The following is a 72,089-nucleotide window of genomic DNA, read 5'->3' on the forward strand; positions in this document are numbered from 1 at the left end:
TCAAGATATGGACACCATGAATACTTGGTTGTACCATTTGGATTAACCAACGCACCAGCCATATTCATGAATTTGATGAACAAGATATTTATGCCTTATTTGGATAAGTTTGTGATAGTATTCATTGATGACATACTGGTGTATTCCAAAGACGAATCAGATCATGCAAAACACCTCAGAATAGTTTTGCAAACACTCAGAGAACACCAACTTTATGCCAAGTTCAGTAAATGTGAGTTCTGGTTAGACAGAGTAGAATTTCTTGGACATGTAATTACCAAGGAAGGAATAGCTGTAAATCCAGACAAAGTTCAAAGAGTTTTGGAATGGCAAGCACCCAAGAATGTAAAGGAAATCAAATCATTTCTTGGAATGGCCGGATATTATAGGAGATTCATAGAAGGATTCTCCAAGATAGCTGGACCAATGACAAAACTTTTAAGAAAGAATGTACCTTTCGTCTGGGACAAGAAGTGCGAGAAAAGTTTTCAAGAACTAAAGGAAAGACTGACAACAGCACCAGTTTTAGCAGTTCCTGAACCAGGAAAGGACTATACAGTATATTGTGATGCATCAAAGAATGGACTAGGTTATGTTCTAATGCAAGATAGGAAAGTAATTGCATATGGATCAAGACAGTTACGACCTCATGAACTTAACTATCCAACACATGATCTAGAGTTAGCAGCAGTAGTTCAAGCACTAAAGAATTGGAGACATTTCTTATATGGATCAAAGTGCGAACTATATACAGATCACAAAAATCTTAAATATTTCTTCACTCAGAAAGATTTGAATATGAGACAACGAAGATGGTTAGAATTAATCAAGGATTATGACTTGACCATAAACTATACTCCGGTAAAAGCTAACGTTGTAGCAGACGCGTTAAGTCGAAAAGCCACGTGCAACATGTTAGAAGGGAGGAGAATGCCAAAGGAATTGCAAAAATAAGTTGCACAAATCCAGAAAGATTACTGGGAAGGAGAACCCCAGAATACTATTGAAATAATAGAAGCCTTAGCTAAGATGAATATGGATCTAGAAGGAGAAATTTTAAAGAGGCAGAAAGAAGATCCGTTCATAGTTGAGGAAATCCGTAGAATTGACGAAGGAAGGTCATCCATGTTTGAACTCCAGGAGGATAATTCATTATGGTTTCAAAACAAGATCTGTGTACCAGATATTCCTGAGATCAAAGAAATAATTTTCAAAGAAGCACACCAAACACCTTACTCTATACATCCAGGAAGTACAAAGATGTATATCGACCTAAAGGCTGTATTTTGGTGGAACAATATGAAGAAAGAAATAGCGAAGTATGTTTCAAAATGTCATACTTGTCAGAGAGTTAAAGCCGAACATCAGAGTCCTGCTGGAAAACTACAACCCTTACCAATTCCCAAATGGAAATGGGAAGAGATAGGAATGGATTTTGTTACCGGATTACCTATGACCAAAAATCACAAGGATATGATCTGGGTAATAGTTGATCGGTTAACAAAGAGTGCACATTTTCTAGCAGTAAATCAGAAAGACAGTTGTGAAAAACTTGCCGAAATCTATGTCAATGAGATTGTCAGCAAGCACGGTGTACCAAAGAGAATAGTATCAGATCGAGGATCAATCTTTACATCAGCATTTTGGAAGCATCTGCAAAAAGCTTTAGGAACCCAATTAGACTTTAGTACTACATACCATCCACAAACTGGAGGACAGACAGAAAGAACAAACCAAATACTTGAAGATATGTTAAGAGCTTGTGCTTTAGATTTTGGTGGATCATGGCATGAACATCTACCATTAGCAGAGTTTTCTTACAACAACAGTTACCAAAGCAGTATCAAAATGGCACCTTTTGAAGCACTTTATGCAAGAAAGTGCATATCACCTGTTTGTTGGTCTGAAGATACCGGAAGTAAAGAATTTGAGACAACATACATCGGAGATCAACGGCATGTGATTGATATCATCCGAGACAGATTAAAGATTACTCAGAGTAGACAGAAAATTTACGCAGATTTGAAAAGAAGAACATGGGAACCCCAAGTCGGAGATATGGTATATTTAAGAGTCAGTCCAACAAGAGGAATTAAGAGATTCGGGGTAAAGGGGAAGTTAAGTCCTCGATACATTGGGCCATTTAACATATTAAGTCAGAAAGAAACAGTGGCCTATGAGCTGGAATTACCGACACAATTATTTCAAGTTCACAATGTATTCCATGTTTCGCAACTCAGAAAATGTTTGAAAGTACCGAAAGAACCCTTGAGCTATACAGAGCTAGAATTGAAATTAGATTTGACCTATGAAGAGAACCAACCAAAATTATTGGTGAAAAATGGAAGTAGCTTAGAAATAGAGCGATAAAGTATTGTAGGGTGCAGTGGAAGCACCATCCTGAGAGAGAAGCCACGTGGGAGAAAGAGGAGGATTTACGAAGGGATTATCCTTATCTCTTCAGGTACCAAGTTCCGGAAACTTCGGGACAAAGTTCTTATAAGGGGGAGAGGATGTAACATCCCGACATTTAGGGCCGGGAAAAACTGGGTAGCTTAAGATTGTAGATTTGCATTATAGTTTTGAAAAGGGTGAATTTGCAAAAACTTATTTTGCTTAGGTTCAAAATGTGAAGTTTGACTAGGGATCAAATTTTGAACTCTGGAATTTGAATCAAATTTCAAATTTGAAAATTTTGGACTTAGCCAAAATTTGAAAATGGGGATAACAAAAATTATTTTGGCATCAACTTGATTGTTTAAGTTATTGTGCTTGATTGTTAGTTCATAGGAGTTGTTTGAACTCAAAGTGAAATTCAAATTTAAAATTTGAATTATTTGAGATAATTATGATTAAAAGATGAACTTTGATCAACTATTAAAAATCACCTACACCTCACAAAAATGTGAAACAAGTTGCAATGGATAGATAATAATCATCTTTATTGCATACTATTTTTACATTACAAGAATTGGATCACAATCTGATCACAGAAAAATAAAATGAAAAATACATCAAAAATAGAAAATGGAAGATCCTATTCTAGCCTATTCTATCCTATCTAGTCTTTTGCTCCTTGTCTTCATCTTGAAACCTGAAATGCACAACAACAAAAGGAAGCATATTGTTATTGTTAAAATGTTTGGTTGGTCTAAGACCAACCAGTTAATGTGGAATCCATAGGATTAATTCCAAAAACTTGTTTTGGAATTAAAATAGCCAGGGCATGGCAAATAATTTTAGAAGATCATTTCCAAACCCAATTGAAACCAGAACATTAGTGACAATAAAAATAAGCAAGTAGACCATCTAAATGATCTAGTAAAATCTAATTGTGAACATTCAAGAATTGAACCAGTAGTAGAACAGTAGGTTTAGAACATCACAACATTCATAAATAAATACCCAGAATATCAATATCATCAAGGATTAGCAAAAACCACTGATTAGCAAATGAAGTGCCCTGACTTGGAAACCATTTTAAGAATAGCATTTAGCAAAAATTTGATCATGCAAAGGATCATGTCCTTGCTAATCAAAATTAGCAAGTGATTAACAAATGCAACCAATAAAAGTTTAACTTGAACACAGTATTAACATCAGTGCATTGCACTAGACACATCAGAACCAAAATCCACAATCAAAAGTCAGTATACAACAAAGTCATTAATAAACAGATTAGTAGATTCATGAAAATCATGTATCTGCACTAGAAACCAACATATAAGTCGGTTTGAAACAGTGTTCCAACCCCAGCCTATAAATACCCCCTCCCACAACACATTTCACTCACAAAAATCTCAAAGCAGCTCATAAAAACACCTTAGGACCAGAGGCTAAAGGTTGAGCCCACAAACTCCATAGCTTGAAAGCTTGGAGAGAGATTAAAAGGGAAAGCTCACTTGTGAGTAGCCCACACATTAGAACACACCAGTAGTATAGCTAGAGGAAGAAGAAGAAGGCAAGATCAGCGGAAGAAAGGAGGTGCTGCCCAAATCTACATCAAGCAGTCTTTGATTTCTTCAAAGGTTTAAATTTTTAGCTTTTATTTCTGCAAGAGATGGAGTGATTAGTAGCACACACTATTCACTGGTTGATGTGCATCCTCCACAGAGGAACACCACAACCATGCCTAGTGAAAAGGGCACAACCATTAAAATTTGGTGTGTGAGCTCAAGGAAGAAGATGAAGTGGCAATCACACACAGTGATCACCCACCTCATAATCCTTCTATACAGCCCCTATACACATCAAAATGGGGATCATAGAATTAATAAGATTGTGGTAGTGGAATTTTATCCACTAAGTGTGATAGTTGCAAGCTCTAAGAGATGCAACATATAATTGTATATTGATTGATAATGAGCATTCAAGCTCAATTGAGTGATGTATATCAAATAAAAACACCACTCTCAATAACTGACAGAAGTTTCATTATTCAGTGAAGTGTCAAATTTGATGAGTTAAATTGTTGCAAGTGTCTATAATTTCACCGTTAAGTGAAGTGAATCTCAATTAACATCTAACTGAAACCCATAGAACCAAAGTGATCACTGAATATCAACACTGTCCAAAGTGTCTATATTCAGAGAAAAATTCGAGTAATGGGCAATTGTATGTGCAAGTGTATAGATATTAACCAGTAGTTAATATTCATCATAGATAGCATTTAGAAGAGCTCGTAGAAGCAATATGAGCAACTGTATCTCAACACTGTCAAAAGTGTTAAAATTCAGAAGCTAAGACTGCAGATTAAAGAAGTCAAGTCAAGGTTGATCTAGGATTGAGCATAGAGCATATATAGCTAGGTTAAAGCTAAGCAAGACCACCACAAGTTCATAAGCAGAGAGATGCATATCTCTGACAGAACTGTCAAAGTTCAGTCAAGTATTGCAAGTGTGAGCAGCAGAGCCAGTAATCAACAGTAGTAGTAGCAGTAGTATTCTAAGTGCAAGATTAACACCATAGATCATAGCTAAACCCCCAGCAAGCCAGCATCACTGAAGAAATTCTTCAGAAACCCTAGAATTTTCCCAAAGGGGAAAGAAGTGTAAGAGATCGTTTGATAGCAGTCATGGCAGAGAGAAGAGTTGGGAGAGAGAGAGAAAAGGGTGGCTGAGCCACTTACCTGGACCAGCGTGGCCTAGCCACGGTGGCCGGAGAACGGCGGAGCACGGCGGTGGTCGCCAGGACAGAGAACCCCATGCCAGGGGATATGACCTATTCTGAAGCGAACAATAGTCGGAGGAGAGTGAATAGCGGCCAGGGAGGCCTGCGATAGCATCTCAACCTCGTCGGAGACGAGGAAGACGCACGCCATCCCGAACCCTAATCCTCTAGGGTTAGTTGCGTGAGCTCCAGAGAGTGAGAGAGAGAGCGATTAGCTGGGGGAGGTGAGAGAGTAGAGGGAGGCGATCAGTTTGACGGCAGCGCCATGGCCGGAGCTGGCCGGAGACGGCCAGGGCAGGGAGGCGGCATTGGCGACCGCGTCGCCATTGGCGTCGCGAGTGTGCGCGCGCGCGTGCGCGTGAGAGGGAGGGCGCAGTCTGGTTCGACCAGACCGGCGACCCGGTTCGGTCGGTTTGACCGATTAGGTCAAGGACCTGTTTGTAAATTTTTTAGGTCTATGGGCTTGTTTGTAAATTGACCATATCTTTTCATTTAATAGTCCAAAAATATTGAAAAATATATTTTTGGAAAGCTAAAAATATAACCTATAAGGTTATGTGATTAGTTTGAATTGTGTGAATAATTATTTTAGAAGATTATTTTTGTTGATACATGTGGTGAAAAATGAATATTTATTATTCAAAATTCACAAAAGTATTTTTCCTTCAAGGGAAAAAATCTTAAAAACTATTTGGTGAGTTGTGTGATCTTTTGAAAACCAAAATTTTAATTATGTCTTTTTAAATGACCTGGGTATTATTAAAGTACCAAAAAGAAAACAATAACAAGAATAATATTTTCCAAGTTGGGAATATTATTTTAAACTCAAAAAATATTATTTTGGATATGAAAATATTCAAGAAAGTTAATATTGAAATCATCTAAAGAAAAATATCTATGAATTTCTTCCGAAAGTCTACAATATATCCGTCTTTGCGGCGTAGAAAGATTTTACAAAGTTCTGGCTATGTGCGATCCTTCCGGTGGCTCACTTGCTTATCCGGTTGTTCGATCAACGATGTGCTTCAGTTCGATGGATCTTTTTAAAGCGAAGCAGTATATCCCTTATGACTAAGGAGTTGAATTCTATAGATATATGAAAATTCTAAAGTGAAATTCATATAAAAATTCTAAAGTGAAGTTCATATGAGCAACCTTAATAATCAACACACGGGAAAGGGTTTTCAAAACTATTTGGCACATAATCTCTTAAATGATTTGGATCTTAAAACATTGTCTTCTACTCGGACAATGACGATTCTTCAGAACCCGAGGTCCAGGGTCAAGCAAAACCTTTGAACTGCATTATCTCGCAGTTTCCAGGCAAGTTCATTGTTGGCAAGTTTATTCTTGCTCATGTCCATTGAATATTTTCAGCAATATAATTTTGCATAGTATTCCATACCACTTGCATTCAAAATGCTTTTCAAATAAATTGGTGGATGATGGAATCATGGTATGTTGTGCGATCGGAGTATCGTACGGTGGAGATTCCATTATACTGGGAATGAATAGGAAATTAATAACAACGGTTATCAGTCATTTCAAAGAGCCGTAAATCGCGCTGACCACAGAACTTGGTATGGGACAAGCAAATCAGAAGTTACTTCCGAGTTCCGTATATCCTCGGAGGCGTAGTCGGATTGATATTCCATTAGGGGAAATCAATGGGTGGGAGCCCATGGTAAACGTCCCTACTCCGTGCTGTAGAGTAACGACCAATGTCTTCTAGCTGAGAGGGTGATTAATGCGGGTCAGGGATCCGTATTGGTTGCAATGGGTGGGTTACGGAATGAGGCGGTGCTCGGCATGATTTGGCTATACTTGGTACCGGCCACATACCTCAGGTAGTATGTTATTGGCAAGAGGGCCAAGGACATTTGTGGGCAAACTAGCGCACCTCTGCAGAGTGTATTGAATTGTGACATGTTACTCCCTATTCCGGGAAGGAATTGCGAACGCCGTGTGGAAAGGAACTACGCAAAAGTTCTAACAACCCGTGAGGGCTGATGGACATAGATTTAATTATTAAAACTTGAATCACCAATAAAACCTTTTCAAAAACTTGCATATGTTTGGATATCTTTGATTCCGAACAACTTTTTCATTTATCATGAAACACCTTTTATCTAGAACTTGCTGGGTACGCCTGTACTCAATCTATCTTCGCAACCCTTGCTTTAGACTATGAGAACAGCGAAGACTTGTCTGAGGACAATGAAGATCAATTCTACGAAGAACAGGATCTTTCCGGAGGTGTAGAAGGAGTAGACTACGACATAGTCTATGGTACTAGTGACGAGGAGCCCGACGCTGAAGCGTAGAATATTAGTTCCACTAGTTGAGCTTGCAGCCTCGTAGATAAATAAGTTGCAAATGCTCGCAATGGTTTTAAGTCTTTTACTTCCATTGCTCATTAGATTTTCTAGTTTGAATTTGAATTTGAATGAGACTCCTCAATGGACCGAGGATGATCTTGAAGCTTTTGTACACTTTTGGTTGCTATCCATGTGTAACGCCCCAAGACCGGAGCTTCGGATACCTTCCTTGGGTTTCAAGTTTCGTTGGTGTTTTGTTTGGTTCGTTGCATTCATCCTTGCATCACGTGCATTGCATCATGTCATCATGCAACCCGTTTTAAAAACTCAACTAAATTAAATGGCATGGATCTTCGGTTCCATTTAAATCGAGGGAAGAGTGACTTCTGTTTATAACATATCCTCCCGATAGTAGGGAGCTATATTCAATATTTCTTTAATTTTAAATTCACCATAACACACTTGCAAAAATCCTAATGCCTTTGTTATCACAACCCTTGGCCTCGAACTTAGTCCGTAAATTCTTTCGTCATTTTCCGGAGTTCCACCAAAAATCCGAACATTTTTTTGGACACTTCTGTAACCAAGCCCTAGTTCAAACCCTTTTGAATTAAATTCAAACGAGTTTGAATTACATCTTTCAATCTTGCCTCTCCTATTTTTCGTGGACCGTGCACATTTTTATGAGTCCGTGAAATTTATTCCCATGCCCAGATTCCACCCCTACCTTCTCTTTCTTTTCTCCCTCTTTTTCTGTTTTGTTTTAATATGGAAAAGAGTGAGAGAGGAGTTTAGCTTAGGCCAGCCGCAGCGCAGTTGGGCCTCTCCTTCTGTGCCTAAGGCCCACTTGCGGCCTGACCTAACCGGCCCGAGGCCCAACCGTGCCCCGTGGTTACCCTAGCTAGCTCGATCCCCTGGCCCGATCTCTCCCGAATCCCTCTCCCTCCGCCGCCAGGAAACCCATCTCCTCGATCCCCATCTCCCATCTCTCCCTCCTCTCGCTCTCCTCGCATCGCACCAGAGGAGGAGACCCGCAGCCCGATCCCCATCCCTCGACCTCACCACTCGGCGGCGACCAAAGCCGGGGCGCCACCCACCTCCCTCCGCCGTCAAGCTCCAGCACCACGTCGACGCTCCGCCTCCTGCCGACTGGCCCCAGCCACCAGTGCGCCACGGCAAGCCCCGCCGCCATGTCTGGTCGCTGACGGCGACCACGACCAGTGCCTGCGCCTCCCTGCTGCCGAAACCTCGCCGCCAAGTCCCGCCTGCACCCTCGGGACTCGCCAGACCCCTTCCTCTACTCCAAGTCCGCCGGCCACAGGTGCCGCTGCCGGCTGCCGCCCCATCACCATGCGGTCCTCATCCACCTTCGTCCCATGACGCTGCAGCCCCTGTCATTTCCCTGCCTCTCTTTTGCGCCAGGGACTCGAGCCCTCCACCGCGCGTCGCCACCTTGCTGCCTTCCCCGCCATCGGCTTGCTACCTTTGCCGGACCTCCTCCACCTCCAAGGTCGCCGCTACTCTGGCCGCAACCACCTCCGGTCTTCAACCCCGACGCCCGACCCGGCCATCTTCGGTTGCTGCCCGCTGGCCTCGTCGCTCCTCTTGTCACTGTCAAGACGCGGCAACCAGGGAAGCCCAAGGCCGCCTTCGTGGTTTTCGCCCAGTTCGTCCACTGCCAAACGAGTCGGAGATCCTTTGATGCCTCTCCTTGTTGGAATCTGACAAGTACCACTGGTTATACCAAGTTCGACTATGCGGGTTCGCCAAGTACTCCACCGGCAAGACCGACGCCCGAACGACTTCACACCGAAACGACAAGTTCCACTACCGCAGACTAGTACGACTACCGTCGCAAGAACCGAGAACGGCAAGTCCGAAGACCCAAGTACCATGACGCCAAGTACCTCTTCGGATCGTCAAGGTGGATCTCGAACGTTGACGAGGTTCCGACAAGACCCTCGACGTGTACGGCTACAATGTGAACGTGTACCCGACGACCCCGGAGACCTATGTTACACCAAGTACCACGACGACCTTCGACTTGTACCACTACATCGCAGTGAAATGCCGAGTTCCTTGCCGACGCACCGAACATTTACGGAACCTTATGCGACTATGGATGTGAACGACCACCGTCGAACCCAAGTTACTCGGATTCGTCAAGTCCCTCGACGAAAACGTTGTACGACTACTTCCGTGGCCGAAGGCCTGTGTACAACTACCGTCGCCGTGGACGACTACTTCCTCTACGAACCTGAACCACTCCGAGAATGCACCTGGAAGGTATAACCGCCAAGACGATGACCCGTGGACGAAAGCATGTGTTGTATGAGATGCATGTTTAGTTGTTGTTTTCGCCCGTGAACGTTAGTGGTTCCTCCTTGTTGCCATGCCGTAGTTGACTCGTGGGAACCCGGTATCCGGGATCACCCCACCATATTTTGCACTCTCCCGCCACACTTTCTTTTGCACCGACGTTCTCAATGAGTTGTCAGAACCGGAACGTTGCCGTGGCACCGTTTCGTTATCGTCGCCATGGCACCCCTTTCTTTCTACCACGGTGACAAGTGCTTCTTAATGCTCTTGTAAAATTTTATTAAAAATTGCATAAACTTGAATATGTCATCCGCATCATGTTAACAACTTTAAGAGGGTTAAATTTCGTTGTTGCATTAAAATTGCTAATGCATATGGGGACTTACCGGATTTGTTATTTGTTATATCCGTCCCCATTTAAATTGTTTAGATGATATAGTTTTGCTATGCTTCACCTCTTGCCATGTTAACCAACATTTAATATTGTTGAGTACCTAACCGAGAGTGAACTAAATAAGTCATGTGGTGATTCATCAATATGCAACTCGGTGCATATTGAGCTCCACTTAATCTGTAGTATTGTTTGTGCACTTTGCCATGCCATGCCTATTTTAAACCGGACATGCATCATACTTGGTTGTGCATCATGCCATGATTATGTGATGGTTGATTACTATGTTGTGTGCTTCTTTCCGGTGTTGCTTCTTCGGGTTAGTTCCGATAACGTCGCGTTTGTGAGGACCCGTTCGACTACGTTCGTTTGTTTCTTCTTCCTGGACTCGTTCTTCTTCCTTGCGGGATTTCAGGCAAGATGACCATACCCTCGAAATCACTTCTATCTTTGCTTGCTAGGTGCTCGCTCTTTTGCTATGCCTATGCTGCGATACCTACCACTTGCTTATCATGCCTCCCATATTGTTTTAACCAAGCCTCTAACCCACCTTGTCCTAGCAAACCATTGTTTGGCTATGTTACCGCTTTGCTCAGCCCCTCTTATAGCGTTGTTAGTTGCAGGTGAAGATTGGAGCTTGTTCCATGTTTGGAACATGGTTATTTTGTTGGGATATCACAATATCTCTTATTTAATTAATGCATCTATATACTTGGTAAAGGGTGGAAGGCTCGGCCTTATGCCTGGTGTTTTGTTCCACTCTTGCCGCCCTAGTTTCCGTCATATCGGTGTTATGTTCCCGGATTTTGCGTTCCTTACGCGGTTGGGTTATAATGGGAACCCCTTGACAGTTCACCTTGAATAAAACTCCTCCAGGAAGGCCCAACATTGGTTTTACCATTCGCCACCTAGCCTTTTCTTTCCCTTGGGTTCTGCAGACTCAAGGGTCATCTTTATTTTAAACCCCCGGGCCAGTGCTCCTCTGAGTGTTGGTCCAAACTGAGCGATGTCCGGAGCTACCAGGGGCAACTCTGGGCTGGCCCACCCGACGTCTGGCTCATCCGGTGTGCCCTGAGAACGAGATATGTGCAGCTCCTATCGGGATTTGTCGGCACATCTGGGTGCCTTTGCTGGTCTTGTTTTACCATTGTCGAAATGTCTTGTAACCGGGATTCCGAGCATGATCGGGTCTTCCCGCTAGAAGGAATATCCTTCGTTGACCGTGAGAGCTTGTGATGGGCTAAGTTGGGACACCCCTGCAGGGATTTGAACTTTCGAAAGCCGTGCCCGCGGTTATGGGCAGATGGGAATTTGTTAATGTCCGGTTGAAGAAAACCTGAAGTTGACCTTAATTAAAATACATCAACCGCGTGTGTAACCGTGATGGTCTCTTCTCGGCGGGGTCCGGGAAGTGAACACGGTGTTGGAGTTATGCTTGACGTAGGTTGTTCTAGGATCACTTCTTGATCATAGTTCATCAACCGTGTTTTGCCTTCTCTTCTCGCTCTCTTTTGCGAATATGTTAGCCACCATACATGCTAGTCGCTTGCTGTAGCTCCACCTCATACCTTTACCTTACCCATAAACTTAAATAGTCTTGATCGCGAGGGTGTGAGATTGCTGAGTCCCCGTGACTCACAGATACTTCCAAAACCAGCTTGCAGGTGCCGATGAGACCATGCAGGTGACGCAACCAAGCTCAAGGAGGAGCTCGATGAAGATCTCGTTCTTTGTGTTGTTCCGTTTTCAGTTGATCAGTAGTAGAGCCCAGTTGGGATGATTGGGGATCTGTGTAGCATTGGGGTAGTCTTCTTTTATTTTGGTTCCGTAGTCGGACCTTGATTGTATCTGGTTGATGTAATGCTTTATTCATGTAATTGTGTGAAGTGGCGATTGTAAGCCAACTATGTATCTCTTTCCCTTATGTATTACATGGGTTGTGTGAAGATTACCTCAATCGCGACATTGCTTTCAATGCGGTTATGCCTCTAAGTCGTGCTTCGACACGTGGGAGATATAGCCACATCGAGGGCGTTACACCATGAACACGTAAAGTTGCGGACCCACAATGTTTTTGTTGTACCACTCTGAGGGATGTGATATTTACGAAAGGGGACTTTCGTGAGTATTATATCAACGACTTGTACACTACATATGCAGTTGTGTACTGGGTCACCGCACATACATTCTTCATCATTAGTTCTGCAATGACAGGGAAAAAATAGACCCTATTTGACATGGGGTCTCAATCTCATTCCTAATCGACCCGATTGGTATTAAATATGGATCAATCGATCAAATTTCTATAGCTTTAGAGATAGAAAAATAGTACTCCCTCTGATCCAAAATAAGTGTTGCTCATTTGTACTAGGCTAGTATAAAGTTTGTACTAAGTGAAGGAAATATGCCCTAGAGGCAATAATAAAAGTTATTATTTATTTCCTTATATCATGATAAATGTTTATTATTCATGCTAGAATTGTATTAACCGGAAACATAATACATGTGTGAATACATAGACAAACAGAGTGTCACTAGTATGCCTCTACTTGACTAGCTCGTTAATCAAAGATGGTTATGTTTCCTAACCATGGACAAAGAGTTGTTATTTGATTAACGGGATCACATCATTAGGTGAATGATCTGATTGACATGACCCATTCCATTAGCTTAGCACCCGATCGTTTAGCATGTTGCTATTGCTTTCTTCATGACTTATACATGTTCCTATGACTATGAGATTATGCAACTCCCGTTTGCCAGAGGAACACTTTGTGTGCTACCAAACGTCACAACGTAACTGGGTGATTATAAAGGAGCTCTACAGGTGTCTCCAAAGGTACATGTTGGGTTGGCGTATTTCGAGATTAGGATTTGTCACTCCGATTGTCGGAGAGGTATCTCTGGGCCCTCTCGGTAATGCACATCACCTAAGCCTTGCAAGCATTGCAACTAATGAGTTAGTTGCGGGATGATGTATTATGGAACGAGTAAAGAGACTTGCCGGTAACGAGATTGAACTAGGTATGGGATACCGATGATCGAATCTCGGGTAAGTAACATACCGATGACAAAGGGAACAACGTATGTTGTTATGCGGTCTGACCGATAAAAGATCTTCGTAGATTATGTAGGAGCCAATATGAGCATCCAGGTTCCGCTATTGGTTATTGACCGGAGACGTGTCTCGGTCATGTCTACATTGTTCTCGAACCCGTAGGGTCCGCACGCTTAAGGTTACGATGACAGTTATATTATGAGTTTATGCATTTTGATGCACCGAAGGTTGTTCGGAGTCCCGTATGTGATCGCGGACATGACGAGGAGTCTTGAAATGGTCGAGACATAAAGATTGATATATTGGAAGCCTATGTTTGCATATCGGAAGTGTTCCGGGTGAAATCGGGATTTTACCGGAGTACCGGGAGGTTACCGGAACCCCCCGGGAGGTATATGGGCCTTAGTGGGCCTTAGTGGAAGAGAGGAGAGGTGGCCAGAGATGGGCCGCGCGCCCCTCCCCCCTTGGTCCGAATTGGACAAGGAGAGGGGGCCGGCCCCCCTTCCTCCTCTCTCTCTCCTCTCCCCCCCCCCTCCACGAATCCTATTCCAACTAGGAAAGGGGGGGGGGGAAGTCCTACTCCCAGAGGGAGTAGGACTCCTCCTGGCGCACCTCTCCTAGCCAGTCGGGCCCCCTCCCTTGAACCTTTATATACGGAGGCAGGGGCACCCCTAGAGACACAAGTTGATCCAGGTGATCATATTCTTAGCCGTGTGTGGTGCCCCCTTCCACCATAGTCCTCGATAATATTGTAGCGGTGCTTAGGCGAAGCCCTGCGACAGTAGTACATCAAGATCGTCACCACGCCGTCGTGCTGACGGAACTCTTCCCCGACACTTTGCTGGATCGGAGTCCGGGGATCGTCATCGGTCTGAACGTGTGCTAGAACTCGGAGGTGCCGTAGTTTCGGTGCTTGATCGGTCGGGCCGTGAAGACGTACGACTACATTAACCAAGTTAACGCTTCCGTTGTCGATCTACAAGGGTACGTAGATCACACTCTTCCCCTCTCGTTGCTATGCATCACCATGATCTTGCGTGTGCGTAGGAAATTTTTTGAAATTACTATGTTCCCCAACAGTGGCATCCGAGCCTAGGTTTTATGTGTTGATGTTATATGCACGAGTAGAACACAAGTGAGTTGTGGGCGATATAAGTCATACTGCTTACCAGCATGTCATACTTTGGTTCGGCGGTATTGTTGGACGAAGCGGCCCGGACCGACATTACGCGTACGCTTACGCGAGACCGGTTCTCCCGACGTGCTTTGCACATAGGTGGCTTGCGGGTGACAGTTTCTCCAACTTTAGTTGAACCGAGTGTGGCTACGCCCGGTCCTTGCGAAGGTTAAAACAGCACCAACTTGACAAACTATCGTTGTGGTTTTGATGCGTAGGTAAGATTGGTTCTTGCTTAAGCCCGTAGCAGCTACGTAAAACTTGCAACAACAAAGTAGAGGACGTCTAACTTGTTTTTGCAGGGCATGTTGTGATGTGATATGGTCAATACATGATGCTAAATTTTATTGTATGAGATGATCATGTTTTGTAACCGAGTTATCGGCAACTGGCAGGAGCCATATGGTTGTCGCTTTATTGTATGCAATGCAATCGTGTTGTAATGCTTTACTTTATCACTAAGCGGTAGCGATAGTCGTGGAAGCATAAGATTGGCGAGACGACAACGATGCTACGATGGAGATCAAGGTGTCACGCCGGTGACGATGGTGATCACGACGGTGCTTCGAGGATGGAGATCACAAGCACAAGATGATGATGGCCATATCATATCACTTATATTGATTGCATGTGATGTTTATCTTTTATGCATCTTATCTTGCTTTGATTAACGGTAGCATTATAAGATGATCTCTCACTTAGTATCAAGAAGTGTTCTCCCTGAGTATGCACCGTTGCGAAAGTTCTTCGTGCTGAGACACCACGTGATGATCGGGTGTAATAGGCTCTACGTTCAAATACAACGGGTGCAAAACAGTTGCACACGCGGAATACTCAGGTTATACTTGACGAGCCAAGCATATACAGATATGGCCTCGGAACACGGAGACCGAAAGGTCGAGCGTGAATCATATATTAGATATGATCAACATAGCGATGTTCACCAATGAAACTACTCCATCTCACGTGATGATCGGACATGGTTTAGTTGATTTGGATCATGTAATCACTTAGAGGATTAGAGGGATGTCTATCTAAGTGGGAGTTCTTAAGTAATATGATTAAATTGAACTTAAATTTATCATGAACTTAGTCCTGGTAGTATTTTGCAAATTATGTTATAGATCAATAGCTCGCGTTGTTGCTTCCATGTGTTTATTTTGATATGTTCCTAGAGAAAATTGTGTTGAAAGATGTTAGTAGCAATGATGCGGATTGGATCCGTGCAATGAGGTTTATCCTCATTGCTGCACAGAAGAATTATGTCCTTGATGCACCGCTAGGTGACAGACCTATTGCAGGAGCAGATGCAGACGTTATGAACGTTTGGCTAGCTCGATATGATGACTACTTGATAGTTTAGTGCACCATACTTAAATGGCTTAGAATCGGGACTTCAAAGACGTTTTGAACGTCATGGACCATATGAGATGTTCCAGGAGTTGAAGTTAATATTTCAAGCAAGTACCCGAGTTGAGAGATATGAAGTCTCCAATAAGTTCTATAGCTAAAAGATGGAGGAGAATCGCTCAACTAGTGAGCATGTGCTCAGATTGTCTGGGTACTACAATCGCTTGAATCAAGTGGGAGTTAATCTTCCAGATAAGATAGTGATTGACAGAATTCTCTAGTCACCATCACCAAGTTAGTAGAACTTCGTGATGAACTATAATATGCAAGGGATAACGGAAACAACTCCCAAGCTCTTCGTGATGCTGAAATCAACGAAGGTAGAAATCAAGAAAAAACATCAAGTGTTGATGGTTGACAAGACCACTAGTTTCAAGAAAAAGGGCAAAGGGTAGAAGGGGAACTTCAAGAAGAACGGCAAGCAAGTTGCTGCTCAAGTGAAGAAGCCCAAGTCTGATCCTAAGCCTAAAACTAAGTGCTTCTACTGCAAAAGGACTGGTCGCTGGAAACAGAACTACCCCAAGTGATTGGCGGATAAGAAGGATGGCAAAGTGAACATAAGTATATTTGATATACATGTTATTGATGTGTACTTTACTAGTGTTTATAGCAACCCCTCAGTAATAGATACTAGTTCAGTTGCTAAGATTAGTAACTCGAAACGGGAGTTGTAGAATAAACAGAGACTAGTTAAGGGTGAAGTGACGATGTGTGTTGGAAGTGGTTCCAAGATTGATATGATCATCATCGCACACTCCCTATACTTTTGGGATTAGTGTTGAACCTAAATAAGTGTTATTTGGTGTTTACGTTGAGCATGAATATGATTTGATCATGTTTATTGTAATACGGTTATTCATTTAAGTAAGAGAATAAATTGTTGTTCTGTTTACATGAATAAAACCTTATATGGTTACACACCCAGTGAAAATAGTTCGTTGGATCTCGATCGTAGTAATACACATAATCATAATATTGAAACCAAAAGATGCAAAGTTAATAATGATAGTGCAACTTATTTGTGGCACTGCTGTTAAGGTCATATTGGTGTAAAGCGCATGAAGAAACTCCATGCTGATGGGCTTTTGGAATCACTTGATTATGAATCAGTTGATGCTTGCGAACCATGCCTCATGGGCAAGATGACCAAGACTCCGTTCTTCGGAACAATGGAGCGAGCAACAAATTTGTTGTAAATCATACATACTGATGTATGTGGTCTGATGAATATTGAGACTCGCGACAGGTATCATTATTTTCTGATCTTCACAGATGATTTGAGCAGATATGAGTATATCTACTTGATGAAACATAAGTCTGAAACATTTGAAAAGTTCAAAGAATTTCAGAGTGAAGTGGAAAATCATCGTAACAAGAAAATAAAGTTTCTACGATCTGATCGTGGAGAAGAGTATTTGAGTTATGAGTTTGGTCTTCAGTTAAAACAATGTGAAATAGTTTCACTACTCACGCCACCTGGAACACCACAACATAATGGTGTGTCCGAACGTCATAACCGTACTTTATTAGATATGGTGCGACCTATGATGTCTCTTACCGATCTACCACTATCGTTTTGGGGTTATGCATTAAAGACAGCTGAATTCACGTTTAAAAGGGCACCATCTAAGTCCGTTTAGACGACACAATCTGAACTGTGGTTTGGCAAGAAACCAAAGTTGTCGTTTCTTAAAGTTTGGGATTGTGATGCTTATATGAAAAAGTTTCATCCTGATAAGCTCAAACCCAAATCGGAGAAATATGTCTTCATAGGATACCCAAGGAGACTATTGGGTACACCTTCTATCACAGATCCGAAGGCAAGACATTCGTTGCTGAGAAAGGATACTTTCTAGAGAAGGAGTTTCTCTCGAAAGAGGTGAGTGGGAGGAAAGTAGAAAACTTGATAAGGTAATTGTACCTTCTCCCTTATTGGAAAGTAGTTCATCACAGAAATATGTTCTTGTGACTACTACACCAATTAGTGAGGAAGCTAATGATGATGATCATGTAAGTTCAGATCAAGTTACTACAGAATATCGTAGGTAAACCAGAGTGAGATCCGCACCAGAGTGGTACGGTAATCCTGTTCTGGAAGTCATGTTACTAGACCATGACGAACTTGCGAACTATGAGGAAGCGATGATAAGCCCAGATTCCGCAAAATGGCTTGAAGCCATGAAATCTGAGATATGATCCATGTATGAGAACAAAGTATGGACTTTGATGGATTTGCCCGATGATCGGCAAGCCATAGAAAATAAATGGATCTTCAAGAGGAAGACAGACGCTGATAGTAGTGTTACTATCTACAAAGCTAGACTTGTCAAAAAAAGGTTTTTGACAAAGTTCAAGGGGTTAACTACGATGAGACCTTCTCACCCGTAGCGATGCTTAAGTCTGTCCGAATCATGTTAGCAATTGCCGCATTTTATAATTATGAAATTTGGCAGATGGATGTCAAAACTGCATTCCTGAATGGATTTCTGGAAGAAGAGTTGTATATGATGCAACCGGAAGGTTTTGTCGATCCAAAAGGAGCTAACAAAGTGTGCAAGCTCCAGCGATCCATTTATGGACTGGTGCAAGCCTCTCGGAGTTGGAATAAAAGCTTTGATAAGTTGATCAAAGCATATAGTTTTATACAGACTTGCGGTGAAGTCTGTATTTACAAGAAAGTGAGTGGGAGCACTACAGCATTTCTGATAAGTATATGTGAATGACATATTGTTGATCAGAGATAATGTAGAATTATTCTGCAAAGCATAAAGGAGTGTTTGAAAGGAGTTTTTTCAAAGAAAGACCTCGGTGAAGCTGCTTACATATTGAGCATCAAGATCTATAGAGATAGATCAAGACGCTTGATAAGTTTTTTCAATAAGTACAAACCTTGACAAGATTTTGAAGTAGTTCAAAATGGAGCAGTCAAAGAAAGAGTTCTTGCCTATGTTACAAGGTGTGAAGTTGAGTAAGACTCAAAGCCCGACCACGACAGAAGATAGAAAGAGAATGAAAGTCATTCCCTATGCCTCAGTCATAGGTTCTATAAAGTATGCCATGCTGTGTACCAGATCTATTGTATACCATACACTGTGTTAAGAGAGGGAGTACAATAGTGATCTAGGAGTAGATCAATGGACAGCGGTCAAAATTATCCTTACTGGAATAAGGATATGTTTCTCGATTACGGAGGTGACAAAAGGTTCGTCGTAAAGGGTTACGTCGATGCAAGTTTTGACACTGATCCAGATGACTCTAAGTCTCAATCTGGATACATATTGAAAGTGGGAGCAATTAGCTAGAGTAGCTCCATGCAGAGCATTGTTGACATAGAAATTTGCAAAATACATGCGGATCTGAATGTGGCAGACCCGTTGACTAAACTTCTCTCACAAGCAAAACATGATCACTTTTTGGGTCTTAATCACATAGCGATGTGAACTAGATTATTGAATCTAGTAAACCCTTTGGGTGTTAGTCACATGGAGATGTGAACCAATCACATAAAGATGTGAACTATTGATGTTAAATCACATGGCGACGTGATCTAGATTATTGACTCTAGTGCAAGTGGGAGACTGAAGGAAATATGCCCTAGAGGCAATAATAAAAGTTATTATTTATTTCCTTATATCATGATAAATGTTTATTATTCATGCTAGAATTGTATTAACCGGAAACATAATACATGTGTGAATACATAGACAAACAGAGTGTCACTAGTATGCCTCTACTTGACTAGCTCGTTAATCAAAGATGGTTATGTTTCCTAACCATGGACAAAGAGTTGTTATTTGATTAACGGGATCACATCATTAGGTGAATGACCTGATTGACATGACCCATTCCATTAGCTTAGCACCCGATCGTTTAGCATGTTGCTATTGCTTTCTTCATGACTTATACATGTTCCTATGACTATGAGATTATGCAACTCCCGTTTGCCAGAGGAACACTTTGTGTGCTACCAAACGTCACAACGTAACTGGGTGATTATAAAGGAGCTCTACAGGTGTCTCCAAAGGTACATGTTGGGTTGGCGTATTTCGAGATTAGGATTTGTCACTCCGATTGTCGGAGAGGTATCTCTGGGCCCTCTCGGTAATGCACATCACCTAAGCCTTGCAAGCAGTGCAACTAATGAGTTAGTTGCGGGATGATGTATTACGGAACGAGTAAAGAGACTTGCCGGTAACGAGATTGAACTAGGTATGGGATACCAACGATCGAATCTCGGGTAAGTAACATACCGATGACAAAGGGAACAATGTATGTTGTTATGCGGTCTGACCGATAAAAGATCTTCGTAGATTATGTAGGAGCCAATATGAACATCCAGGTTCCGCTATTGGTTATTGACCGGAGACGTGTCTCGGTCATGTCTACATTGTTCTCGAACCCGTAGGGTCCACACGCTTAAGGTTACGATGACAGTTATATTATGAGTTTATGCATTTTGATGTACCGAAGGTTGTTCGGAGTCCCGGATGTGATCACGGACATGACGAGGAGTCTCGAAATGGTTGAGACATGAAGATTGATATATTGGAAGCCTATGTTTGGATATCGGAAGTGTTCCGGGTGAAATCGGGATTTTACCGGAGTACCGGGAGGTTACCGGAACCCCCCGGGAGGTATATGGGCCTTAGTGGGCCTTAGTGGAAGAGAGGAGAGGTGGCCAGAGATGGGCCGCGCGTCCCTCCCCCCCTTGGTCCGAATTGGACAAGGAGAGGGGGTCGGCCCCCCCTTCCTCCTCTCTCTCCTCTTCCCCCCCTCCACGAATCCTATTCCAACTAGGAAAGGGGGGAGTCCTACTCCCAGAGGGAGTAGGACTCCTCCTGGCGCGCCTCTCCTGGCCGGCCGGCCCCCCTTCCTTGAACCTTTATATACGGAGGCAGGGGCACCCCTAGAGACACAAGTTGATCCACGTGATCATATTCTTAGCCGTGTGCGATGCCCCCTTCCACCATAGTCCTCGATAATATTGTAGCGGTGCTTAGGCGAAGCCCTGCGACAGTAGTACATCAAGATCGTCACCACGCCGTCGTGCTGATGGAACTCTTCCCCGACACTTTGCTGGATCGGAGTCCGGGGATCGTCATCGAGCTGAACGTGTGCTAGAACTCGGAGGTGCCGTAGTTTCGGTGCTTGATCGGTCGGGCCGTGAAGACGTACGACTACATCAACCAAGTTAACACTTCCGTTGTCGATCTACAAGGGTACGTAGATCACACTCTTCCCCTCTCGTTGTTGTGCATCACCATGATCTTGCGTGTGCGTAGGAATTTTTTTGAAATTACTACGTTCCCCAACACTAAGTGGACGAAACCTTTTATAGATCTAAGGGAGTAGGACTCTACATTAAAAAACTGATTCCTTCTAAAGCTATCACTTCTTGTACTCCTCGGTTCATCTTAGTTCCAGCAATCTTATCCAGTGCCAATCCATGGTACCTAACTGCAGCTCACCACGGTCAAGATGTTTCTTAATTTACTCACTCATTTTTGTATTTCACATATTATCTCTATTCTTCCCTTACCGTTTTACATGTCGTGGTCTTTAAACAAAATATAGTTTCAAATTACAGCAATACGTTGACTTAAACTTGAATTTGTGTCAACATGTCGAGAAAGTTAAGAACGTTAGCTTGCAATTCATAGCTCAAAGAATCATCTATCCTTTCACTCTCTAAAAGCTCCCGGACTTTTTGAAAATCATGAAACTGTCATTGCATATAAACTAAACATGCAATTAAATTGATTTTAATATGTTATTCAGGTACTAACTGAACGAACTTCGAGCAAAACATGTTTATTGCAAGCAGGTAGAAGAATGTGACACAATACGCAGACTTTCTCCATCACTGCTAAAGATTTAATTGTCACGTGCCAACTGATGATTGTACCGTACTACCACAACCTCTTAAAGTGAATGGAGGTTCAAGAAAATGTAAGTTTTCAAGAAGAACAATTTGGCTATCCCTGGACAAATCAATCTTTTTGGGACCGTATTCTGCAACCGTGTCATCTTCACACGAGAGACATCACACACCTTGTTGTCGCTAGGCGAAGCTCTGGCCACAGCCAACCACACCAAGGGGGACACCGACGCGGAACACGCCAAGCACACGACGGCCGCTAGATCCTTGTATACAAAAGAAAAAAAAGAAACAAAAAAGTACAGTTGGCTCTATGTTTTATGTGTGTGGTTATTTGAAGCTTGGCGTGGCGAGTTGCGTAAGTGTAACAGACATCTTTTTGAGTGAAAAAATACTTCTTCCGTTCTAGATTAATTGACGCACACATGCATATTTAGACAAATCTTACTTAATTGGTTTAGGACGAAGTAGTTAAACGGCACAAAACGTTTATTTAGAAAATCAAATCTCACGGGTATTTAAAATACCGATTTTTTTTGCAAAATAAAATGAGCGTTCCTCCTACAAGAGAAAGAAAAAAAACAGGTAGAATTGCCTCTCCGGTAGCGTGCCCTATTGGTCCGAGTTTGCCTGCCACCGCCGCCGGTCTCAGGTATTGTACTCGGAGACGTCAGCCAGGTTCTACTTTCCGTTTCGGTAAATCACGGGTCAGATCTCAGATCGCTTCTTGGTCGGGACAAGTTGGTGACTCCCGAGGTGAACCAACGTAAGTACCCTATAACCACTGACCTCATGGGCCCGCGAGGGAGCCGGCTCCTTGTGCAGCCGTGCTTTCCGATGGAGGTCACGTCCAGCTGACATAACGATCAATTATTTATGGCCTGCTGCTCTCTCTCTCTTTCTCCGTTTTCTTATCCTCTGCCTCACGCCATCTACAATCCCAGATCGCTGAAGATTCGCCCAGCTAGTCGGCGGTGGTCAGGCCCTCGTCTGCAGATCGAGCAGAGGTGCAAGCGGCAGCCCTTTGCCCTGCTCTTTCATGTTGTTCATCTTTCAACATCTCCGGATTTCTCTCCGTCCGGGCAGCAGGCGCGGCGATCAATGGACGACTATCAAGGTTTGCCTTTCCATCGCAATACATCGCAATATCATGTTTCTGTTTTCTTCACGAACAAGCTAATCCCTAAATTTCATAGTCAGGCATAGACTTGATTTTGGTATGAATCCTTGATTGCTTTCTTGTTAGGCTATATAGATCTGACATGCTCGCTGCAATATGTCAGCTCGTGTTCAGTCTCGTGGGATGGGAGTGCAGATCCCGTGCTCCCGACCTCTGGAAACAAATATTTCTCCTCCTTTTCAGAAATTTTGATTTATTTTCAGCCTAAATTCAGTCAGTTGGAACAAAAAAATTCTTTAGAAAGATGATTTTCTCAAACTGTCGCTCATCGAAGTGGTCTTGAATCCTCATAATTTTGTCCAACCATAATAGCGAAAACAAACAGTTTCAAAACACCTTCGCGTGCAAAAAAAATCAATGTATCCAAGGCCACTCATATTTATTCCTTTTTTCACACATAATCGGTCTGCTTTTCCTTGACTTTGTCCATAGTATGTCCACATCCTAGTTCGTGCAAATAAAAGAGCGGATCTTAGAGCATCTCCAGCCGTAACCCTTAAACGATGACCGGGCGTGTCGCCCGGTCGTTCGTTTGAGGGTGGACCTGCGCGCGTTTTCCGTGCGTGTCCGGCGCGTCACCCGGTCATCGCCCCCATCGAGAACCCCCAAACACACGCATCAACGGCCGTTATGAACGGCGTTCAGCGGGATCCAGTGGGGCTCGCCTGGCAGCGACCCGGGGAGGCGTGGTCAAACTTAGTAAATGACCTCAGCGGTTCCCCAGGCGACACGAAACGACGGCGAGGTCGGTGACGCGTGCCGGCTCGCCTCCCCACGCCGGAGTTAATGGCACGCGGCGCGGCCAGGCATAAAACGGGCGCGTCGCCGCCCAGAAGGCTCACTCCCCTCCTCTTCCACTCCTCCACCATGGCAAGCGACGGCGAGCCTGAGACCTTCCTCGCCCTTCCGGCAGGCTCGTCGTCGGGGAAGAAGAAGAGGACGCCGACGCCGCGCTACAACCTGCGCACCAAGCACGCCCTCGCCCTCTGGGAGTACCGGCAGCCGGTGCCATGCATCGGCTCGGTGCAGCCGAACGGGTGGGTGCTCTCCGCGGAGCGCATCCCCTCCCTCCTCACTGGGGCTTCGTGTCCGGCCAACCGGCGCTGCCTCCAGGAGCAGCCCGACGAGCGACTCCGGCCGCTCCTCGTGCCCCTCCACCAGTCGCGTGTCACGCCTCCTCCGTGCGTCGTCGGTACCTTCCGCATCGGCGGGTGATCCGGCGCCGCGCTACGGCGTTCCCAGAGGAGCAGGAGGAGGAGCGGGTGCCCGAGCCCATCGTCGACGGTGACGGCGTGGTCTGCATCCAGCCGCTCCGCATGGTGCCCCCGGAGGTGGACGTCGTGAACCTCGAATAGGAGGTGTAGGAGGCCGGCGGCGAGGTCTATTAGTAGTAGTTTGTATCTAGGTTATCTCGAATCTATCTATGTTATTTTGTTTATCTCGCCGGAGTTGGGAACATCAGGCTGATAACGCCTGCCAAAGCCAGCCCACTCTCTGGCAAGGCGGGCCTACAGTTTGTAACTCTGTTGAATTCGACGTCCGGCGCCCCCGCTAGACCCCCTGTGGACCGGGTGCGGAGCGGGGTTGCCGGCGCTCTCAGCGGGGTCGGCCGACAGTCAAAAAACGGTTGGGGGTGCGACTGGGTTGATTTTCACGCCCGGCACCCCCCAAACCCGTTGGGGGCCGGTTGGGGGGCTCGGCTGGGGATGCTCTTAGGGAAATGCTTCCGTGGAAATATTCTAAATTACTTAACTGTTTTGTGCATCAATTCATGCAGATGCCATGGTTTACTCCCCTTTTCTTTTCTTTTTTGCAAAAAGTCTGAAAACAATATCCTCATATCAATTCAAATCTGAGAAAATAGTTGGCACACATGGAACTCACAATTACTCAAAACATGTTCCAATTTTTTGGTCAAAACGTTGGACACGCCCAAAGATTTCAACACGACTAAGTTACACACTTATGCATTGACTTTGCAACATACTTGCCATTCGGCCTTCCAAGAGGAGGAATATAACCAAAAACAGTAAAGTAAACATATTAAATCTACTTATTCCACCAATTCTAGTGCTCTTGAAGACGGCGCCTATGAATGGGGTTACACTTACAGGGGGGCTGGGTTAGGGGCACCACGGAGAGTATGCTCCAACTTGCACCCTAGCCTCTCGTGCATTCCTCATTCAATAGTTCTGCAACCATAGGAAAAAATAAAAAAAAAATCGACCCTATTTGACATTGGTCTCAATATCATTCCGAATATGACATTCTTCCTAATGCTCCCATTGCGATGTCCTCAGGGGATTCAACGCTAGTGGGAGCGGTGATTGTTTTCCAAAGGAGGAAGCTAATAGACATATGAGATCTCTCTCTGAGGTGTATGACAATCTGTATTGGTAGAGATTTGGGTGCAGATCCAATTGAGATCAGAGAGAAAAACTTGATGCCACCTAAGATTCAAGATTGGGGTAAAAAGAAAAACCCTGGCCCTAGGGTACCTAGGGAGTGAGGGCCGGATAGCAAATTCAGTTGATTAGTAGTACTCCCTCCATTCCACAATGTAGTGCTTCCTCTATCTCCGTGCTTCAACTTTGACCGTAAATTAACTACCAAGACCGATTACGACGGGAGCAAAAATTATATCAGTGAATTCATATTCGAAAGAAGTTTTCAATTATATAATTTTTTCTCCCGCCGCAGTTGGTCTCGTTGGTTAAATTTATGATCAAAGTTGGACCTCGGAAAGCGCAGGCGCACTATATTTTGGAATGGAGGGAGTACTAAAATGAACATCCAGATCTGGTTTAATCTCATTTCTTCTGGCGAGATCTATGTGTGTGGTCTATGTTAAAATGATAACAAAATGTAGTAAGCGATAGTACTTACTGGCTTGGTGAGAATTACGGTGGAGAACCGTGGGGTCACGCCGTCCATATACGTACATGTACACCGTATTAATTAATGCAAGCGGGACACTGCTCGTGATTATTAGGCCAACTCGCATGCACTGTTCGTCTTCAGTGAGGTTTCAGGTCGGATAACTCGTGTCCCTAGCTATAATCGCGTAAATACCGGTGGGTAGTATATTACGGGAAGCGGACATTCCATCCGAGTTGCATCTATAGTCTTCAGTCTTCACCGACACCTAATCTTCGCAACAACTCAGTCCGTCTGCTCCCCATCCCTTCTTCGACCCAAATATTTCATATGCCAATCCATGGGGAGTTCATCTTCGTACTGCATCCCATGTTGCGCAAGAGGACATCGTTCATGTAGTCCTCTTCCAGGCCCATGATGCAACATCAGAGTGACCGAGTGGTTCATGTCTAGCACCGTTGAGAATTTCGGGAGGCCGGCCACCAAGCGAATAAACCATTTTCTCGCTCTCGGAAACTTTCATGCACTGTATCAAACCTCCTCGAGTGGGAACTCTTAGTTCCAGCAATCTCATCCAGTGCCAATTCATGGACTGCAGCTTATGGTCACGATGTTCCTTTATTTAGGCATCTCCATGCATATCGACCGGAAGCATCCGTTTCTTTCCGTTCAGACAGGCGGATAGCCGACACACGGTCTGTGACTCGACGCAAACGGACCCAAAGCTGGCTCGGGCTGGCGGACGCGCGCGAACGGCCCGCGACTCTGCGTTCGGGTCCGTCTTCCGGTGATCACAATTCATATAACTAGTTCAATTAATAGGCATAGTTAAAAAGTTTTGCTGAAACTACTGGGTACTAGATTCTACGCCCGGGGCCCTTCGACGGCCCAGCCAACTCGTCGCCAGCCATCCTCCCTACGGTGGCCGAGCCTACATGTCGTCGTCAGCTCGGCCTCTGTGGCCACCCTCGTCGCGGGATTCGTCGATGTGCCCCTGGCCTATGGCACGGCGCACCCTCTAGATGGCCGCGTCAATGCGAGCATGGCTGATGGTCTCCCTCTGTTGCTGCCCCTCCTCCAGGGCTGCCTTCCAGCACGCATTTGCCTCCTCGGCCTTCCTCTGATGCCGCTTCTCATCCATGGCTGCCTGCCAGCGCGCGCTCTCCTCCTCGTCTGTCCATAGCAGTGCCAAGCGGTTTGCCTCCCCGGTCTCTTGAATCGTGTAGGACTGGGATTCCTGTTGCGCCAGCTCCTGCACGATCATCTGCGCCAACACGCACAACTCGATCTCCACATGCTCGTCGTCGATCTCGTCATGGTGTGCGCGCCTGTTCTGCATCTCCAGCTGGTAGTGCGCCTCGTCGTACAGCCAGAGCTGTGCCTCGTCGTACCGCCAGAGCTGTGCCTCGCCGCCTCGGCATCCCTCTCACCAAGGATGCTGGACAAGCGAGAGCGGACTTGGCTTCTTGAGAGACGAATACGGAGGCAACTCACACACGCCAGGCAATGATTATACCATAGAAAACCATATGTCGTTTCCAATTAGAACATGTTCCGACTGCAGTGGCGGACATAGCATTTCGCCAATAGGTATGTCACGCCAAAATTGTGATGTGCATTTCAGTGAAATCAATCTACCAATTAAATAAATAATTATGAAAAAATTATGCTACATGCGGGTGCTATAATGCGGCGTCTATTATCGTGACCTTCTGGTGGTGAGCTATACTGTTGGTTGGCGTCCGGCAAAGAACGATATGGTTGTTCTGTGGCATGCCAACAAAGGGTTAGCTGATGGGCATTTGACCTATTATTCTTTTTGGGTTTAGATCAAAGTTACGGTCTTTGCCAAACTATTGTCTACCCCCATCTCCTGATGGTTACTCCATTGTCTTACATTTGACTTGATGCCACCCTAGCTCTTTAAAATCTGGCACACCAGGTTTATCGCACTAGGGTTAGTTGTTGCTCATTTGAGAACAACTAGCAAATTTGCCCATGCGCTGCCACGAAAAAAATATATGAACTTTTGGTGCAAAACTGGCGCGATAAAAAAGATGCGCTAAACTTTGATCGCCCATCATAATCCTAGCCAACGGATGTGTCAAATTTGACTATCATGTGAATTTGGAGAAGTCTCTAAAAATTTGCATCTTTGGTTTGCACATTCGGTGAACTCCAATTCTCGCACTATAAATTAGAATATACAAATTTGTCTGATTCAATCAACAAAACATTTGGGATCTGTACCGATATATTCCAAGATAGCTAGCATGCGCGGATGGATCCTGGACCTCTTCCACGCGCACATAGGAGCATCTGTTTCCCGCCTGAGGCACTGCGACGTTTACTGCCGGAGGCACTGCGGCTGCACATCCTAGGCCTCCGCCTGTTCAAATCGACGAGGAGCTCCACGGTCGTATGATCCTTCCTGGACCTCGACCGCAGGTTGGACTACTCCGCGGCCTCGGCCGCTCGACGAAGGCGCCAACGCCGCTGATGTTCTTTTCCAGACGCCGGCGTCGGGTTGGGCCTCCCTCCGTCCGCAATCTGGTCCACACGGGGGCTCCTCCCACAACTCACATCCTTCTCGCCCCTTTTGCTGATGAATCGAGCACCTGTGAACCCGATTGCGTGTTGGGAAAGGAGGGTTGTGTGGTCCGGACACAGAAGAGAGGCAAACGGCATCGAGCCCCTCAATGTCACCTTTGTTGTCTCCCTCAATGTCGCCGCTTGCCTCACGGAGATCCACCGGATCTGGCTTGATGCCGCAGTCGCTGGCTCCCTGCAAATAACCGCCCCACAATTCCAAGCTGCGCACCCCTCCCTGTGTTCCCAATCCCGCCTGCCGTTCTCCTGCCGCACACGAGGAGCTTGCCCCGGTGGCGAGGCCCAGCAGCGATGGGCGATGTCCACATCCAACAAATCCCTTCGGGAGGCCTTGCCTCCTCGACATCCGCCTCTTCCGGGCCCCCTTTCTTGGGAGCCTCCACGTCGACCCTACCTCTTTGAAGTCCGCTTTCTCTGACCGACTTCTAACTGCTCGGCGGAGCTCCCCGGTGGCACCTCTGTGTCCGGCCCTACATCCGCTTCCACCGACCAAAACGATAGACGACTAGGGGAAAAATGCCAAACCGGTACGAGCCTCACTTATCGGTGGCAGTCTATGAAATTTCTCTGAACTAATAGGGGTAAAATCGTCCAAAAACGACGTACAAGGAGAAACCTTAGTGCCTTTATTATTAGGTATAGATATAGATTAGAGCACTCAACATTAGATTGGTTTGAATTATTTTTAGAGAAAAATGGAACGAGAAATGCCTCCATTGGTTTTTGAGCCGAAGAAAATACATCAATTTTGTGCTGAAATTCCTGGATCGCTTGTGTCTGTCCCATAGGCCCCACTCCTCGTTGCCCTCCTTGCCAACAAAAGGAGAAACAGCCCATGCTAGGAAAAAAGGGCCAAGTTTCAGCCCATTAGTAAGATGTAACGATTCCAGCATCCTCCATCGTCTCCAACAGCACGACAGACAAATTTGCATCTAATGGCGCCGCCACCTCACTCATACGCCCCAGTTGGTTTCGGGCCCGCCTTGCCAGAGAGTGGGCTGGCTTTGGCAGGCGTTATCAGCCTGATGTTCCCAACTCCGGCGAGATAAACAAAATAACATAGATAGATTCGAGATAACCTAGATACAAACTACTACTAATAGACCTCGCCGCCGGCCTCCTACTCCTCCTATTCGAGGTTCACGACGTCCACCTCCGGGGGCACCATGCGGAGCGGATGGATGCAGACCACGTCGTCACCGTCGACGATGGGCTCGGGCACCCGCTCCTCCTCCTGCTCCTCTGGGAACGCCGTAGCGCGGCGCCGGATCACCCGCCGATGCGGAAGGTACCGACGACGCACGGAGGAGGCGTGACACGCGACTGGTGGAGGGGCACGAGGAGCGGCCGGAGTCGCCCGTCGGGCTGCTCCTGGAGGCGGCGCCGGTTGGCCGGAGACGAAGCCCCAGTGCGGAGGGAGGGGATGCGCTCCGCGGAGAGCACCCACCCGTTCGGATGCACCGAGCCGATGCATGGCACCGGCTGCCGGTACTCCCAGAGGGCGAGGGCGTGCTTGGTGCGCAGGTTGTAGCGTGGCGTTGGCGTCCTCTTCTTCTTCCCCGACGACGAGCCTGCCGGAAGGGCGAGGAAGGTCTCAGGCTCGCCGTCGCTTGCCATGGTGAAGGAGTGGAAGAGGAGGGGAGTGAGCCTTCTGGGCGGCGACGCGCCCGTTTTATGCCTGGCCGCGCCGCGTGCCATTAACTCCGGCGTGAGGAGGCGAGCCGGCACGCGTCACCGACCTTGCCGTCGTTTCGTGTCGCCTGGGGAACCGCTGAGGTCATTTACTAAGTTTGACCACGCCTCCCCGGGTCGCTGCCAAGCGAGCCCCACTGGATCCCGCTGAACGCCGTTCATAACGGCCGTTGATGCGTGTGTTTGGGGGTTCTCGATGGGGGCGACGACCGGGAGACGTGCCGGACACGCACGGAAAACGCGCGCAGGTCCACCCTCAAACGAACGACCGGGCGACACGCCCGGTCATCGTTTAAGGGTCACGGCTGAAGATGCTCTAAAATCCGCTCTTTTATTTGCACGAACTAGGATGTAGACATACTATGGACAAAGTCAAGGAAAAGCAGACCGGTTATGTGTGAAAAAAGAAACAAATATGAGTGGCCTTGGATACATTGATTTTTTTTTGCACGCGAAGGTGTTTTGAAACTGTTTGTTTTCGCTATTATGGTTGGACAAAATTATGAGGATTCAAGACCACTTCGATGAGCGACAGTTTGAGAAAATCATCTTTCTAAAGAATTTTTTTGTTCCAACTGACTGAATTTAGGCTGAAAATAAATCAAAATTTCTGAAAAGGAGGAGAAATATTTGTTTCCAAAGGTCGGGAGCACGGGATCTGCACTCCCATCCCACGAGACTGAACACGAGCTGACATATTGCAGCGAGCATGTCAGATCTATATAGCCTAACAAGAAAGCAATCAAGGATTCATACCAAAATCAAGTCTATGCCTGTATGAAATTTAGGGATTAGCTTGTTCGTGAAGAAAACAGAAACATGATATTGCGATGTATTGCGATGGAAAGGCAAACCTTGATAGTCGTCCATTGATCGCCGCGCCTGCTGCCCGGACGGAGAGAAATCCGGAGATGTTGAAAGATGAACAACATGAAAGAGCAGGGCAAAGGGCTGCCGCTTGCACCTCTGCTCGATCTGCAGACGAGGGCCTGCCCACCGCCGGCTAGCTGGGCGAATCTTCAGCGATCTGGGATTGTAGATGGCGTGAGGCAGAGGATAAGAAAACGGGGAAAGAGAGAGAGCAGCAGGCCATAAATAATTGATCGTTATGTCAGCTGGACGTGACCTCCATCGGAAAGCACGGCTGCACAAGGGGCCGGCTCCCTCGCGGGCCCATGAGGTCAGTGGTTACAGGGTACTTACGTTGGTTCACCTCGGGAGTCACCAACTTATCCCGACCAAGGAGCGATCTGAGATCTGACCCGTGATTTACCGGAACGGAAAGTAGAACCTGGCTGACGTCTCCGAGTACAATACCTGAGACCGGCGGCAGTGGCAGGCAAACTCGGACCAATAGGGCACGCTACCGGAGAGGCAATTCTACCTGTTTTTTTTTTCTTTCTCTTGTAGGAGGAACGCTCATTTTATTTTGCAAAAAAAATCGGTATTTTAAATACCCGTGAGATTTGATTTTCTAAATAAATGTTTTGTGCCGTTTAACTACTTCATCCTAAACCAATTAAGTAAGATTTGTCTAAATACGCATGTGTGCGTCAATTAATCTAGGACGGAAGAAGTATTTTTTCACTCAAAAAGATGTCTGTTACACTTACGCAACTCGCCACGCCAAGCTTCAAATAACCACACACATAAAACATAGAGCCAACTGTACTTTTTTGTTTCTTTTTTTTTCTTTTGTATACAAGGATCTAGCGGCCGTCGTGTGCTTGGCGTGTTCCGCGTCGGTGTCCCCCTTGGTGTGGTTGGCTGTGGCCAGAGCTTCGCCTAGCGACAACAACAAGGTGTGTGATGTCTCTCGTGTGAAGATGACACGGTTGCAGAACACGGTCCCAAAAAGATTGATTTGTCCAAGGATAGCCAAATTGTTCTTCTTGAAAACTTACATTTTCTTGAACCTCCATTCACTTTAAGAGGTTGTGGTAGTACGGTACAATCATCAGTTGGCACGTGACAATTAAATCTTTAGCAGTGATGGAGAAAGTCTGCGTATTGTGTCACATTCTTCTACCTGCTTGCAATAAACATGTTTTGCTCGAAGTTCGTTCAGTTAGTACCTGAATAACATATTAAAATCAATTTAATTGCATGTTTAGTTTATATGCAATGACAGTTTCATGATTTTCAAAAAGTCCGGGAGCTTTTAGAGAGTGAAAGGATAGATGATTCTTTGAGCTATGAATTGCAAGCTAACGTTCTTAACTTTCTTGACATGTTGACGCAAATTCAAGTTTAAGTTAACGTATTGCTGTAATTTGAAACTATATTTTGTTTAAAGACCACGACATGTAAAACGGTAGGGGAAGAATAGAGATAATATGTGAAATACAAAAATGAGTGAGTAAATTAAGGAACATCTTGACCGTGGTGAGCTGCAGTTATTTACCATGGATTGGCAATGGATAAGATTGCTGGAACTAAGATGAACGGAGGAGTACAAGAAGTGATAGCTTTAGAAGGAATCAGTTTTTTAATGTAGAGTCCTACTCCCTCAGATCTATAAAAGGTTTAGTCCACTTAGTGTTGGGGAACGTAGTAATTTCAAAAAATTTCCTACGCACATGCAAGATCATGGTGATGCATAGCAACGAGAGGGGAAGAGTGTGATCTACGTACCCTTGTAGATCGACAACGGAAGCGTTAACTTGGTTGATGTAGTCGTACGTCTTCACGGCCCGACCGATCAAGCACCGAAACTACGGCACCTCCGAGTTCTAGCACACGTTCAGCTCGATGACGATCCCCGGACTCTGATCCAGCAAAGTGTCGGGGAAGAGTTCCGTCAGCACGACGGCGTGGTGACGATCTTGATGTACTACTGTCGCAGGGCTTCGCCTAAGCACCGCTACAATATTATCGAGGACTATGGTGGAAGGGGGCACCGCACACGGCTAAGAATATGATCACGTGGATCAACTTGTGTCTCTAGGGGTGCCCCTGCCTCCGTATATAAAGGTTCAAGGAAGGGGGGCCGGCCGGCCAGGAGAGGCGCGCCAGGAGGAGTCCTACTCCCTCTGGGAGTAGGACTCCCCCCTTTCCTAGTTGGAATAGGATTCGTGGAGGGGGGGGAGAGGAGAGAGAGGAGGAAGGGGGGCCGACCCCCTCTCCTTGTCCAATTCGGACCAAGGGGGGGGGAGGGGCGCGCGGCCCATCTCTGGCCACCTCTCTTCTCTTCCACTAAGGCCCACTAAGGCCCATATACCTCCCGGGGGTTCCGGTAACCTCCCGGTACTCCGGTAAAATCCCGATTTCACCCGGAACACTTCCGATATCCAAACATAGGCTTTTAATATATCAATTTTTATGTCTCGACCATTTCGAGACTCCTCGTCATGTCCGTGATCACATCCGGGACTCCAAACAACCTTCGGTACATCAAAATGCATAAACTCATAATATAACTGTCATCGTAACCTTAAGCGTGCGGACCCTACGGGTTCGAGAACAATGTAGACATGAACGAGACACATCTCCGGTCAATAACCAATAGAGGAACCTGGATGCTCATATTGGCTCCTACATAATCTACGAAGATCTTTTATCGGTCAGACCGCATAACAACATACGTTGTTCCCTTTGTCATCGGTATGTTACTTACCCGAGATTCGATCGTCGGTATCCCATACCTAGTTCAATCTCATTACCGGCAAGTCTCTTTACTCGTTCCGTAATACATCATCCCGCAACTAACTCATTAGTTGCAATGCTTGCAAGGCTTTAGGTGATGTGCATTACCGAGAGGGCCCAGAGATACCTCTCCGACAATCGGAGTGACAAATCCTAATCTTGAAATACGCCAACCCAACATGTACCTTTGGAGACACCTGTAGAGCTCCTTTATAATCACCCAGTTACGTTGTGACGTTTGGTAGCACACAAGGTGTTCCTCTGGCAAACGAGAGTTGCATAATCTCATAGTCATAGGAACATGTATAAGTCATGAAGAAAGCAATAGCAACATGCTAAACGATCGGGTGCTAAGCTAATGGAATGGGTCATGTCAATCAGATCATTCACCTAATGATGTGATCCCGTTAATCAAATAACAACTCTTTGTCCATGGTTAGGAAACATAACCATCTTTGATTAACGAGCTAGTCAAGTAGAGGCATACTAGTGACACTCTGTTTGTCTATGTATTCACACATGTATTATGTTTCCGGTTAATACAATTCTAGCATGAATAATAAACATTTATCATGATATAAGGAAATAAATAATAACTTTTATTATTGCCTCTAGGGCATATTTCCTTCAGTCTCCCACTTGCACTAGAGTCAATAATCTAGATCACATCGCCATGTGATTTAACATCAATAGTTCACATCTTTATGTGATTGGTTCACATCTCCATGTGACTAACACCCAAAGGGTTTACTAGATTCAATAATCTAGTTCACATCGCTATGTGATTAAGACCCAAAAAGTGATCATGTTTTGCTTGTGAGAGAAGTTTAGTCAACGGGTCTGCCACATTCAGATCCGCATGTATTTTGCAAATTTCTATGTCAACAATGCTCTGCATGGAGCTACTCTAGCTAATTGCTCCCACTTTCAATATGTATCCAGATTGAGACTTAGAGTCATCTGGATCAGTGTCAAAACTTGCATCGACGTAACCCTTTACGACGAACCTTTTGTCACCTCCATAATCGAGAAACATATTCTTATTCCAGTAAGGATAATTTTGACCGCTGTCCATTGATCTACTCCTAGATCACTATTGTACTCCCTCTCTTAACACAGTGTATGGTATACAATAGATCTGGTACACAGCATGGCATACTTTATAGAACCTATAACTGAGGCATAGGGAATGACTTTCATTCTCTTTCTATCTTCTGCCGTGGTCGGGCTTTGAGTCTTACTCAACTTCACACCTTGTAACATAGGCAAGAACTCTTTCTTTGACTGCTCCATTTTGAACTACTTCAAAATCTTGTCAAGGTTTGTACTTATTGAAAAAACTTATCAAGCGTCTTGATCTATCTCTATAGATCTTGATGCTCAATAAGTAAGCAGCTTCACCGAGGTCTTTCTTTGAAAAAACTCCTTTCAAACACTCCTTTATGCTTTGCAGAATAATTCTACATTATCTCTGATCAACAATATGCCATTCACATATACTTATCAGAAATGCTGTAGTGCTCCCACTCACTTTCTTGTAAATACAGGCTTCACCGCAAGTCTGTATAAAACTATATGCTTTGATCAACTTATCAAAGCTTTTATTCCAACTCCGAGAGGCTTGCACCAGTCCATAAATGGATCGCTGGAGCTTGCACACTTTGTTAGCTCCTTTTGGATCGACAAAACCTTCCGGTTGCATCATATACAACTCTTCTTCCAGAAATCCATTCAGGAATGCAGTTTCGACATCCATCTGCCAAATTTCATAATTATAAAATGCGGCAATTGCTAACATGATTCGGACAGACTTAAGCATCGCTACGGGTGAGAAGGTCTCATCGTAGTCAACCCCTTGAACTTTGTCAAAAACCTTTTTTCGATAAGTCTAGCTTTGTAGATAGTAACACTACTATCAGCGTCTGTCTTCCTCTTGAAGATCCATTTATTTTCTATGGCTTGCCGATCATCGGGCAAATCCATCAAAGTCCATACTTTGTTCTCATACATGGATCATATCTCAGATTTCATGGCTTCAAGCCATTTTGCGGAATCTAGGCTCATCATCGCTTCCTCATAGTTCGCAAGTTCGTCATGGTCTAGTAACATGACTTCCAGAACAGGATTACCGTACCACTCTGGTGCGGATCTCACTCTGGTTTACCTACGATATTCTGTAGTAACTTGATCTGAACTTACATGATCATCATCATTAGCTTCCTCACTAATTGGTGTAGTAGTCACAAGAACATATTTCTGTGATGAACTACTTTCCAATAAGGGAGAAGGTACAATTACCTTATCAAGTTTTCTACTTTCCTCCCACTCACCTCTTTCGAGAGAAACTCCTTCTCTAGAAAGTATCCATTCTCAGCAACGAATGTCTTGCCTTCGGATCTGTGATAGAAGGTGTACCCAATAGTCTCCTTGGGTATCCTATGAAGACATATTTCTCCGATTTGGGTTTGAGCTTATCAGGATGAAACTTTTTGATGAGGACATCAATACCATTGTTACACCCACAGCCCCTACTGTTACATATACTGGACCAATTACTAGGGCTCGCGCACGCCAATTAAATTACCAGGTACTTTCGTTTCTTGGTAATGATTCTAATGTTCATGAGATTATGATGCTGCCTAAATTGGATACATTTGTTTTGCTTTCAAATGAAGGGCCTAGCTTGGAGAAGGATGAACATTGGAGCAAGAACACGCATGGAGTTGATGGCATGCGCAAGGGGATCAAGAACGGAGTTACAAGTGATGATTTCAGGACTTTGAAGCCGCCATAAGGAGTGCATGAAGCCATGGACGAAATATACAAGATGCCACTTCATAATATTCGTCCATAGGCTATTCTAGGTGCTGCGTCACCTTATTAATGGGCCAGGCCCATGTAATTTAGAAATACTTAAGTATAGGCTATTTTTAGAGTCCGTATGTGTGGGGAAACAAGAGTTAGGGTTGGTTTCGGACCCCACCCTCAAGGGCCACGAAATTCCCCTCTCTTCCTCCATATATACAACCCTTAGGGCGTCGTTTAGACTTTGGGTTTTGTTTAGATTAAAAGTTCGCCATAGCTGCAACTTCGCGTACTTCATTTGTGTCCAACGACCAGACCAAGACGTCACAGAACCCCACCTTGATCAATAAAGCTTTCATCTTATATTCGCAATATCCCGATTGCAATCTCAGTTTCTTGCTTGTTCTTCGTTTGCTCGCAGGAAACAGGCCCTCGTGGTCAGGTTGATCGTGCTCCGGCGTGGTCAATAACCCCTCGGAAGTTGGTTTAGCGATTGCTAAGGCGCGACGTATCGCACGTTCGTAGTCGGATCGTCAAGGTCGACTCCCACAGAAAACGATAGCCACCATCTCATCGAAACATCAGGACACCTTTGCCTCTATCAAGTGGTATCAGATTTCCAGGTTGCTCGGTGAGATTTTTACAGTTTTTCGTAGATTAGATCGAGTCTGTTCTTCATACCTACAGTCCACGAAAAAGCCACACAAAAAAATTAGGGTTAGTTCATCATATCCGAACCAATCTGAGCCTTTGCATAATCTTTTTAGGGTTTTTGCTTTGTTTAATTTGCGGTTGCATCGTCGTGTCAAGTTGCTGGTCTTAGAGTCTAGTCTTTTAGAGTTTCGAGTTCTGGTCATAAGTTGTCACGCCGCCGCCGCACCATCATCATCGCCCATCTACCACTTTTGCTTCTCCGCCACCGCTCTGAATCCATATCCATATACCACTACCAATCCGTATCCATATACCACCATCAATCTCTATCCATATACCACCACCGCTACCATATACCACCACCGCTGCCATATACCACAACCATATATCCACCACCAATCCGAGTTCTTCTCATATTAGGTTTGTTCTTGAGATCAATCTCAATTCCGATTCGTGTTTCCTTGCCTGCGTAGGTCTCGGAAAAAAAAAGTCTGGAGACCCCCGGGCAGTTTTTAGGCCAAAATTTTCACGGGCAAAAATATTTTTTCCCTATCCTATTTTTAGGCTTTTCTGAGTCTTTTGAGCCACGTGCCATCATAGTGATTTTTTGTCGCACTTTTTCGTCGTCGCTGCCCTGATTTCCGAAAAAAAAAGTGAATTTTTTTTTCGTGCCCATCCTATCAGTTTGACGAGGGAAGAGTTTTGAGACACTCGCCATTATAGTAATTTTTCGCAAAAAAAAAGGAGCGCAAAAAAAAGAGGAGCGCAAAAAAAAGAGGAGCGCAAAAAAAAGCGAAAAAAAAATTCCAGAGTGTGCTTTTCCCTTATTTACGTGCAACGCCATGATTTTGTTAGTGTTCTAGGCTCGCGTCTCTAGCACGGTCTAGCCTAGGACCAGCACAGTACCGTCGTTGAGCGTTTATTCAACTTTGCATCTCTGAATTGATTATTGCTGACCCTTTTTGCTACCATACTATAAGCCTTCCCAGCTCCACATACCTCTACGTCGTGCGTTTGACTCTCCCTGGCAATCGCTCTATCCAAGCTTTTGAGAGTTTTGACTACAACGGTTGCCGATCACCGCCTGCTGCTGGGTAAGAACTGGTAAGAATTTGAGATTTGCTTGACGGATTTGTGACACCCGCCACCACCACCTCTTGTTAGTATTCTGTAGGATCATATTCTTGTGTGTTTTCTACTGTTGCTAACCATGGCAGGATCACAAGCCGACGAGACTGACTGGGAGAACATGACGAATCAGGAGTTGCATGATAAATTTCAGCAAATGATGAATGGACAGGTGCAGGATGTGCTAAACAGATTTGAAGAGGCCATGGAGAAGATAGATGACATGGAGAAGACGTTCGAAACAAAGCTCGATAACAGGTTTAATGAATTGCTCGCGCGTCTTCCACCACCACCACCGGCTGCACCTAACGCACCTCTACAACAACAACAACGACGACTACCTACACATCGTGAAACAGCCCTCCGCCGAGCGAGCCGTCTCCCTCTTGCACCTGGCCAAACTGTTGGTGCTGCTGTTGCTACTTCTGTGGCTCCTGCTGCTGATGCGGAGGAGGATGATTTTGCTGGCGATTACGAGGATGAGGTTGATCAAAATCAGAACTACGTGCCACCACCAGCACAGCAACCATCAGGTCGTCCACATGCAAATAATGGCAATGGTAGGGCTCACCCTCAGGTACGAGATCATGACCATCTCCCTAAACTAAAATTGAATATTCCACCATTTGAGGGTAGATATGTTCCTGATATATATCTTACTTGGGAGTTAGAAACTGAACAACGATTTACATGTTTACAATATCCCGAGGAGAGACGTGTTCCTGCTGCTGTTTGTGCATTCACTAGTTTTGCATGTGTTTGGTGGTCTGAGCATTGTAGATTATATCCCATTCCTGCTACTTGGGCTGCTTTGAAAACTGCTATGCGTACTCGTTGGGTTCCACCATATTATCAACGTGAATTACTTCAAAAATTGCAGCGCTTAAGACAGGGAAAAAATTCTATAGAAGAATATTATCAGGAATTACAAACTGGCATGATTAGATGTGGTATTGTTGAGGAGAATGAAGCTATGCTTGCACGTTTTATGGGTGGATTAAATAGAGAGATTCGGACGATTCTAGAGTATAAGGAGTATACTAATATCACTCGTTTATTCCATCTTGCTTGTAAAGCTGAACGTGAAGTGCAGGATCGACAGGCATTGGCGCGGACTAACTTTTCTGCAGGTCGACCTTCTTCATGGACACCACGTGCATCATCTACTTCCACACGTTCTGCTACACCGGCGCCTCCGTCGGCTGCCACCTCCAACCGTGATACAATAAAGCAGGCACAATCACCACTATCTGCCAAGAGCACACCTTCTGGGCCTGCAAAGAGCTCTTCTTCATCCATGGCATCAACAGGGCAAACACATGATATCATTTGTCGACGTTGCAAGGGTGGAGGTCATTATGCGAGAGAATGCCCATCTAAGCGTGTGATGATTGTTACTGAGGATGGTGGGTATGAGTCCGCTAGTGACTATGATGAGGAGACTTTGGCTCTTATTACACGTGACGAACACGGTGGAGACGATTCTGATCATGAGACGCAATACATGGCTCCTGAAGATGCGGACAGGTATGAATGTTTAGTTGCTCAATGTGTTTTGAGTGTGCAGGTTACACAAGCTGAGCAAAATCAGAGACATAATTTGTTCCATACAAAGGGAGTTGTGAAGGAACGTTCTGTTCGCGTGATCATAGATGGAGGGAGCTGCAATAACTTGGCTAGCATGGAGATGGTGGAGAAGCCATCTCTCACCACAAGACCACATCCACATCCTTACTACATCCAATGGTTCAACAACAGCGGCAAGGTTAAGGTAACACATACTGTTCGTGTGCATTTTAGTATCTCTACATATGCTGATTATGTTGATTGTGATGTGGTACCTATGCAAGCATGTTCCTTATTACTTGGTAGACCATGGCAATTTGATAAAAATTCTGTGCACCATGGTAGAAACAATCAGTATACTCTTGTTCATAACGATAAAAATATTACTTTGCTTCCTATGACTCCTGATTCCATTTTGAAAGATGATATTAATAGAGCTAATAAAGCAAAACAGGAGACAAATAAGAGTGAAAATCAGATTGTGGCGAAAGAATTTGAGCACCAAATGAAGCCTAATAATAAACCATCTACTGTTGTTTCTGAAATTAAATTGAAAAGTGCATGTTTACTTGCAACCAAATCTGATATTGATGAGCTAGATTTCAGCAAATCTGTTTGCTATGCTTTTGTGTGCAAAGAGGCATTATTTTCATTCGAGGACGTGCCTTCCTCTTTGGCCCCTGCTGTCACTAACATTTTGCAGGAGTTTGCTGACGTCTTTCCACAAGACGTGCCACCGGGATTACCACCTATTCGAGGGATTGGGCATCAAATTGACTTAATTCCCGGTGCTTCGCTACCCAACCGTGCACCATACCGTACCAATCCAGAGGAGACGAAGGAGATTATGCGTCAAGTACAAGAACTGCTCGACAAAGGTTATATACACGAATCCCTTAGTACTTGTGCTGTTCCTATCATTTTAGTGCCGAAAAAGGATGGTACGTCGCGTATGTGCGTTGATTGTAGAGGCATTAATAATATTACTATTCGTTATCGTCATCCTATTCCTAGGCTAGATGATATGCTTGATGAATTGAGTGGCTCTACAATATTCTCCAAAGTTGATTTGCGTAGTGGTTACCATCAAATTCGTATGAAATTGGGAGATGAATGGAAAACAGCATTTAAAACTAAGTTTGGATTATATGAGTGGTTAGTCATGCCTTTTGGGTTAACTAATGCACCTAGTACTTTCATGAGGTTAATGAACGAAGTTTTACGTGCTTTCATTGGACGATTTGTGGTAGTTTACTTTGATGACATATTGATTTATAGCAAATCTTTGGAGGAACATTTGGAACATTTACGTGTTGTTTTTATTGCTCTACGTGATGCACGTTTGTTTGGTAACCTTGGAAAGTGCACCTTTTGCACCGACCGAGTATCTTTTCTTGGCTATGTTGTTACTCCACAGGGAATTGAAGTTGATAAAGCCAAGATTGAAGCTATTGAGAGTTGGCCGCAGCCCAAAACGGTCACACAAGTGAGGAGTTTCCTTGGCCTCGCCGGTTTCTATAGGCGTTTTGTGAGAGATTTCAGCACCATTGCTGCACCTCTCAACGAGCTTACAAAGAAGGATGTACCTTTTGTTTGGGGTACCGCACAGGAAGAAGCCTTCACGGTATTGAAAGATAAGTTGACACATGCTCCTTTACTCCAACTTCCTAATTTCAATAAGACTTTTGAGCTTGAATGTGATGCTAGTGGAATTGGATTAGGAGGTGTGTTATTACAAGATGGAAAACCTGTTGCATACTTTTCTGAAAAATTGAGTGGGCCTAGTCTGAACTATTCTACTTATGATAAAGAATTAGACCTTAGAAACATAGCAACATTATTTATGGCCCAAGGAATTTGTTATACATTCTGATCATGAATCTTTGAAACACATTAAAAGTCAAGCAAAACTGAACCGTCGACATGCTAAATGGGTTGAATTCATTGAGACTTTCCCTTATGTGATTAAACACAAGAAGGGTAAAGAAAATGTTATTGCTGATGCCTTGTCTCGTCGTTATACTATGCTTTCACAACTTGACTTTAAAATATTTGGTTTGGAGACCATCAAGGATCAATATGTTAATGATGCTGAATGTATTGCAGAATTGTAAGGAAGGGAGAACTTGGAACAAGTTTGTTCTTAACGATGGATTTGTGTTTCGTGCTCACAAGCTATGCATTCCAGCTAGCTCCGTTTGTCTTTTGTTGTTGCAGGAGGCGCATGGAGGAGGATTAATGGGACACTTTGGCGTCAAGAAGACGGAGGATATACTTGCTACACATTTCTTTTGGCCAAAGATGAGACGGGATGTTGAGCGTTTTGTTGCTCGCTGCACTACATGTCAAAGAGCTAAGTCACGACTCAATCCTCATGGTTTACCTAGAACAAAGAAGGGGAGGGATAGCATATTTGTTGTCGTGGATAGGTTCTCGAAAATGGCACACTTTATACCATGTCATAAAAGCGATGATGCTGTTAATGTTGCTGATTTGTTCTTTCGTGAAATTATTCGCTTACATGGTGTGCCAAATACTATTGTTTCAGATCGTGATACTAAATTTCTTAGCCACTTTTGGAGATGTTTATGGGCTAAGTTGGGGACTAAGCTGCTTTTTAGTACTACTTGTCACCCCCAAACTGATGGACAAACTGAAGTAGTCAATAGAACATTGTCTACTATGCTTAGGGCTGTTTTGAAGAATAACAAGAAAATGTGGGAAGAATGCTTGCCTCATATTGAATTTGCTTATAATCGTTCATTGCATTCTACTACTAAGATGTGCCCTTTTGAAATTGTGTATGGTTTCCTACCTCGTGCACCTATTGATTTGTTGCCTCTTCCATCTTCGGAGAAGGTTAATTTTGATGCTAAAGAACGTTCTGAATTGATTTTAAAAATGCATGAGTTAACTAAGGAAAACATTGAGCGTATGAATGCTAAATATAAACTTGCTGGAGATAAGGGTAGAAAACATGTTGTGTTTGCACCTGGAGATCTTGTTTGGTTACATTTGCGTAAAGATAGATTTCCTAATCTGCGCAAATCAAAGCTAATGCCACGTGCTGATGGTCCTTTTAAGGTTTTAGAGAAAATAAATGATAATGCATATAAACTTGAGCTACCTGCAGATTTTGGGGTTAGTCCCACTTTTAACATTGCAGATTTGAAGCCTTATTTGGGTGAGGAAGATGCGCTTCCGTCGAGGACGACTTCATTTCAAGAAGGGGAGGATGATGAGGACATCAATACCATTGTTACACCCACAGCCCCTACTATTACATATACTGGACCAATTACTAGGGCTCGCGCACGCCAATTAAATTACCAGGTACTTTCGTTTCTTGGTAATGATTCTAATGTTCATGAGATTATGATGCTGCCTAAATTGGATACATTTGTTTTGCTTTCAAATGAAGGGCCTAGCTTGGAGAAGGATGAACATTGGAGCAAGAACACGCATGGAGTTGATGGCATGCGCAAGGGGATCAAGAACGGAGTTACAAGTGATGATTTCAGGACTTTGAAGCCGCCATAAGGAGTGCATGAAGCCATGGACGAAATATACAAGATGCCACTTCATAATATTCGTCCATAGGCTATTCTAGGTGCTGCGTCACCTTATTAATGGGCCAGGCCCATGTAATTTCGAAATACTTAAGTATAGGCTATTTTTAGAGTCCGTATGTGTGGGGAAACAAGAGTTAGGGATGGTTTCGGACCCCACCCTCAAGGGCCACGAAATTCCCCTCTCTTCCTCCATATATACAGCCCTTAGGGCGTCGTTTGGACTTTGGGTTTTGTTTAGATTAAAAGTTCGCCATAGCTGCAACTTCGCGTACTTCGTTTGTGTCCAATGACCAGACCAAGACGTCACAGAACCCCACCTTGATCAATAAAGCTTTCATCTTATATTCGCAATATCCCGATTGCAATCTCAGTTTCTTGCTTGTTCTTCGTTTGCTCGCAGGAAACAGGCCCTCGTGGTCAGGTTGATCGTGCTCCGGCGTGGTCAATAACCCCTCGGAAGTTGGTTTAGCGATTGCTAAGGCGCGACGTCTCGCACGTTCGTAGTCGGATCGTCAAGGTCGACTCCCACAGAAAACGATAGCCACCATCTCATCGAAACATCGGGACACCTTTGCCTCTATCACTTTTTCATATAAGCATCACAATCCCAAACTTTAAGAAACGACAACTTTGGTTTCTTGCCAAACCACAGTTCAAATTGTGTCGTCTCAACGGACTTAGATGGTGCCCTTTTAAACATGAATGCAGCTGTCTTTAATGCATAACCCCAAAACGATAGTGGTAGATCGGTAAGAGACATCATAGGTCGCACCATATCTAATAAAGTACGGTTATGACGTTCGGACACACCATTATGCTGTGGTGTTCCAGGTGGCGTGAGTAGTGAAACTATTTCACATTGTTTTAACTGAAGACCAAACTCATAACTCAAATACTCTTCTCCACGATCAGATCGTAGAAACTTTATTTTCTTGTTACGATGATTTTCCACTTCACTCTGAAATTCTTTGAACTTTTCAAATGTTTCAGACTTATGTTTCATCAAGTAGATATACTCATATCTGCTCAAATCATCTGTGAAGATCAGAAAATAATGATACCTGTCACGAGTCTCAATATTCATCGGACCACATACATCAGTATGTATGATTTCCAACAAATTTGTTGCTCGCTCCATTGTTCCGAAGAACGGAGTCTTAGTCATCTTGCCCATGAGGCATGGTTCGCAAGCATCAAATGATTCATAATCAAGTGATTCCAAAAGCCCATCAGCATGGAGTTTCTTCATGCGCTTTACACCAATATGACCTTAACAGCAGTGCCACAAATAAGTTGCACTATCATTATTAACTTTGCATCTTTTGGTTTCAATATTATGATTATGTGTATTAGTACGATCGAGATCCAACGAACTATTTTCATTGGGTGTGTAACCATATAAGGTTTTATTCATGTAAACAGAACAACAATTTATTCTCTTACTTAAATGAATAACCGTATTACAATAAACATGATCAAATCATATTCATGCTCAACGTAAACACCAAATAACACTTATTTAGGTTCAACACTAATCCCAAAAGTATAGGGAGTGTGCGATGATGGGGTGGCCGAAGTGGCTGTTATCGACGGCGGCTCAAACATGCGTCGTGGCCGCCGTGGAACGAGCACGGAAAGTTAGATGGACCCATGGCTTGGATAGCGTGGGGCCTGTCGCCCTTGTCACCATGCCAAAAAAGAAAACAGGAAAAGCGCCAAAAAGCGCTCTCGGACAAGGAGCCCAGCAAGAGACGGAGACATCTTGGCCCCCACGCCAACAAAATCGTCCTCCACGCCTGGCACCAACGACCCCGAGACACCTAGGGCCTCCCCGTTTGCTCTTTTTCCCTCCTGCCTAGGGCAAAGCGAACCTTCGACCACACTGCAATGACCACTCCCACCGCGAGGCAGGAATCAGACTCGCCAACAACCCCACCGGCTTCGATTAGCGTCGTGCACAATTTTCTATCCTATGGACGTTACACAAGCTCGAAGGCGGATCCCTTGTCAGGCAAAGCGATGTCTCGCCCACCATTGTCCCTGCTGCCGGTTTGGTAGCTTCTGCCATTCGTTCGCCAACGACCCCAATGGCTTCGGTCGCTGTCGTGCCCGATTTGTTATCCTAAGGACACAACACGAGCCCTGAGGCGGATCCATTGTCAGTGAAAAGCGATGCCTCGCCCATCTATGTCCCTGCCGCCGGTTTGGCAGCTTGTGTTGACCATTCCACGACGTTAGAGTTGACAAACAGCGCCAGCAAAGATGGGCCAAAGACACGCGAGAAGCCCACAACCTCAAAGGACGATCCTCCACCGGCCCATGGCCCAGCGCGATTCAAATGTCGTCAGCGAGGATTCAACCCCATGCGAGAGGCCCAGCCCGTGACGGATGGCACGCAGACCCTGGCTCTGACACCATCTCCTTATGCGTCCAAGACTTGGATGTCGCCACAGATCACCATCAGCCGCTCACGCCAGCGCGCACCGAAGACGTGGACGCTCGGAGATTTCCTCACTGAGGCGACCAAGCACCTGAACGCCACACTGCCAACGCTACGGAGGCGCCCACGACGACAACTCATGCTCCGCGCCCCAATCGATCGACAGACACCTCATGCTCTTAGACCGGCGAGCCACCCACGACAGAACGCCATGCGCGAGTCTAGAAGTTTTGCACCCTAGGGATCATCGGAGCCAACCAGAAAATCACAGTCATCGGGGGAGTTTCGCACCCTAGGGATCATTGCAGCCAGCCAGAAGATCACAGTCATCGAGGAATAAAACATACTATGGCTTCTTCGCGACGCTAATCCCATACGGTGGGACCTCGACGTGCTGTCCCTCATCTTCTGGTGCGAGGGCGGCCGCCGCGTGCACTGGACGGGCCTTGGCAGCACCGGCGCATCTTGGCAGCTCCACCTGATGGCCGCCGCCCTCGACGAGGCGCACCCCCTCCTGGCCGACCTACTACAGCAGCACAACGACATCTTCGACGAGCCACAGGGCCTCCCTCCCTCGCGGCCCTGTGACCACCGCATCCACCTGCTGCCGAACATGGCGCCTGTCACCGTTCGTCCGTACCGGTACCCCTAGCTGCAGAAGGACGAGCTCGAGCGTCAGGTGGCGGTCATGCTCGCGCAGGGCATCATTCGGATTTCGACTTCACTGTTCTTTTCTTCGGTGCTCCTTGTGCGTAAGGCCGATGGCACGTGGCGCTTCTGCATCGACTTCCGCGCCCTCAACACCATGACGTCCAAGGACAAGTTCCCCATCCCCGTAGTGGATGAGCTCCTAGACGAGCTACACGGCACGCGCTTCTTCACCAAGCTCGACTTGCGCTCGGGCTATCATCAGGTGCGGATGCACCCGGACGACATCGCAAAGACGGCGTTCCGCACTCACCATGGCCACTTTGAGTTCTTGGTGATGCCGTTCGGCCTCTCCAACGCGTCGGCGACTTTTCAGGCCCTGATGAACGACGTGCTCAGCCCCTACTTACGCCGCTTTGTGCTTGTTTTCTTTGATGATATTCTTATCTACAGCGCATCCTGGGCGGAGCACCTGCAGCACGTGGCCATCATCTTCAACGAGCTTCGAGCGCATCGTCTTCATCTCAAGCGCTCAAAGTGCTCGTTTGGCATGACCTCCGTCGCGTACCTGGGCCACGTCGTCTCGGCGGACGGTGTCGCGATGGACGCGGACAAGGTCGCTGTTGTTGCTGCGTGGCCGACTCCGCAGTCGCCGCGGGCTCTTCGCGGTTTCTTGGGCCTCGCGGGGTACTATCGGAAGTACATCCAGGACTTCGGCCTCATCGTTGCGCCCCTCACACGCCTCCTTCGCCGCGACACCTTCTCTTGGGACAAGGAGGCGCCTACGGCGTTCGCCGCCCTACAGCGGGCGCTCACGACGGGCCCCGTCCTCCAGATGCCGGACTTCGACGCGCCGTTTATGGTGGACTGCGACGCCTCTGGCATCGGCTGCGGCCCTGTCCTCCACCAGGGCGAGGGGCCGCTGGCCTTCTTCAACCGTCCCTTCGCCGCGCGTCATCACAAGCTCGCCGCCTATGAGCGTGAGCTGATCGGGCTGGTCCAGGCGGTGCGCCACTGGCAGCCTTATCTTTGGGCCGGACATTCCGTGTGCGCACGGACCACTACAGCCTGAAGTTCTTGCTGGATCAGCGCCTCTCCACCGTGCCGCAGCATGAGTGGATCAGCAAGCTCTTCGGCTTCGACTTCGTCGTAGAGTACCGCCTCGGTCGCCTCAACACGGTCGGCGACGCCCTGTCCCGCCGTGACGCCGACGACGTGACCGACGCCCCCACAGTAGGCGCGGTCTTCTGCATCCACTCCGGGCCATCCTTCGCCTTCATCGACGACATCCGCCGCGCTACTTCGACGGCCGCGGACGCGCAGCAACTGCGCCAGCGCCTGGCCGATGGCGAGCTGGCCGCGCCGTGGCGCGTGGACGAGGGGCTGCTCCTCCATGGCCACCGCATCTTCGTGCCTGATCATGGCGACCTGCGCCACTAGGCCTTGGCCTTGGCGCACTCTGCTGGACACGAGGGCGTGCAGAAGACCCTTCACCGTCTCCGCGCTGATTTTTACATACCTGGGGATGGCGCCCTGGTGCGCGACTGGTTGCGGTCGTGTGTGACGTGCCAGCGGAACAAGACGGAGACACTCAGGCCGGCGGGTCTACTGCAGCCGCTGGACGTGCCCTCCCAGGTGTGGGCGGACATCTCCATGGACTTCATCGAGGGGCTGCCGAAGGTTGGCGGCAAGTCCGTCATCCTCACGGTGGTTGATCGCTTCTCCAAGTACGCGCACTTCATCGTCCTCGGTCATCCCTACACGGCTGCTTCGGTGGCACGCGCCTTCTTCAACGGCATCGTCCACCTCCACGGCTTCCCATCTTCCATCGTCAGTGACCGTGACCCTGTGTTCACGGGCCACATCTGGCGGGATCTCTTTGGGTTGGTGGGCGTGAAGCTCCGCATGAGCACGACGTTTCATCCCCAGACGGATGGCCAGTCCAAGGTCGTCAACAAGATCATCGCCATGTACCTGAGCTGCATTACTGGAGATCGTCCACGAGCTTGGGTGGACTGGCTGGCATGGGCGGAGTACTGCTACAACACTTCCTATCACTCCGCGTGAACACCACGCCCTTCGAGGTGGTCTATGTGCGGCCACCTCCAGCGATGCTTCCATATGCGCCTGGCACGGCGCGGACTGACACGGCGGACGACTTGCTCCGTACCCGCGACGAGATACTGGCTGAGGTGCGCCAGCGACTTCTTCAGGCACAGCAGCTGGCTCGGACGTACTATGATGCGCATCATCGCGAGGCGGAGTTCGCGATGGGCGACTGGGTGTGGTTGCGCCTCCTCCACGGGACGGCCCAGTCTTTGGACCCGCGCTCCAAGCGCAAGTTGGGGCCTCGCTACGCCGGCCCCTTTCGTGTGCTGGAGCGTGTTGGCACGCTTGCCTACCGCCTTGAGCTACCTCCAGGGTCTCGCCTCCATGACGTCTTCAACGTGGGCCTCCCGAAGGCCTACCGTGGCGACCCGCCTACTGCGCCACCAGCTCTTCCTCCTACTTCGAATGGACGTCTCACGCCCGCTCCTGCAACTGTGTCCCGAGTGATGCAGGCGCAGCAGCGCCGCAGTGTGTGGCACATCTTGGTGCATTGGACAGGCATGCCGGAGGAAGAAGCGACTTGGGAGAAGCTTGATGATTTCCGCCAGCAGTTTTCAGAAGTTCAGCTCGAGGACGAGCTGTTTGAGAAGGCGGGGAGAGATGTTATGGTCGGTCTTACGTATAGCCGTAAGAAGCCCACTAGTGGCTAGTTATGGGCTTAGCCCAAGTTATCTAGGGTTTAGAGGAGGCTGTCCTCCTATATAAACATATGTACCCCTTCATGATTAATCAGAAAATAAACAGTATTAAACTGTCGTCTCCCTGAGAGACCCCAAACCCTAGCCGCCTCCTGCCCTAGCGCCGCCTCCTCCTCACCCGCGCAGCGACGGCGCACCGCCGGCGCCAGCGCCCCCAACTCCTTCGCCCTCACTTCCACCCCTACAACCTTCGTCCGAGACCTGGTAGAACCCTAGCCTCTACCATCGACATCTTGGAATTTGGGTTAAAGAGGTTGTTCATCAAACATGTTTGATTACTGTGAAAGCTCGAAACCCACTGCTGGGAAAAAATGCAAAGTGGTCTGCTCCTATTAGTGGGGTCACAAAAATTAACTTTGATGAAGCCTATGATGCAGGATCTACTCATGCTGCTACCGGCGTCGTGGCAAGAATATCTGATGGTGAGTTTGTGCTAGCTGCTGCAAGGGGATACGACAATATTCAAAATCCCCTGACAGCTGAAACACTCGCTTTTAGAGATGCAATTATTGAAGCAGTCAAAGAAGGATGGCAGCATGTTCATTTTGAAACAGCTTGTCAAATAGGTAGTGGAGAAGCTAAGGAAAATGCTAGTAACTTAGTTCCCCTTAAAGGCGACTGGTATTGTTCCTTCACCATATCATGCTTGATTTGTATAACTTGATTCTGTTTTACCATAGCATAAAGTACCAGGCCTATGACATATTTTCCTCTTTCTCAACTTTAATCTTTCTGATGTCCATTTTTTAACAAAATCCATTGAGTCATTGTATAAATAAACTGGCTTGATAACTTATTTATAGAGACAAACGCTTGCCACGGGCGTTCTTTTGTTCAGGGTTTCAAACTGTGACATTATTCCTTCCATTAGATTTACTGTTGCTAGTTCTCGTTCTAACCATTATTATTTTTGTAGGCGTGACCGTGTGAAATGCACAAAGGCTAAAGCAAAGACTGAATCTATGCATGTGGCTGACGAACATCACAACCCACTCTAACATATATTAATCGCCTATCTACCACTGAAACAACTCCATCTTTTCAGGAATTGTTGTTTCCTCAAAGTCGCACCAAGAAGCGTAAACAGAACGAGAAGACTAACAAAATTACCGTGGATGCCATCACCAACAAGCCAGATTCATTTCAGAGCAAACGAACACCCTCCCTTTCTCTCGCGCCTCTCCCCTCAGCAACAAGTGAAGGTGCAGCAAGCTCACATGAAGCAGCTGAGTCCGTACAGGATGACGAACACGGCAAGGGCCCCTGCGATGAGGATGAGGAACTCTCGGCCCCTGCCGAGTCCGGGTGCGCCGGGAGGGCGCTTGGTGCCCAGGGTGAGGGCGCCGCCACCGGGAGACGAAACCTTCGACATTTCGCGCTTTGGATACTCAGGGAGGAGGGATTCGCCGGGGAGGAGGAGGGGCTCGCTCGGATTTCTCTCGCTTAGGTTCGGGGGGGGGGGGGGAAGGCAGCTTCTTCTTGCGCTAGGGGTAAGAAAAAGGGGATGGGAGGAAGGGCACGTGTATCATGTGGGCCGGGCCGATGGGGTCTCCCTATGCATCGCCTCGAACGAGTCGGAAGCTCGGCCCGCTCGCGTTGCTCATGCCTTCACGATACGTGGGCCTGGCCCAGCGCGCGGGTGAATGAGCGTGTAATACGGCGAATCCCTATAACGCTCCCGTGTGCGTGACCGAACGGGGGCGCGCCCGCGCGTGGCGCCGTGTGGGCCGCGCCCACTTAAGCTTGGATAGCTGTTTCAGGCGGGTTTTATTAGGATTTTCGGTTTTCTTTTCTTTTGTTTTTTCGTTTTTCTCTTTTCTGTTTTCATTTTTTCTGTTTCACTTTTCTGTTTTCATCTTTTCTGTTTCATTTTTTTTCTGTTTTCAAATATGAACAGTTTTTAAAATTTGAATTTTTTTAAAGTTTGAACAATTTTTGACTTTGAACATTTTTTAGTTCGAACAATTTTCAAACTTTGAACATTTTTTAGTTCGAACAATTTTCAAATTTTGAACAATTTGACTTTGAACATTTTTCAAACTGTGAACAATTTTTTCCTTTGAACAATTTTCGAACTAGGAACAATTTTTTAGTTTGAACAATTTTCGAGTTTGAACAATTTTCTAGTTTGAACAATTATGGATTTTGAACAATTTTCGAATGTGAACAGTTTTTGAATTTGAACATTTTTGAAATTTGAACATTTTTTAATTTAAACAGATTCAAAATCAGAACAGTTTTCGTAATTAAAAACAGAAAAAAAGAAGAAGAAACGTACCTCAGAGGCTCATGCTGGGTCGAATTGTCGCGGCCCACACGGCGCCACGCGCGGGCGCGCTCCTGTTCGGTCGCGCACACGGGCGCGTTATAGGGGCTCCCGTAATACGGGACACCCGTTGCGGCCAGCTGCTGCGCAGCGCAGCGCACGACGGCATTTGAGCGACGGACGCAGCCAGCTGTGCTGCGAGTTTATTTCCACGAATTGACTTGAACAAATTTCATATTTGAACAGATTTTAAACTTAAACGTTTTTCTTAATTGAAGTAATTTTGAATTTGAATTATTTTAAAGTTAAACTATTTTACAATTGAACCATTTTAAATTGACCTTTCTATTTCTGTGGCCTCAAGCTTTGTCAGCTCTACTCGATTTTTCCTACACTTTTAAACTTTTTATCGCATTTGTTAAGCCCTTGTCTGAAACTCTCGCAAACTCTCAAACGGATGTTGTTGTCTGGTCAATGGCATTGACCATTATAATGGCAGTTACAAATGGGGCCGCGTTGGGTATGATCCCGTCGTGGCACGTTTGACCCGCAGTCTCTCTCACTCGTAGCATTTCATCGTGTACCCCTAACAGGTGGGCCGCTTTATAAAGGGACGGATACGCCGCAGCAGCAGATGACAGGTGGGGACACAGTGCATAGATACAAGGGGAGGGGATCTCGTGCACGTCCATCGCGCTCTCATGCGCGTACATGGCGCTCGCCTTCAATGCCCCTGCCTCGCCCCTACGCTTGGAATACAACTTCTATAATCTCTTCCCGAACAGAACATGTAATCTTTCGATTCATCTGGATCTACAACAACAACCACGGCAATATCAAAGACTTTTTCCCAATCAAGTTAGGTAGGCTAGATATAAAAACCACAAAAACTTAAGGTAACCAAAACGAAGAGAGAGAGAAAGAAAAGGTAAAGAAGAGACAAGTGAACAAAGCTTCCGGTGTTATTTCCATTGCTCTCTTGTTCTTTTCTTTTCCTGTACGATTGGATGGGTTCCTTGTTTTTTTCGACAAAGAGCATATATTGATATCGCAGAGATATCAATTACACTCAGCATCTGCAACAACATATTGTCCTAGCGACATTATGAATGCACACAGCCAAAAGAAAAAAAGAAAAATTACAAAAAAGAAAAGTCCCGTTATAATGATCTCCCTGAGACAACAAAACTAACACCACCAAGACAACACCAGAAGTCCAGCTTCTCCAAAAGCAACGCCTCCAAGAACGGAACAGTGCACAAGCGTCGTCGTTGCCCGATCATAGATCTTAGGTTTTCACCCTGAAGAAAGTCATTGCTCTCTAAACAATGCCTTCAACAAGGTCATTGCGAGACACAACCAATTAAGGCTAGACCTCACATTTTCACCCTGAGAGGTAGGACTTTGGACTTCTCCTGTGCAGTCGCCCCCACTTGCATACCACTGCTCCAAGTCGTGAATCATCAAGCCAATTCCTGCTCGCCACAAAAATTCAAACCACCATCACTAGTCCTCAGATCTCAGCATCCATGGCATTCTCCGCCAGCACCATGAAACGAGAACATGCTCCATGATATTAATAGCCTACAGAGCTTCGAAGCGCTCCCTCTAAAACCAAACGGTCAGAGAAACACGGGTTCGCACGACCGAATCCCACCCGATCCAGCCATCTCCAGGCATGAGTCGCCTAGTGGAGTACGCCAGCGGAGCCTTCTGGAACACGACGCTACAGCTAGATCGATGAGGACATGCATCCGGCAGATCAAACTCTCGGTGCGAGTTTAAATCATAGGACCTCCACCTTTAATCAAGCCAAGCTAGTAGCCCCCCACCCGCCGACACCCTGTTGGATCTGCCGCTCGGAACCCCACTGGCGAGGCCAACATCGAGGAAGAAAACGGCAGAACAGGGGCGATCTTTCGCTAGATCCGGCCAAACCGCGCAGCGAGGAGAGCCTCGCCACCGTTCAACGCCGCCGGGGAAGACCTCCGCCACCACTGGCTTTCCACATGCACCGCCCCGGTGACGACCCGCCTCGCGCGTAGGAGACCGTCGGAGCTCGCCCACCATCACCCCCCCATCTTTGATAGGCTGGGTGTGACCGCCACCACCGTCGCCGGCGACGGCAGCGGCCGAGGGAAAGAGATCAGGCGGGGACTCGCTTAGGGTGGAAGGGGGCCTCCAGAGTTGCCCCGCGCGAGGCAACCCGGGAGGGAGGGGATTGGATGGGAGGAGGGAGGAGGGATGAGAGCGGTGGTAGACTGGGGCGGCCGGCCGGCGCCGCGGTGATGGGTTACTTGTTATTGGTACTGGAAACATATCACATTATTCCGGGGCAACAGGATGTTAAGAGATTACTTATGGTTAGACTCTTCACAACTTAGCAATGGATATAATCCTTTCGGGGTGATTAGTATACGCTATGGGTGTGGATGTTCTTATTTGGATATCTTGATTTGCTGGCGTGAATATTGACATGAATTAACTAAGACTTTAGCATGTCTCATGAACACACACATCTAGATAATTTAATTCAATGGAGAGATAACCCATGGTACTTTCCATTGGGCAAGCAAGATTGGTTGGATTAGCTCACATTTCTATAAGTTATATGTTCGCTTATGTAGCTTTCTTGATTGCCAACATCAAGTAAGTTTTTCTGATTTAGTTGGGTTGTCTGTTTATCAATGACTAAAGAATATGAACTTATCCCTAGTACAGATCGGACCATCGCACGTGAATGTTTGGACCGTCGCACATGATTTGCCCAACCTTCTCTACCGGTGGGTGAGGGGATGAACCGCGAACAAGCACACGGTTTTCCCGCCCGTATGTGATATTGAGGATAGCGCACACGATTCCGGTAAAATAATCGTGTGCTACTTGGTTGCTTTCGCACACGATGTAAGTAACGTGTTTCGTTTGTTTCTCATTGGGGTCGCAAACCATTTATTTCTTAGTATGTCTGTGTTTTTCTTAGGTCGTAAACACTTATTTAGTAGGCCATCAAAGTTGTATTGCCAGAGGCCTCACACGGTTTTCAGGAAAGAAAAAATGTATTTAAGCTATATTTGATTGTGTATTGATACAACACATGTCATAGATACATATTTCTTCATAGATTCAAATGCTAGCTACAAAAGATAGATAAAAGAAGAGAATATTCATAGTTATTTTTTGTTACATCTTTGGCTTCGTGATGGGTGGAAATTTCCTTATAGTTCTTTCCTTTCATTGCAAGATGAACACCTCTATATTAACTGCTCAAAAAGAATTTATCATTGTTTAAAAATATTCGTGAACGTCAGATCATATGTAAACTGAACAAAATTAACTATATAATGAGTAATTTCATATGATTAGTCAATTGCCTTAAAGAAAAGTAGCCTTGAGTTGAGGTAGATTTCTAGAGACGCAAGATGCATGCAACATGTCGCACACCTTGCGAGTCTTTCTTCTTTTCAGTGTTACCAAAATAGGAATATTCCTATTATACAAGTGTAGAATAAAAAAACATTAATGAAGATAGAACACGTAAGAAGTCACATAAAATTGTGGCACAAATAGATAGTAATATGGTTTTTGTAGGTTATATTGTTCCGAAGACTCTGGATGTTGGCCTTGTAGTCTCTCTATGTCGAAGGTCTTCGTGTCACCCTTGTGATATTTTGGTAACACTGCATAAGACATTGTTAACTAAAAAAGTGTTCTATGCAGTGCACCAAACATTACAATAGCGACGGGCTTTTGAGTAGAAACACCTCGTGGATTGCATTATGTTAGCTAAAATTTACACAGTAATAAGAGAGTGAGTCAGTGAAATAATTAAGTGAAGTGACCGAACAATTATGTGGCCACAACATAGATACTTACTTCTCGTTGTTCCCTTAGGGATAACGGGCTGGTAGGCCAAGTTGTTTCTTTTCTGACATGTAGTGGTTAGCTTCCTAAATGGATGGCTAATCAACATTGATGGCACAAGACGGGTAAATTGCACACAACTGTCATATATGTACCTGGGAATATATACACAACAAATGTAGTCCAAGTCATTAGCAAACTTAAATAAAAAACTTGGCACATCATGTCCAAGTCTTTCTTCTTATACGGTGTTACCAAAATAATTTTATAAGATGCTAGCAAGAGTTAAACAACAATCAGACATAATAGATCCTTACATGGGCGAACACAATAAGATATTGGAGCAAACTCATCGATCTAGCTGCAGAGAATAAGATATAGTAGCTAACACAAGATAATAAGACTCGAACGAAGCTAACGAGTATAAAATACGAACACCGCCAGTGCTTATAGTGTAGATCTCAGTATTCTAACGAATCTAACATGCTAACCATGCTCACAATGTAGATCCGCAATAAATAAAACTAGAACTTTCATTGTTAAATATGTACATACCTCCTGGAGCAGGGTGAGTACGGCAGGCGTAGTGGCCATGGTGGTGGTCGGGCACGGGCACGAGGATGAGCCAACTACTTGACCGGTTGCATGTCCGAAGTTTGACCATGCGCATTGGCACGAGTGAACGACGAAGAAGACAACAGGGAGGTCATCAGCGTAAAAGGCCAACAGAAGCTTCCGCCTCGCCGACCAGGTGAGCTTTACAGAGAACAGTAGGGTTTCAGTGGCGGTTGTGGAGTGGAGTGAGGAAGGACGATGTCCTGCTGGTCCCATTTATACAGGAAAGTTGGTAGGGTTGTGTGTGATGGGCCAAATAAGCCCATTCAGTACACACGATTTGCAGGACAAAACCATGTGTGATACGAAGTTCGTTCACACCTTTCCTATGTATAACCGTGTGTGAGTTGGTGGGTGATACGTTGCAAATGTATCTATCATTTTTGATGCTCCATGCTTGTTTTACACCAATTGCTATATGTTTTCTCTGTACTTTGTAGTATTTTTATGGATTTTCTGGGACTAACCTATTAACAAGATGCCACAGTGCTAGTTTCGTGTTTTCTGTTGTTTTTTTATTTTAGAAAAGTAGTTCTACAAATATTCTTGGAATTGGACGAAATAAATCTGGAAGTCCCTATTTTAAAGAAACCAACACGGAGTCCAGAGGGCAGTGGTACATTGGAAATGTATCGATAATTTTTGATGCCCATGCTTGTTTGTTACCAATTACTCTATGTTTTTATTGTGCTTCCTGATGTTTTTATGGATTTCCTGTGACTAACATATTGACAAGAGATAGCGCAAAAGTTCCAGAAAAAAGTTCCCAGCCGCCACCATCATCTCGGGGAGATCATAAGCTCTTCCCGGCACCCTGCCGGAGAGGGGAATCGTCACTGGAGGCCTTCTTCATCACCATCCCAGCCTCCGGAGTGATGTGTGAGTAGTTCACCATAGGACTACGGATCCATGGCAGTAACTAGATGGTTGTTCTCTCCATTGTATGAATCTCATGACTGCCTAACATGATTGAGATCATCTTATTATTGTGCTTCATGTATGAATCTTGTGAGCTGCCTAACATGATCAAGATCATCTTTATGTAATGTTACTTGTGTTGGTTTGCTGGGATCTGACTAGTTATTGAGTATAATGTTCAAGTTGAGTATAGATCTTGAGTCTCTCTTTGAATAGATCTTGAATCTCTTTGGTGTTATTGTGATCTTGCATGCTCTTCGTTGTTAGTGGTTGCTCTGGCCAAGTAGTTGCATTCAACTCCAAGAGGGATTATTTATGCTAGATAGTGGGTTCATGCCTCCAGTAAGCCTAGGCTCGAGCGACAAAAACGACTAAGGATGTGGATGTGCTGTTGCCACTAGGGAGAACAAGATGGTGCTCTGCCCAAATAGGGGTGGTTCTACTATCTACTTTATACACTTTACTTAATGCAATAGTCTGTTGTTTACAGCTTAATACTCATGGTTTGTTCGGATGATATCTTCGTGAGTGAACTATTTAGTCACAGATGCAGTTGGATGGCTGATAACCCACAAGTATAGGGGATCGCCACAGTCTTCGAGGGAAGTAAAACCCAATTTATTGATTCGACACAAGGGGAGCCAAAGAATACTTATAAGCCTTAACAGATGAGTTGTCAATTCAGCTACACCTGAAAGTAATCTTGCTCGCAATGGTTTATCAGTGGTAACAGTTTTATGGAAGTGGCAGTAATGGAATAACAGTAGTACAGGAATAAAAACAGCAGTAGTAACAATTGCAGTAAACAGCAGGATGCAAAACACTGTAGGTATAGGGATGGATGGACGGGCGTTGCATGGATAAGAGAATTAATAATACACATAAGACAGGGGCATTGCAGATAAATAAGATAAAAGCATCTAGTACTAGATAACCATAGGCGTGTGTTCATATATAGTCGTACGTGCTCACAAGGAGAACTTGCACAACATCTTTTGTCATGCCATCCCGTTGCTACGGGGCCTCTAGGGAACTACTGGCAATTAAGGTGTTCCTTTCAATAGAACACTGGAGCAAAGCATTAACACTCCGTGAACACACGTGATCCTCACATCAAAGCCATTCCCTCCGGGTGTCCCAATTATTGTCACTTTGGGGCCATCGGTTTCGGACAATGATATGTGTACACAACTTGCAGATAAGACCAAGAACAATAATTATCCTCATGAATCAATAATATGTTCAGATCTGAGATCATGGCACTCAGGCCCAAAGTGACAAGCATTAAGCTCAACAAGCCGCAACAATGTCACAAAGCACTAACAAAGACACTAAGCACTATGCCCATAACAATCTTATGAATAGTACATGAACAATATCATCCAATCCCTACCATCCCCTCACCTACAGCAGGGGAACTACTCACACATGGATGGTGGCATCATGGATGGTTGATGGAGAGGTGTTGGTGATGATGACGGCGATGATCTCCTCCAATTCCCCGTCCCGGCAGGGTGCCAGAACAGAGACTTCTGATCCTGATTTGAGGTTTCGGGATGGCGGTGGCGAAGCGGAACTCTCTCTCGAAAACTGAGCCTATTCTCGATGTTTTTAGGGTCAAGGGAGTATATAGCTCGAAGGGGAGGTCCGGGGGGCACATGGGGTGGCCACACCACCCCCAGGCGCGGCCAGGGGTGGGCCCGCGCCTGGGCATGGTGTGGGCCCCCCGTGGGCCTTCTGCTCTTCTCCTTCTGGCTCCGTGGATCTTCGGGTTGAAAAATAACTTTTATAGATTTACTTCGTGATTTCCCGAAAGTTATGTTTCTGCACACAAACAAGACACCAAAGCAATTCTGCTGAAAACAACGTTAGTCCGTGTTAGTTTCATCCAAAAACACACAAGATAGAGGAAAAACAATAGCAAAAGTGTTCGGGAAAGTAGATACGTTTTGGACGTATCAACTCCCCCAAGCTTAGCTATAGCTTGCCCTCAAGCAATTCAGTGCAACTGAGAGCGATAGAAGAACTTTCACGAAAACATTTGCTTCATATGATGTATATAAACTCAGTATATGATCAAGTGCTAAGATGATTCACAATAAGAAGTATGCACACACAAGGCTACTCAATAGTTATGCAAGCTATGAAGAGATTCCAACACTAATAATAAACAACATGAACACATAGATATATGAATGATTACAATGCTCATGATATGATATGGCAATGTGGTATCTCGCTTGCCCGCTATGGTGCAGCAAAACATAAATGCCCAGGCACCTCTGAAGTTCAGTGTGAAGATTAAAATTAGAGATCATCAAAAGATACAAGTATCAAGGATATGCAACAGTTAATCTCATCCCGGGACAAGCACATTACACTAAGAATGACAGTCGTGCTCTCAAGAAGGTGCTAAGAGAAAGGATGGAGACTCAACATAATAAGTAAAAGAAAGGCCCTTCGCAGAGGGAAGCAGGGATTACTCATGTGCTAGAGCTTTTCATTTTGCATAAAACAAAGTGTTGAAAAGTGCTTATTGAAAAGCCTATTTTGAGAGGTATGTATGTTTTGTCAACGAATGGCAGCAGGGTATTTGTTATCTTCCATACTAAACAAGTTGAGAGCGGTTCCGAAGTGTTGATATTAAGCATGTATATCATGCACATATATAGTTTGACACTCCCCCCAACCTTGCATATCACATACCATGGCTAACCGAATCCTCGGGTGCCCACCAACAATCTCAAACCATGGGGGAGTGTCTATTTTTGTTTCCCTTGTTTTCTTTTTTTTTTGAATGTTTAATGGTCTAACCAGCTCTCTTTTTGTTTAGTGACAAGCACATTATGCATGCAAGTCAAGGGGTACTTAAATTCAGTATGGAAGATAACAAACCCACTATTACTTCCTCATGAGCTAAACAGGAACACAAAACAGGAGTTTATTTTGAAGGTTTTGAAAGGTAGCACACGAGTAATTTACTTTGGAGTGGCGGTGAAATACCACATATAGGAAGGTATGGTGGACTCATTTGGCACTACTTTGGGTTTTTGGAGTTTGGATGAACGAGTAGAGATCATACTCAGTACAAGTGAAGGCTAGCAATAGACTGGGAGCGACAATCAAGAGAGCAGCAACTGTCATAATCATGCTTGCGACAGAACTAATTAACAACAACATAAAAGTGATACAAGAACTCTGAAGCAATGTGAATTATCAAGGCTAATTGACTCTTTGATTAGTCATATGCATGCGTGAGCATGTGCCAAGTCGATTTGAATGAATCATTCAGAGGAGGATACCACAATGCCATACTATTCTCATGAACAATGCAATGCAAGGCAAACATCTATATGACAATGCTACCTACTATCAGCAAATTGGAACTAGTCATAAGGGAGCAAGTACTACCAAGTGATCATCAATGGCATACACCTTACATGAACAAACTAGCAAGTTCACATGGATGAGCATATGTACAAAAATGAAAACAAATAGAGTTCATACCAGCCTCTCACCACATCTCAAGTTGTGTAGATCGTCATTACTGCTCTTCTCTTGTGGCTTGAATGATATAAAATGATAACCAAACTCCAATGGAGTCACCAAGGACCGCTAAACTCTGCAACAAACTTTACAAAACCAAAGAAGAACACAAAATATTTTTGGGTTTTCGATTTTTAAAGGCAAGAACAAAGGCAAACAGCAAACAAAGCAAAAATCTTTTTGGATTTTCAAATAGCAAACTAACTAGAAGGTTGAGCAAACCAAAGACAAAGAACCAAAGAAATAACCAAAGAGAAACAACAGGAATATTTTTGGTCTTTTTGTATTTTGGAAAGCAAGAACAAAGCAAGAACAACAAAAGAAAGAAAGCGAAACATGGATATACAAAGAACCGACAGAATACGATATGTAGATGAGTGTGATTGTCAGGGTACCCCCCCCCCCCCCCCCGAAGCTTAGGCTTTTGGCCTAAGTGGAATTCATGGCCACTGTGGTGGTTGGGTCCATATACCCCAACCGTCGTGTCCTCCCTGGTATGACGAAGAAGCTTCTTCATCCTGATGAGCACTCGAGGATGCTCCAGTGTTGTACGTGGTGTACTCAACATAAGGCGGTTATTCCTCGGTAACCACGTGGTAGTTGGTGGATACCAACTCAGCATTCCACTCCTCCTTTGAGCGCGACCTTGGCTTCCTGCCAATGCTAAACAAAATAGGTTGTGGCAAGGGAACTCCCCTCTCCGTGTCATCATTAAACAAAATCTTGTAACACATATTATCAAGAGTGGAGTTAGAGTTGACAAAATTATGGCGCTTCATGGCGGCAAGATCGAGTCTCTGCGGGGCTAGTGGCGCATCATTGGACCTAGCATGCAAATTTAGATGAGCAAGAACACGCGAAGCAATAGTTCCACCATAGATGGGTCCCTTCGCCGCCAAACGGTGAGCAACAATAGCACCAAGATTATACTTAGTGTTACTGTTAAGCGCGGCGTCCAGAAATGCCAACTGATAGTGAGAAATATTGCTAGTGTTTCCTCTACCAAGAACATTAGTGCACAGATAATAAGCAAAATTGTGAATGGCTGGGAGTTGTAAATTCCTTATCTTGCCCCGATGAGTGTCGCGACTATCATCATTTTAGAGCTCCCTGTAACAACTCAACAAGTCAGCGGGCATGTCTCCAATCTTCTTTGTTGACCCTTTATTCTTGACACCTAAAATTCCACAAAACTTTTCCAAGGACAAAGAATAGGTCTTATCATAGATTATGAAATCAACACTGGAGCCAAACCTCTTGTTATTGAAAGTAAAGCTCTCAACAAAGGTTTTTGTAAGTACAGAAAACTGACGACTCTCATCAGCCATGTAAGAAAGCAAACCGCATCTTGTCACAAGGCTCATGAAATCATCAAGAATCCCTGCTTTGTTCATGAAAGTTGCACATGGAAAAATGGAAGCATTAGCATCTCCATAATCATCCTCACCAAAGGTTGGTGCTAGAAGAGTCTCATTGTATGATGGCCTAAATTAAGAAACTGATCTCCTAGGCCTCGATGAACTTGATTCTTCCCTTCTAAATACATCTCCATAGTTGTAGTTCTCCATCTCCCTATTCTGAATTTTTTAACAATCTCATAAAAAGTGAATTTACAACAAACCAAATGGAGGAGAACACTCTAGGAACTTGTAAGAGGACTACACATGCATCAAAACAACTTATATCACCAACAATCAAGCATGCAAGCTCACTTAGCAAGACACCTAGAGCAGCAAAATACTCAAGAACTACTCAACCACTAGTAGGAAAAGGCTTATAGATGGGACCCAATTCTGTGGCGCACTTAACAGCGGTGCGCCACAGGAAATATTTCTGTGGCGCACGGATAAATGCACGCCACAAAAACAAGCAATTTCTGTGGCGCAGAGACTTGACGTGCGCTACAGAAATTATGCGGGTCCCACCACCTGACAGCCCCAATCATTGGTTCCGCTAATTCTGTGGCGCACACTTCACCGTGCGCCACAAAAATAGCGCATTCTGTGGCGCATCCTGCCTGGTGTGCCACAGAAATAGCACATTCTGTGGCTCACGTAGCCCCTGTTGGGGAACATTGCAGAAAATAAAAATTTTCTACGGTTTCACCAAGATCTATCTATGAGTTCATCTAGCAACGAGTGATCGGAGTGCATCTACATACCTTTGTAGATCGCGAGCGGAAGCGTTCAAGAGAACGTGGATGATGGAGTCGTACTCGCCGTGATCCAAATCACCGGAGATCCTAGCGCCGAACGGACGGCACCTCCGCGTTCAACACACGTACGGAGCGGATGACGTCTCCTCCTTCTTGATCCAGCAAGGGGGGAGGAGAGGTTGACGGAGATCCAGCAGCACGACGGCGTGGTGGTGGATGCAGCAGTGATCGCAGCAGGGCTTCGCCGAGCTTCTGCGAGAGGGAGAGGTGTAGCAGGGGAGAGGGAGGCGCCAAGACTTGGGGTGTGGCTACCCTCCCTCCCCCCTTTATATAGGCCCCCTAGGGGGGTGCGCCGGCCCTAGGAGATGGGATCTCCTAGGGGGGGCGGCGGCCAAGGGGGTGGAGTACCCCCCAAGGCAAGTGGAGGCGCCCCCTCCCCTAGGGTTCCCAACCCTAGGCGCATGGGGGGCCCAAGGGGGGGCGCACCAGCCCACCAGGGGCTGGTTCCCCTCCCCACTTCGGCCCATGGAGCCCTCCGGGATAGGTGGCCCCACCCGGTGGACCCCCGGGACCCTTCCGGTGGTCCCGGTACAATACCGGTGACCCCTGAAACTCTCCCGATGGCCGAAACTGCACTTCCTATATATAATTCTTCACCTCCGGACCATTCCGGAACTCCTCGTGACGTCCAGGATCTCATCCGGGACTCCGAACAACTTTCGGGTTACTGCATACTCATATCTCTACAACCCTAGCGTCACCGAACCTTAAGTGTGTAGACCCTACGGGTTCGGGAGACACGTAGACATGACCGAGACGGCTCTCCGGCCAATAACCAACAGCGGGATCTGGATACCCATGTTGGCTCCCACATGCTCCTCGATGATCTCATCGAATGAACCACGATGTCGAGGATTCAAGCAACCCCGCATGCAATTCCCTTTGTCAATCGGTACGTTACTTGCCCGAGATTCGATCGTCGGTATCCCAATACCTCGTTCAATCTCGTTAGCGGCAAGTCACTTTACTCGTACCGTAATGCATGATCCCGTGACCAGACACTTGGTCACTTTGAGCTCATTGTGATGATGCATTACCGAGTGGGCCCAGAGATACCTCTCTGTCATACGGAGTGACAAATCCCAGTCTCGATCCGTGTCAACCCAACAGACACTTTTGGAGATACCCGTAGTATACCTTTATAGTCACCCAGTTACGTTGTGACGTTTGGTACACCCAAAGCACTCCTACAGTGTCCGAGAGTTACACAATCTCATGGTCTAAGGAAAATATACTTGACATTGTAAAAGCTCTAGCAAACGAACTACACGATCTTGTGCTATGCTTAGGATTGGGTCTTGTCCATCACATCATTCTCCTAATGATGTGATCTCATTATCAATGACATCCAATGTCCATAGTCAGGAAACCATGACTATCTGTTGATCAACGAGCTAGTCAACTAGATGCTTACTAGGGACATGTTGGTGTCTATGTATTCACACATGTATTACGATTTCCAGATAACACAATTATAGCATGAATAAAAGACAATTATCACGAACAAGGAAATATAATAATAATCCTTTTATTATTGCCTCTAGGGCATATTTCCAACAGTCTCCCACTTGCACTAGAGTCAATAATCTAGTTACATTGTGATGAATCGAACACCCATAGAGTTCTGGTGTTGATCATGTTTTGCTCGCGGAAGAGGTTTAGTCAATGGATCTGTGACATTTAGATCCGTATGCACTTTGAAAATTTCTATGTCTCCATCTTGAACATTTTCACGCATGGAGTTGAAGCGACGCTTGATGTGCCTAGTCTTCTTGTGAAACCTGGGCTCCTTGGCAAGTGCAATAGCTCCAGTGTTGTCACAGAAGAGTTTGATCGGCCCCGACGCATTGGGTATGACTCCTAGGTCGGTGATGAACTCCTTCACCCAAATTGCTTCATGTGCTGCCTCCGGGGCTGCCATGTACTCCGCTTCACATGTAGATCCCGCCACGACGCTCTGCTTGCAGCTGCACTAGCTTACTGCTCCACCATTCAACATATACACGTATCCGGTTTGTGACTTAGAGTCATCCAGATCTGTGTCGAAGCTAGCGTCGACGTAACCCTTTACGACGAGCTCTTCGTCACCTCCATAAACGAGAAACATGTCCTTAGTCCTTTTCAGGTACTTCAGGATATTCTTGACCGCTGTCCAGTGTTCCTTGCCGGGATTACTTTCGTACCTTCCTACCAAACTTACGGCAAGGTTTACATCAAGTCTGGTACACAGCATGGCATACATAATAGACCCTATGGCTGAGGCATAGGGGGTGACACTCATCTCTTCTATATCTTTTGCCGTGGTCGGACATTGAGCTGAGCTCAATTTCACACCTTGCAACACAGGCAAGAACCCCTTCTTAGACTGATCCATATTGAACTTCTTCAATATCTTATCAAGGTATGTGCTTTGTGAAAGACCTATGAGGCGTCTTGATCTATCTCTGTAGATCTTGATGCCTAATATATAAGCAGCTTCTCCAAGGTCCTTCATTGAAAAACTCTTATTCAAGTAGGCCTTAATGTTGTCCAAAAGTTCTATATCATTTCCCATCAAAAGTATGTCATCTACATATAATATGAGAAATGCTACAGAGCTCCCACTCACTTTCTTGTAAACGCAGGCTTCTCCATAAGTCTGCATAAACCCAAACGCTTTGATCATCTCATCAAAGCGAATGTTCCAACTCCGAGATGCTTGCACCAGCCCATAAATGGATCGCTGGAGCTTGCATACCTTGTTAGCATTCTTAGGGTCGACAAAACCTTCCGGCTGCATCATATACAGTTCTTCCTTAAGATAACCGTTAAGGAATGCCGTTTTGACGTCCATTTGCCATATCTCATAATCATAGTATGCGACAATTGCTAACATGATTCGGACGGACTTCAGCTTCGCTACGGGAGAGAAAGTCTCATCATAGTCAACCCCTTGAACTTGCCGATAACCCTTAGAGACAAGTCGAGCTTTATAGATGGTAACATTACCATCCGCATCCGTCTTCTTCTTAAAGATCCATTTGTTTTCTATCGCTCGCCGATCATCGGGCAAGTCTGTCAAAGTCCATACTTTGTTTTCATACATGGATCCTATCTCGGATTGCATGGCTTCAAGCCATTTGTTGGAATCTGGGCCCGCCATCGCTTCTTCATAGTTTGAAGGTTCATCGTTGTCCAACAACATGATTTCTAGGACAGGGTTGCCATACCACTCTGGTGTGGAACGTGTCCTTGTGGACCTACGAAGTTCAGTAGCAACTTGATTTGAAGTACCTTGATCATCATCATTAATTTCCTCTCCAGTGGATGTAGGCACCACAGGAACATTTTCCTGAGCTGCACTACTTTCCGGTTCAAGAGGTAGTACTTCATCGAGTTCTACTTTCCTCCCACTTACTCCTTTCGAGAGAAACTCTTTTTCCAGAAAGGATCCGTTCTTGGCAACAAAGATCTTGCCTTTGGATCTAAGGTAGAAGGTATACCCAATGGTTTCCTTAGGGTATCCTATGAAGACGCATTTTTCCGACTTAGGTTCGAGCTTTTTAGGTTGAAGTTTCTTGACATAAGCATCGCATCCCCAAACTTTTAGAAACGATAGCTTAGGTTTCTTCCCAAACCATAATTCATACGGTGTCGTCTCAACGGATTTAGACGGTGCCCTATTTAAAGTGAATGTAGCTGTCTCTAGAGCGTATCCCCAAAAAGATAGCGGTAAATCAGTAAGGGACATCATAGATTGCACCATATCCAATAGAGTGCGATTACGACGTTCGGACACACCGTTACGTTGAGGTGTTCCAGGCAGCGTGAGTTGTGAAATGATTCCACATTTCCTTAAGTGTGTGCCAAATTCGTGACTCAAATATTCTCCTCCACGATCTGATCGTAAGAACTTTATTTTTCGGTCACATTGATTCTCTACCTCATTCTAAAATTCCTTGAACTTTTCAAAGGTCTCAGACTTGTGTTTCATTAAGTAGACATACCCATATCTACTCAAGTCATCAGTGAGAGTGAGAACATAACGATATCCTCCGCGAGCCTCAACGCTCATTGGACCGCAAACATCAGTATGTATGATTTCCAATAAGTTGGTTGCTCGCTCCATTGTTCCGGAGAACGAAGTCTTGGTCATTTTGCCCATGAGGCATGGTTCGCATGTGTCAAATGATTCATAATTGAGAGACTCTAAAAGTCCATCAGCATGGAGCTTCTTCATGCGCTTGACACCAATGTGACCAAGGCGGCAGTGCCACAAGTATGTGGGACTATCATTATCAACTTTACATCTTTTGGTATTCACACTATGAATATGTGTAACATCATGTTCGAGATTCATTAAGAATAAACCATTGACCATCGGAGTATGACCATAAAACATATCTCTCATATAAATAGAACAACCATTATTCTCGGATTTAAATGAGTAGCCATCTCGTATTAAACGAGATCCTGATACAATGTTCATGCTCAAACTTGGCACTAAATAACAATTATTGAGGTTTAAAACTAATCCCATAGGTAAATGTAGAGGTAGCGTGCCGACGGCGATCACATCGACCTTGGAACCATTCCCGACGCGCATCGTCACCTCGTCCTTCGCCAGTCTCCGCTTATTCCGCAGCTCCTGCTTTGAGTTACAAATATGAGCAACGACACCGGTATCAAATACACAGGAGCTACTACGAGCACTGGTAAGGTACACATCAATTACATGTATATCACATATACCTTTAGTGTTGCCGGCCTTCTTGTCCGCTAAGTATTTGGGGCAGTTTCGCTTCCAGTGACCCTTCCCTTTGCAATAAAAGCATTCAGTCTCAGGCTTGGGTCCATTCTTTGACTTCTTCCCGGCAACTGGCTTACCGGGCGCGGCAACATCCTTGCCGTCCTTCTTGAAGTTCTTCTTACCCTTTCCTTTCTTGAAATTGGTGGTTTTATTGACCATCAACACTTGATGTTCCTTTTTGATTTCTACCTCTGCTGATTTTAGCATTGCAAATACTTCAGGAATGGTCTTTTCCATCCCCTGCATATTGTAGTTCATCACAAAGCTCTTGTAGCTAGGTGGGAGCGACTGAAGGATTCTGTCAATGACCGCCTCTTCCAGGAGGTTAACTTCCAGCTGAGTCAAGCGGTTATGCAACCCAGACATTTTGAGTATGTGCTCACTGACAGAACTATTTTCCTCCATCTTACAGCTGAAGAACTTGTCGGAGACTTCATATCTCTCGACCCGGGCATGAGCCTGGAAAACCATTTTCAGCTCTTCGAACATCTCATATGCTCTGTGTTTCTCAAAACGCTTTTGGAGCCCCGGTTCTAAGCTGTAAAGCATGCCGCACTGAACGAGGGAGTAATCATTAGCACGTGACTGCCAAGCATTCATAACGTCTTGGTTCTGTGGGACGGGTGCGTCACCTAGCGGTGCTTCTAGGACATAATCTTTCTTGGCGGCTATGAGGATAGTCCTCAGGTTCCGGACCCAGTCCGAATAGTTGCTGCCATCATCTTTCAGCTTGGTTTTCTCTAGGAATGCGTTGAAGTTCATGTTGACATGAGCGTTGGCCATTTGATCTACAAGACATTTATGCAAAGATTTTTAGACTAAGTTCATGATAATTAAGTTCATCTAATCAAATTATTTAATGAACTCCCACTCAGATTAGACATCCCTCTAGTCATCTAAGTGAAACATGATCCGACTCGACTAGGCTGTGTCCGATCATCACGTGAGACGGACTAGTCATCATCGGTGAACATCTCCATGTTGATCATATCTTTCATACGACTCATGTTCGACCTTTCAGTCTCTTGTGTTCCGAGGCCATGTCTGTACATGCTAGGCTCGTCAAGTTAACCTAAGTGTTTGCATGTGTAAATCTGTCTTACACCCGTTGTATGTGAACGTTGGAATCTATCACACCCGATCATCACGTGGTGCTTCAAAACAACAAACTGTCGCAACGGCGCACAGTTAGGGGGAACACTTTCTTAAAATTATTATGAGGGATCATCTTATTTACTACCGTCATTCTAAGTAAACAAGATGCAAAAACATGATAAACATCACATGCAATCAAATAATAGTGACATGATATGGCCAATATCATATAGCTCCTTTGATCTCCATCTTGGGGCTCCATGATCATCTTGTCACCGGCATGACACCATGATCTCCATCATCGTGTCTCCATGAAGTTGCTCGCCAACTATTACTTCTACCACTATGGCTAACACGTTTAGCAATAAAGTAAAGTAATTTACATGGCGTTTCTCAATGACACGCGGGTCATACAAAATAAAGACAACTCCTATGGCTCCTCCCGGTTGTCATACTCATCGACATGAAAGTCGTGATTCCTATTACAAGAACATGATCTCATACATCACATTATATCATTCATCATTCATCACAACTTTGGCCATATCACATCACAAAACACTTGCTGCAAAAACAAGTTAGACGTCCTCTAATTGTTGTTGCAAGTTTTACGTGGCTGCAATAGGGTTCTAGCAAGAACGTTTTCTTACCTACGTAAAAGCCACAACGTGATTTGTCAACTTCTATTTACCCTTCATAAGGACCCTTTTCGTCGAATCCGCTCCAACTAAAGTGGGAGAGACAGACACCCGCTAGCCACCTTATGCAACTAGTGCATGTCAGTTCCCAACCCTAGGCGCATGAGGGGGGCCCAAGGGGGGCTCACCAGCCCACCAGGGGCTGGTTCCCCTCCCCACTTCAGCCCATGGGGTCCTCCGGGATAGGTGGCCCCACCCGGTGGACCCCCGGGACCCTTCCGGTGGTCCCGATACAATGCCGGTGACCCCTGAAACTCTCCCGATGGCCGAAGCTGCACTTCCTATATATAATTATTCACCTCCGGACCATTTCGGAACTCCTCGTGACGTCCAGGATCTCATCCGGGACTCCGAACAACTTTCGGGTTACTGCATACTCATATCTCTACAACCCTAGCGTCACTGAACCTTAAGTGTGTAGACCCTACGGGTTCGGGAGACACGTAGACATGACCGAGACGGCTCTCCGGCCAATAACCAACAGCGGGATCTGGATACCCATGTTGGCTCCCACATGCTCCTCGATGATCTCATCGGATGAACCACGATGTCGAGGATTCAAGCAACCCCGTATGCAATTCCCTTTGTCAATCGGTACGTTACTTGCCCGAGATTCGATCGTCGGTATCCCAGTACCTCGTTCAATCTCGTTACGGGCAAGTCACTTTACTCATACCATAATGCATGATCCCGTGACCAAACACTTGGTCACTTTGAGCTCATTGTGATGATGCATTACCGAGTGGGCCCAGAGATACCTCTCCGTCATACGGAGTGACAAATCCCAGTCTCGATCCGTGTCAACCCAACAGACACTTTCAGAGATACCCGTAGTATACCATTATAGTCACCCAGTTACGTTGTGAGTTTGGTACACCCAAAGCACTCCTACAGTGTCCAGGAGTTACACGATCTCATGGTCTAAGGAAAAGATACTTGACATTGGAAAAGCTCTAGCAAACGAACTACACGATCTTGTGCTATGCTTAGGATTGGGTCTTGTTCATCACATCATTCTCCTAATGATGTGATCTCGTTATCAATGACATCCAATGTCCATAGTCAGGAAACCATGACTATCTGTTGATCAACGAGCTAGTAAACTAGAGGCTTACTAGGGACATGTTGGTGTCTATGTATTCACACATGTATTACGATTTCCGGATAACACAATTATAGCATGAATAAAAGACAATTATCATGAACAAGGAAATATAATAATAATCCTTTTATTATTGCCTCTAGGGCATATTTCCAACAGCCCCATGCGCCACAGAAAGAGCGCGCGCGAAAACGCGCGGGAAGCGCGCGCGGGAATTTTGGCGCCCACTGCGCCCTATAAAACACCCCGCATCCTTTGCCTCCCCCACACGCGCCCAAAACTGCCCACGCGTCGCTAGCTGCTCTGCCTCCGCCCACACGCGTCGCTGCGCTCCGCCTCCACCGCGCGCCGCCATGCCGCCGCGCCGCAACGCCACCGGCTTCACCGGCATCCGCCAGCGCTCGACCGGCGCCCACTCCGCCGAGCTGCGCGCCGGCGGCCAGCGCTTCAACCTCGGGACGTTCGACACGGCGGACCAGGCGGCGCGCGCCTGGGACGCGGCGGCTTGGCGCATCGGTCGCAGCCCGCGCGGGATGAACTTCCGCGACGTGCAGAACGTCCAGGAGGCGGAGCAACGGGCGCCGCCACCGACGCTAGTCACCGTCGAGCACCGCCGCCGCCACCAGCAGAGGCTGCACCACCTTGACATCGCGGCGGCCGATGAGCACGCCATGGAGCAGTGGCGCCGCCGCTTCCCGCAGGACGTCCGAGCCGAGGAGGAATTCTACGCCCAGCGCAAGGCGGAGCGCCGTGCAGCGCAGGCGGAGCGCCGTGCAGCGCGGCCGAGAGGCGTCTGCGGACGGAAGAGGCGGAGGCGATGGTGGAGGCCGGCGTCGACATCGACACCGACTCCGAGGTGTTCAACGAACTCTGGGATGAGATTTGGTCCGACACCATCTCCCTCGGCTTGGACTGGGACTCTGAGTAGTATAGTTTAGGTTTAATTTGTATCATTGGGTGAACTATGTGTTTAATTTCTATCGTTGCGACTCTATGTTTAATTAAGTTTAATTTCTATCATTTATTTGATCTTCGTTTTTGCGCTGCTGCAGGAGATGCTCTTATAGAACTAGACACGGATGAAAATGAATGCATCTAGACATGTTCTAGTGTATAGATTCATTCATTTGCTTGCCACGAAAAAGCCTAATAAAAGCAAACCAGAAATCTGCATTTTACCCAAGTCAGAACATTCTGTGGTGCATCCCTCCGGCAGGTGCGCCACAGAATTCTGTATTCCACAATTTTGTGGCGCACTTGCTTGTTCGGTGCGCCACGGAATTATCGCTCTCTGACCCATGGGCCCCTAGCTCCGTTCGTTACGCAGGCCCACTAATTCTGTGGCGCACCGAACAAGCAAGTGCGCCACAGAATGTTCTGACTTGGGGTAAAAAACGGGAACGGCCCCCTCCTCCCTCCTCCTCACCCCAGATCGATCCTGCGCCCAAGAACCCTAGCGCCGCCGCCCAAGAACCCTAGCGCCGCCGCCCACCGCCTCCCCGCCCACCGCCAGCACCCTAGCGCCCACCACCAGCCCTACCGTCGCCGCCGCCGCTCCCCGATGCCCCCGCCCTAGCGTCGCCGCCGCCGCTCCCCGATGCCCCCGCCCTAGCGTCGCCGCCGCCGCTCCCCGACGCCCC

At 45.8% G+C, this 72,089-nt stretch overlaps 1 protein-coding gene across 1 annotated transcript; it reads left to right on the forward strand.

The window, feature by feature from the left end:
* Positions 1 to 21,078: 21,078 nt before the first annotated feature.
* Positions 21,079 to 50,791, forward strand: LOC147985952 (uncharacterized). The gene is made up of 5 exons (XM_087541809.1): positions 21,079 to 22,486; positions 22,665 to 22,837; positions 49,710 to 49,965; positions 50,261 to 50,312; positions 50,390 to 50,791. The coding sequence occupies exons 1-5, from the start codon at positions 22,269 to 22,271 to the stop codon at positions 50,789 to 50,791; spliced, it is 1,101 nt and encodes a 366-aa protein (XP_087397935.1). The 5' UTR covers positions 21,079 to 22,268.
* The last annotated feature ends 21,298 nt before the right edge of the window (positions 50,792 to 72,089 follow it).

The sequence above is a fragment of the Triticum urartu genome, chromosome 2A, assembly GCF_056163025.1.
Source record: "Triticum urartu cultivar PI428250 chromosome 2A, HENAU_Tu73, whole genome shotgun sequence".
Lineage (NCBI taxonomy): Eukaryota > Viridiplantae > Streptophyta > Magnoliopsida > Poales > Poaceae > Triticum > Triticum urartu.

Coding starts and splice junctions, on each gene's coding strand:
- LOC147985952 (XM_087541809.1), top strand. CDS start 22,269: ATGAGCGTTCCTCCTACAAGAGAAAGAAAAAAAACAGGTAGAATTGCC. Junction 22,838..49,709: donor ATCAATGGACGACTATCAAG/GTTTGCCTTTCC, acceptor ACTTTGATGAAG/CCTATGATGCAGGATCTACT. Junction 50,313..50,389: donor CAAAGACTGAATCTATGCAT/GTGGCTGACGAA, acceptor CCATCTTTTCAG/GAATTGTTGTTTCCTCAAAG.